Here is a 71,004-nt window from a genome sequence, read left to right as displayed (position 1 = left end):
GACACTGTCCTGGTCCAGCACAGGTTCGCCTGATTGGCCTGGCCCCTGCCAACCTCTCAGGCCACTGAGGTGTGCAGGGTCCTGGAAAGCCCAGCAGCCCTCCTTCCCAACGCAGATGGAAAAGCAAACCGGCCTCAGAGATGGGGAGAGAGCAGAACCTCGCCTGCGTCTAAGCTGGAACCCAATTCCCGACAGAGCTGGCCCAGCAGGAGCAAAACGGGGGGAGCCCGCAGGGCCAGGAGCTGCCAGGCTACAAACAAGTGGCCACCCGGGCCCCCCCTGGAAGAAAAATAACTCAGGAAACACAACGTAAGAACATGAATTCAATCACCATCAAGTTCTGTGGGAAAGCATCTCACACATCCCTTCAGTAACAAACAGAACACAGAGCGAGCAGCTGAAATCAGGAAGAGATACAGAGATTCAGAGCGCAACTAGCAAACCTGGCCTATTGAACGTACATAGAACTTTGCACTCAACTGAAGAGGACAGAAAATTACATACTCTTTTCAAGTTCCATGAATATTTACAAAAATTAACTGCTGACCGGGCCATGAAGCTATAGTCCCAACAAATCATGCAACTGGCAAAAAGCACAACACATGGGGGACTTCCCTGGCGGTCCAGTGGTTAGGACTCCGCGCTGTCAGTGCCGGCGGCCCGGGTTCGATCTCTGGTCGGGCAATTAAGATCCCACAAGCCGCTCAGCACGGCAAAATGAAAAAAAAATACCCCAAAAACCAAACATGCGGTCTAGCCTCAGGGCAGCTAGTCTAGAGATTAACAACAAAGAAAGGTTCAGAAACCCCCATGTTTGGCAATTAAACTTCTAAATTATCCATAGGACAGAGAAGACATAAAAATAGATTGTTGTGTTTTTAGTATGTCATTATAAATTGGTTAAAAGACTGAAATAATAGAATATAAATATGTATATTTAACTCACCAACTTGTAGAAGAATAAATGGAAAAAACCTTGATTAATCAATAGGGGATAGAAACGAGGGGGGAGAAAAGCAAGTAGAAAGTACAAAAAGGTGGCAAATCCAAGTCCCAATATATCCAGTTACATCAGCCGTCAAAGCAGCTGACGGGGTGGCCGCCTGTGTCCCGGGACTCTCTGCTGGTCACTCTGGTCACCTCCTGGCTGCCCGCATCCGCTGCTTCGTCTGACACCTTTTTCCAGACGGCAGCTCTGCCTTTGTGTCCAGCCGCAAGTCCCAGGGAGCTGACACTGTAGCACCGGCGGGGGGGTGGGGGTGGCGGGGGGATGCGGGTGAGCTACCCCAGCTCCTTCCACCTGGAACCAGACAGGGAACATCTCCAAGGCACGTGTCCCCCAAGTCCCAAGCTCCCCCACAGGAGTAACCTTTGGTCACCATGAGGCTGGCTCAGGAAGGGGCCTCTTCTGTGCCAATGTCCTGCAGCCGAAATCCTCCAGCAGTGCCCTGCAGCAGAGCAAGTTAGGGAGAGAACACACACGATGGGCGTCTCGGTGGGAAGGGACCTCTAGGATTTGGGGGACGGTGGGTGATTTGGGTGGAGAGTTTGAGGAAGCGGGCTTCGTCCTGGCTCAGGTGCCGTCAGGAACTGGGGGACTTTCTGTGATGGGGCTTCTCAGCACATCTTATCTGGAGGGGAGAGGGCTAGCGGGTAACACTGTGATCGCTAAACACGGCCAGGGCGGGGATGCTGGGTCACTTCTGTGGTCAGAGTTTACGTTCTGTCTGTGCTCGGATGCAGTTACTACGCGCTCTTGTTTATGTCTGGATCCATCAGGGCGGCTCTGCCTGGTGGTGCGTCGTGCGAAACTGCTTCTGTTCGAAGGGGGACGCCAGCACCTGGTGGGGGGGTGGGGCCGGCTCCCGGGGGGCGGGTGGTGGTGAGGGCTCAGCTCCTGGACGTCAGGGCTGCTTTGCTCTTTCACACTGGCTGCCTTCCATCCCCGAATCTCATCCCTGCTTCTCACGTGGTAATTCTGCACCTCCAGGTGAAGGAGTTGGACACCAGCCTTTGTCTTTGGGGTGAATTCTGGGTGACTGTCCACACCAAAAGTGGACTGAGAAAGCAGGCCCTCAGGATGAGATCGGAGGGGTGGCTTTTGGCCAGTGGGGAGGGTTACACCCAGTGACCTCACCTGTCCCCTGGTGATGTGCCCAGCACCAAGGCCATAACAGCCACGGCAAGGCTGCAAGGCAGCTAGCTGGTCACTGTTGGTGCCACCAGGATCCTAAAGGGCGTCGACACCCTGACTCAAGGGGCCTCGGGCAGCCTATCCAGAGACCCTGTTTGTCCCGCTACAGCTGCCCAGGACAGGGCTGTGACGGCGGCAGGCCACCACGTCTCCTGCGCTGAGCTGGGCCTTGCTGGGGACGAAGCTCACGGGGTGGAAGTGCCCGGAGGGAGCCCGGGGCCATCTTGAACCCCCTTCCCTTGGAGGCCTGAGCGTGAAGGGCGGCCTCCCCGCAAGCTGTCGCCCTCCTCTTGCAGCTGCTGCCCAGAGAGTAGGGTCCTGCCTCAGCCAGACTGGGCTGGGTCGGAGGGGCAGGGCCCCAGGACCCTGAGCTCCGCCATCTGGGTCCGAGGGTGCCGGGCAGTGGGCACAAGGCGGGTGCTCTCCTGCGGCTCCGAGATTTGAGTCCCGGCAAGGACTCTGGAGCTGGTCCTAAAGTGGAGAAAACCAGTGCCCTTCCGTGGACGGGACGGAGATGGAGATGCTGTACCCAGCAAACACCGCGAGGGCCCCTCCCAACCCCAAGCCGCAGGGTGCGGATTCCAGAACAGATTCCAGAATGATGCGGCCGGTGGTCCCCAACGCCCCTTTACTTCACCGGACCCTCACCAAGCCTGTGACCTCACAGGTGCCAGAGGACGCCTCCTCCCCAGGGGTCAGCGAGGCCCCCGCACCTGGTGCGCAGCCGCTGGTCACTGTGTCTCGGGGTGGGCAGCCTGCACTCCCTGCAACAGCCAGCAGTGTGCGCTCAGCGCGGACCTCCTCCTGGTGGCCATGTCGTCTGAAGAGTGCCCAGGTCCCCTGGACACCCTGCAGGACATCCCACTGGCCCGTGGCATCAAGGCGGGCAGAATGGGGCACGGAAGCTTGAGAGGGTGGAGAAAACCCCAGAGATCCAGGGGCCGCCGACACCAAAGTCTCCTTTTGTGTTCTTCCTTTAAATCGTGGAAGAATTTACATACAGAAATGTGCACAGACCTTAAGTGCACAGTTTGATGATTTTTGACAAACTCTAGGTTACCTGTTCCTCTGGTCAAGATGCAGGATCTGCCCGTCACCCCAGAAAGCTCCCCCATGCCCCTTCCCGCGCAGCCGCCATCCTCCCCGACAGAAGCAACTGCTGGGCTTCTTCCCACCTCCAGCTCCTGGTCTGTCTGCTCCTCTCCTGGGCGTGAGCGGGGTCGTGTGGTAGGTTCCCTTTTGTGCCCAGCACTTCCGCGTGTCTTGGAGGTGGCTGTGCCCACCTGGCGGAGCCGGGCGTGCGGAGGCCCCACGCTCGCTGTGTCCCCACAGATGACCATGGGGTCGTGTGCACTTCAGTCGTAAAGAGCTGCAGCAGAGTCCCTTTAAGGACGTCCGCCTCTGCTTCTCTTTGGTAAATTCCCACGAGTGGCAGTGCTGGGCTGTGGGCAGGTCCGGCCCAACTGAGAAGAAACACCAGAGCCGTTCTGGGGGCGTCAGCGGAGCCAGCGATGCCTGGAGAACCAGTCCCACGTCTTCGTCAACTGGCCTGTCAGCCTCTCCATCCGTTTGGGCTGCTTTCAAAGAGCACTGCAGACCGGGAGCTTTGACAGCACAGTTACTTCTCACGGTTCTGGAGGCTGGAACCCCGAGGTCAAGGTGCCAGCAGATTCGGTGTCTGGCGAGGGCAGCTTCTCGCTGTGTCCTCACGTGACAGAGGGGTGGACGGAGCCCTCGGGGGCTCTTCTAAAAGGACACTAATCCGTCCACAATTGAATCGCCTCCGAAAGGCCCCACCTCCTAACATCATCACACCGGTGTTTAGGATTTCAACTCATGAATCGGGGGGGGGGGGGGGGACACACAAACAGTCTGTAACAGTCTAAAGTTTTAGTCGTTTTGGTGGGTTTGTAATGGTGTCTCATCTTGGCTTAACTTGCTTGCCTGAAGCTCACGGTGAACACTTCTTCATGTGCCTGTTGGCCATTGTCTATCTTCCTTTGAGAAGTCTCTGATCAAATCTTTTGTCCATTAAAAAAAATTCGGTCATATGGTAGTTCTATTTTTAGTTTTTTGTAAGGAACCTCCATACTGTTCTCCATAGTGACTGTATCAATTTACATTCCCACCAACAGTGCAAGAGGGTTCCCTTTTCTCCACACCCTCTCCAGCATTTATTTTTTCTAGATTTTTTGACAATAGCCATTCTGACTGGCATGAGGTGATACCTCATTGTAGTTTTGATTTGCGTTTCTCTACTAATTAGTGATGTTGAGCATCTTTTCATGTGCCTCTCTAAAAAGAATGGTACTGATGAACCTAGTTGCAGGGCAGGAATAAAGCAGACATAGAGAATGGACTGGAGGACACAGGGTGGGAGGGGGAAGCTGGGGCAAAGTGAGAGAGTGGCATGGACATATATACACTACCAAACGTAAAATAGCTAGCTAGTGGGAAGCAGCCGCATAGCACAGGGAGATCAGCTCGGTGCTCTGCGACCACCTAGAGGGGTGGGATGGGGAGGGCGGGAGGGAGGCTCAAGAGGGAGCAGATATGGGGACATATGTAGGCACATGGATGAGTCACTTTGGTGTACAACACAAACTAACACTGAAGTTTGTGAAGCAAACTTATAATTGTGAAGCAATTATACTCCAATAAAGATTAAAAAAAATTGGAAAGGTTCATGCACCCTAATGTTCACTGCAGCACTATTTACAATAGCCAAGGCATGGAAGCAACCTAAGTGTCCATCAACAGATGAATGGATAAAGAAGATGTGATACACACACACACACACACACACACACACACACACACTATAATGTACTCAGCCATAAAATAAAATAAAATAATGTCATTTTCAGAAACACGGATAGACCTAGAGATTATCATACTAGATGAGGTAAGTCAGACAGAGAGAGACAAATATCCTATGATATCACTTATACGTGGAATCTAAAAAATTGATACAAATGAACTTATCTACAAAACAGACTCTCAGACATAGAAAACAAACTTATGCTTACCAAAGGGGAAAGGAGGGCAGGGATACATGAGGAGTTTAGGATTAACAGATGCACACACTACGTATAAAATAGACAACCAACAAGGACCTACTGTATAGCACAGGGAACTATATTCAATATCTTGTAATAATCTGTAATGGAAAATAATCTGAAAAAGGATATACCTATATATCTGAATCACTTTGCTATACACTTGAAACTAACACAACATTGTAAATTAACTATATTTCAATAAAAATTCAGTTGCTGTCTATTTAAAAACTTAATAGACTTTATTTTTTGGAGCAGTTTTAGAGTTACAAAAAAATTGAGTGGCAAGTACAGAGAATGTCCATACACCCCCTCCCGTCCCCTCCAGTTTCCCCTGTTACTTTTATCTTGCATTAGTTGGTACATTTGTTCCAACAGTGAACCTATGTGGATACACTGTTATCAACTAAAGTCCATAGTTTACGTTAGGGTCATTCTTTGTGTTGCACGTTCTACAGGTTTTGACAAACGCAGAATGACATACATGCACTATCATCATATAAAATAGTTTCACTGCCCTAAAATTCCTCTGTGCCCCCCCATTCATCCCTCCTTCCAAATCCTTCCAGTCACTGATCTTTTTTACTGCATCCATAGTGTCGCCTTTTCTAGAGTTTCATACAGCTGGAATCACACGGTAGGTAGCATTTTCAGATTGGCTTCTTTCACTCAGTCATATGCATTTAAGGTTCCTCTATGTCTTTTCGTGGGTTGAAAGCCCATTTCTTTATAGCACTGAATAATATCCCACTGTCTGGATGGACCACACTTTATTTATCCATTCACCTTCTGAAGGACACCTTGGTTGTTTCCGTGTTTTGGTACCTATGAATAAAGCTGCTATAAACGTTTGTGAAGAGTTTGTGTGGATGAGTTTTCAGCTCATCTGGGTAAATACCAAGGAGCACGACCGCTGGGTTGTATGGTGAGAGTATGTTTAGTTTTGTGAGAAACCACCAAACTATCTTCCAACGTGGCTGCACCGTTCGGCGTTCCCACCGGCAGTGATGAGACTTCCTGTTGCTCCACAACCTCGCCAGCATTCGGTGTTGTCAGTGTCCTGGATTTGGGACATTCTAATAGGTGTCTCATTATTATTTAATTTGCAATTCTCAAATGACATGATTTTGAGTGTCTATTCATATGCTTATTTGCCATTTGTATATCTTTTTTGTGATGTGTCTGTTAGGACTTTTGCCAATTTTTTGAGTTGTTTTCTTATTGTTGAGTTTTAAGAGTTCCTGGTATATTTTAGATAACAGTCCTTTATCAGATGTGTTGTGTTTTGTGCTTTGCGAAGATTTTCTGCCAGTCTGAGGCTCCTCTTTTTACTCTCTTAACGGTATCTTTCACAGAGCATAAGTTGTTAATTTTAATGAAGACCAACTGACGAGTTTTTTCTCTCATGCTTTTGGTGGTGTGTCTAAGCAGCTGCTGCTAACCCAGGATCATCTAGATCTTCTCCTGTTATTTTTTAGGAATTTTATAGTTTTTAACTTTACATGTAGGGTTATGATGCATTTCAAGTTAATTACTGTGAAGGGCTTAAATTCTGTGTTTAGTTTCTTTTTTCTTTCTCTCGCTTTTTTTTTTTTTTTTTTGGCATATCAGTGTCCAGTTGCTCCAGCACCATTTGTTGGAAAGACTACCTTTCCTCCATTGAATAGCCTTTGCTCCTTTGTCAACAGTTGGCTATATTTGCGTGGGTCTGTTTCTGGTCTCTCTATTCTGTTTCACTGATCTGTTTGTCTCTTTTTTCAGTGATACCACACTGTCTTGGTTATTGTAGCTTTATAGTAAGTCTTGAAGTAGGGTAGTGTGAATCCTCCAACTTTGTTCTTTTCTTTCAATATTGTGTTGACTTTTGTGGGTCTTTGCCTCTCCATATAAACCCCAGAATGAGTCTGTCAATATCAGCAAGATAACCTGCTGGGATTTTAACTGGGACTACATGGAACCTATACATCCATTTGGGAAGAACTGACATTTTGACAGTATTAAGTCTTCCTACCCATGAACATGGACTCTGTCTCCACCTATTTAGATCTTTGATTTCTTACATCAGAACTTTATAGTTCCTCATGCAGATCTTATACATATTTAGTTAGATTTACACCTATGTATTTCTTTTTGGTACTAATGTAAATGGTATTGTGTTTTTAATTTCAAATTCCAATTGTTTACTGACGGTAGTTGCTGTTTTTTAAATTTATTTTTTAAATTATGATACACTAAGACCTTTTTCCTTTAGTGTACAATTCTATGAATTGTGATGTATAGAATTGTGTAATTGTGTAACACTAAACGGTGAAATACTGAATGATTTCCCCTAAGATAAGAAACAAGGTAAAGATGTCCTCTCTCACCACTCCTACTCAGTGTTGGAGGATCCAGCCAGTGCAATAAGGCAAGAAAAGGAAATAAAGGTAATAGAGATTGGAAAAGGAGATACAAAACTTTTCCTATTCACAGACTACATGACTGTCTATGTAGAAAATCCCAGACTAATCTAAAACAATATGGTCACAAAAATCAATCCTACTACTATGTACAAGCAATAAAAAGCAATAAAATATTGAAAATTGCAAATGAAAACAGCAGCAGCCTTGAAAGAAAGAATGCATGTGTGAGGGAGAGAGAGAAAGAGACAGAAAGAGAGAGAGAGAGAGAGAGAGAAAAGCAGACAGAGAGACTTAGGTATAAATCTAACCAAACATGCACAGGATCTGTATGCACAAAATCCTGACTAAAGACACGAAAGAAGACCTACATAAATGAAGAGACATAACATGCTCATAGACTGAAAGACTCAACATGTTATTGAACCAAACTTGGGTCCACTCACCAGCACGCAGTAAAGCCAATCTTCTGACACTGGCTGTGGTGAAGGAAAGGGCAGCATTCATTGCAGGAGCCAAGCAAGGAGTCCAGGCAGCTAGTGCTCAAAAGACCCAAACTCCCCGATGGCTTTCAGGGAAAGGCTTTTAAAGACAGGGTGAGGGAGCGGGGTCGTGGGGTGTGTGATCAGCTTGTGGACGTTCTTCTGATTGGTTGGTGGTGAGGTAATTAGGAGTCAACATCATCAACCTTCTGGTTTCAGCCAGTCTCGAGTCTATGTGTTTGTGGGCAGCATACAGTTAACTTCTTCCACCTGGTGGGGGTTTCAGAATCTGCAAAACAGCTCAAGAATATGGCTCAGAATAGCATCTATAGCCCTCGAGGTCCTTGACTATTTAATGGCTAAACTATTATGATTTTGTCTTGCTTGGCTGTTTTCCTTTGTTTCTGCATTTTCTCACTTCTCTGATTAAATGTATTCTTTGGAACTCAGGGAAGGCCTAGGAGGCTAAAGGTTTTCTATAAACAAGAGGCAGGCAGAGGACATGGTGGGGAATGTTTGTCCCGGGAAGGCTGCCCAGGGTCCTGCTCGGTTACCAACATAGTCGAGATGTCAATCTCCCCCAAAGTGATCTATAGAATTAACACAATTCCAAAACTCCCAGCAGAACATTTTTTAGATATAGATAAGAAGAGTGTAAAATTTATATGGCAGGGTAAATGAGCCAGGGTAGCTAAAATAATTTTTACAAAGAAGAACAAAGTTGGATAAATCACTCTACCCAATTTGAATGCTTTCCATAAAGCAACAGCTATCCAAACAGTATGGTATCAGCAAAGGACAAATACACAGTCAGTGATCAGAAATTAATGATAAGGAGTCCAGAAACAGATCCACATAGATATGGCCATTTGACCTCTGACAACAGTGCAAGTGAATCCAGTGGAGAAAGGACAGCCTTTTCAACAGTGCTGAAAAGTTGATCGGTTGATCGTCCACATGCAAATAATCGAACCTCAACCGAAGCCTCACGTCTCACAATTAATTCAAAATGAATCACACATCAGTGTAAAACACAAAGCTGTGAAATGTTTGGAAGAAAACAGAAAAATACCTTCATGACCTGGCCTTTGTCAAAGAGTTCTTAGACATGATATCAAAAGCGTAATCCATAAACGAATTCATAAACGAAGAAATCAATTGGACTTCATCAAAATTAAAAGCATTTGCTCTGCCAAAGACAGTGTAAAGAAAATGAAAACACAAGATAAATACTGGGAGAAATATTTGCAAATCACATATCAAACTTAGGACCTGTATCCAGAATACATAAAAACTCTCAAAACTCAGTAAGAAAATAACTCAGTTAAAAAGTAGGCAAAAGACATGAATAGACAGTGCACCAAAGATGATGTAATGACAGATAAGCACATGAAAAGAGGATCAACATGAAAGCCATTAGGGAAATGCAAATTCAAACCACAATGACATACCACTACACACCACCAAAAACGTCTAAAATCAAAGAGAACACTGGCACTTTGGGATGTGGGGTGCTGGAATGGCTCAGGCCTTGCAGTTGGAAATGCAAAGTCGGGCAGCCAGTCTGGAAACTGTCGCTCGGAGGTTTCTTTTCTCTTTTTCTGTTTTTTTGGCCACAACACACGGCATGTGGGATCTTAGTTCTCCAATCAGGGATAGAACCCGCGCCCGCTGCATTGGAAGGCGGATTCTAACCACTGGACCACCAGGGAAATCCTGTTCAGCAGTTTCTTAAACATACACTCACCATATGACCCAGAAATCCTACTTTGTAGAGAAACAAAGCTTATGTCCACATGCAAACCTGTACATGAGGTTCACAATCATCAAAAATTGAAAATGCAAAAGTCTTTCATCAGGTGAACCGGCAAACTGTGGTCCATCCACGTCACAGGACATATGAGCCATTTGGCCACTCGGATGGATCTCAAAGGCAGTACGCTGAGTCCAGGAGTCCAGTCTCAAAGGTGACGCGTACAATTCTATTTACACGACATTTTTTTTTGACAGGTCCTGCCTCAGGTTTATTTATACAAATAGCACAGGACACCAGCCCCATGCAGACAGCAGCCCAGGGGTCACACTAGTCCTTCTGTCCTCACATGGGCAGATAAAGGTCTCTACTTGGGAGCCTTTGTGGGGACCTGAGCGGGAGCTGGAGCCGCCTTGGCCTTGGTAAAGGCAAGATTACAATGCCGGAGATCAGTGGCTGCCAGGAATTATGGGGGGTGGGGGTGGCAGAGGAGGACCGGCACTCAGGAGGTCTTTGGGATGATGGAGCTGTTGTGTCCTGACTGTAGTGGTGGTTGCGTGAATCTGTGTATGTGTTAAAAATCCAAAAACAAAACAGAAAGGTTACTTAAAAATTTTTTTTTTACTTAAAATTTGTAATTTAAAAAATGGAAATTACACATTCTAGACTAAAATGTCTAGTGAGCTTTAACAGAAGGAAATTTCTCGACTTAGTCAACAGTATTTATCAAAACTCCACAACTGTGCTTAAATGGAGACGTCAAGAGTCTTCCCACTCAAGTCTGAACGCACAGCAAGCTTCCTTCGCCGCCAACATTCTTCGAGATGCAGCCGTGCACACGCAGCCCGCAGAGGAGCACAGGGGTCCGTGTGTTTGCTGCGACACTGCTGCCTGTGGGCGTCCAGGACACCCACCCCGCCACTCCCGGAACCAGCAGATTGGGTACAAACACCAGTGTCTTCTCCATTCCATATAAGCAGGTGCCCCGCCTCCCTGAGGAAACACAAGAAATAAGCCAAACTAGAAATACGTGAGCCCTGTGGGAGGAAAACCCGGAAGCCCCTCTGCAAGACCCTGAAGGGGGTCTGAGCGCACGAGCGTCATGGGTGAAAAGGCGACACTGACACAGTGCGAGGAAGCGCTTTCCACGCTGGACGACAAACAGAACACACACCCTGCGATTCTGGCAGGCCCCCGGGGGCCCCGCTTCACCCTTGGGAGCGTCACTAAGCAAGCCCTCAAAAGGAACCCTCACAGGGGCCAACCTGGGCGTTGAGGGAGCAGGCGGCCCAGACCAGCCGCAGCTCCATCAGGCAGTATTTCGATCCGTGTTGGCTGCGTTCGCGGGAGATGGGGCTCCGGGCCCCTCCCGCCGCCCTGGGTGTGGGGTCAGAGACAGCCGAGGGGCAGGGGGAGTAACACCTGTAACACCTGCACAGCCAAAGCACCACGCGGGGCCAGGAGGAGAAGTGTGGATCCCGGGGACCCCTGGCTGTCCTGGGACCATTCCCCATATCTCTCCAGAGCCCTGGGGTCGCAGGACCTCCCCGCCCAAGCCCTGGGGTCCTACAGACAACAGCCTGTAAGCAGTAGAATCACCAGAAACACCTCCCAGGACTGAGCTGGGATTAATGCCTGCTTTGTGCTTCCTGAGGTGTTAGTGGAAAAAGCCATTTCCCACCAACAAGAATACGTACTTAGCCGGTGCATTTTCATACTTGGTCTGTTTGTTATAAGGGCCAGATCTGTTTATGCCTCAAAAGGTTTTTGACTAAAAATGTTCCTAAAGAAGCAACTTTGTTATCATAGTACCCAACACACGTTAAAAAAAACAAACAAAAAGCCCCACAGGATTCATTGTCAAATGGTTTATATTTTCACATTCAAATAAAATCCAGAGACAATCAGGCTGCAACAAGAGTCTGACGGATACGTCAGCCTGCTGGTGGTTGAGACTGACAGGCCTCCCACGGCCACCTGCCACGTAAAGGCAAAACACACCAAATGATGGGGTGTTGCCTGCCACCTGGACGGAGGGGCTGCCTGCGCACCCTGCAGGGGCCTGTTACCTTCAGGAGCACGGCTGCACTCCAGCGCAACTGGGAGTGGGCGCCGCGAGGTTACCGACCTAGCAAGAGGGCCCCATGCCCCGGGCCTGGCCACAGCTGCCGCAACGAGGACTGCTGGCCCCACTGGGGGTTTTATCCGTAAGAACCAAAAGTCAAAGGGAGACATTTATCCTCAGCCAGGCAGCAGGTGTGGCTGAGGCCCCTGGCTGTGCGTGCTGCGTGCTCCTCTCCTGCGGCCTCCAAAGCCTCTGTCTCACGGCAGGGGACGCAGGATCACACCTGTAACAGCGCTGCCGGTTCAAGCGGGACTTGCATGTTTCATGCAAATGCAGTCTCGCTGGAGAAGCAAATCTCCTGTGTGAGCTACAGGCGGGCGCAGCCTCCCCTCAGTCCCTCGCAGCCCCTCCTCCCAGGCTCAGGGGCTGGGGGGCAGGGGAGACCTGGGCCTGGCTGATCTCCTTCTCACTCTTTCCTGGAGTCATGGGCCCTGATGAAGCCTGCTTCCTGCCGTCCCTGCAGCCCACCCAGCGCCCCGGTGAACGTGGACATTTACACGTGGCTTCGGCACCTTGACATTCGTTAGGTGGAGTAAACGATTTACCAAAAATAAGTAAAATAGGTAAAATTAGTTTCTTAAGACTAAATTTATCTTTCAAGTTTAATGATCTGAAACCCACGAGAGCATAATTTTGGTCAACATATTCTCCCTTTTTTTCAGTTCTGGTTTCCTCAGATTTTCAAGATTGCTGTAAATTACTTAACCTTTAAAAATTAAAAGTTATGGATATAGTAAATTGTCTGCGATAGCTGATCGCATGTGTCAACCTGACGGGGCCCAGTGCCGAGATTAAAATTATTCTGGTGTGTGTGTGAGGGTGTTCCCGGAAGAGATGAGTCTTAGAACCTCCCGTGTGGGAGGGCATCACTCACCGCCCCCACCAAGGCCTGGACAGAACAAAAGGGAGGCAGAGGGCACCCTCACGAGAAATGTGTATGCACACGTGTCCCAACACGCCAAGAGAGGGTGCAACTCCAACCGGCGGTCCACCGCTCAGGGGAATCAGAGGTTTTCTTTCACACAGGTTCCCTGGCACACACAGCTACCAACCAAAGACAGTTCTCTCTCCATGCACACAGATGCGTGTGGGCTCCCAGGGTTCCCATAGAGCCTCTGGCGCCAACACTGGACCAGCTTCATGAGGTCAGTCACAAACGCCATGTGGGGCAGAGTCGTTAACCTGTGAGGGTCCAGGCTGGGGTGGGAGGGGAGGGCCCAGTGTGGCGTGTGCGCCCTCACCAATACCCACGGCACTCTTCGTCACACCGTATCCCCCTAACAGGGCACCTATCTCACGCTCTTACGAACATCTTAGGTAACAAACGTCCAGCCTCAGAGAACTAGGTAGGTTTTCCTTTTGCTTTTATTACAAGCATATAATATCAATTGGCAAAACACTGAATACAAGCTTCACTATCATAAAATCAAAACAGTTAAGCAATATTCCAAAAAAGATTTTAGATAAAACCTAGCCACCAAGAGTACAAAAAATTACACACCAACACGAAGCATAAAAAATGTAAACTTCCAAACTAAACAGTCAAAAACATGTGTCTGCAGCGTCACCTCCACAATCCCCCAGAGCGCCCGATCTCCACGCGGGATGCCAGGGTCGGCAAGGGCTCTCGCCCCTGAACGCTGCATCATACGGGAAAAATGGTTTTCTTGCACCCAATGAAGCTGTTGAACTAGACATTTACGCTAATGCTACACACGTTCTAGGGGACACGTAAACTTCAGGCCCCCTTCAGATGCACCCACGGACACAGAGACCACGTGAGCTGGTGAGGGGCCCGGCGGTCCCCAGGAAGGGACAGAATCTCAGTGATGATTGTGGTGTCGCTTGAATTGTTTTCTAACCGACTTATCCCAACCTACGTAGTTTGTTCAAATACCAAGGCAGAGAAACACATTGGTTTATCACGCTAAGGTCACATGTGATGTGCTGGAGTGTAAATGATTTCCTGAGGAAACAGAGAAACTGAACTTCTTGTGATCTATCTGCACTAAATGTGTTTTCAATGTTTTGAGAGCACATCAAATATTCACGTACAAGGTAGAAATCAGCTGGCTTGTTCCTATGATATTCAATCCAATGACACACTTCAAAATCACTGTAAAATCCATCCTGTGGGCTTTGAAGAAAAAACAAACGAATTTCTAAAGACCTCAAATGCCACGAGGAGGCATCAAGGCCGCACGCGCCGGCGGGCTCAGGAGCCTGGGAAAGTAGCACCGTCACATCTGTGGTCGACACGGGGGCGCGTCCTGGGCCACCAGCGCGCGGGGTCTGAGGCACGAGGCCAGCCTAGGCCACACGTCAACTTGCGGCCGCTGGCCGGTCACTCACTCTTACCGACGGCCGAGCCCCTTGCACAGGCCCACGCACATTCCCAGCAACAGTGTTTTCATGAGAACGACGACGGAAAAGGAAAACCAAAGGGCTGGACGTACACGTTCTGAGAGTCCGCCTACACTGCCTCCATTCAGTGGAGCAGATGCCACGGACACTCCACGTACGCGTGGCGCCGCCCGCTGGAGCCTATCGCGCAGAAGCACCAAGCGCTTCTCATCCGGGTAACACAAAGCACACGAGTCGGAAGCTACTCAAAGCAAAAGGAAGAAGCTTGCAGAACGCCTCCCAATTTCATCTTATATGCCTGTAAATAAAGCTGGACCACTGAAACCAAACAACTGGATGGGAAAATATGACAGAAGGCTTAAAATAGAATAAATAATTTTATAAAGTTAAGTTTTCTTCTTTTTAACCCCCCAAATCTTAAATTCAATATTATATATTCTATCTGAATCTTCTATTTTCATGACACCTGTACCTAGTGAGACCCTGTGCTGCTGACGAGCCCACGCTGCTGACGAGGGTGCCGTTCGGTAACTGACAGCGTTTGTTTTACCAGCATGAAGAGTGGTGAAAACTACTTCACAGTAACTCCATCTGTTAAAAACAAAAAACAATCTTAATAGGATCCAATCACTAACTGATCCTGGCTTTTATGCTGGAAAAGATAAAATTCTGCCGTTGATGTTAAACGGACACGAGAGAAAAGTGAAAGTTTCCCTCTGACGGCGAGGCCCCCAGCTCCGTCCCCGTAAGGCTGCGGTCAGACCGGAGGTGGCGGGAACAGGGATCTCCTGCAGTGAAGACGGTCTGCACGAGGACATCTTAGAAAAATGGGTACTTCTGCTGCTGAGGTTTCATCAGGGTAACACGGACACAAACGCGGGATCAGCAGGTGGCCAGGGCCCAGTGGGGATGGTGACGCCAGCTCTGACTCATCTCCACCTCTCTGTGTATTAAGTACGTCGACTTAGCACCATAGCAAATTCAAGTGATTGCAAAGATAGCTGCAAAGTTACAAATATATACTATGAGATTATACAGCCAGGTTCATTTTAATCTGACCTGTGAATTAATTTTATTTGAATTTGGACGCTCACACTGTTTAATCTTTCCTTCCTTTCATCACACAGGAAAATACCTAAATTCTAACGGTACACTTCAACTGCATTGAGAACACACGGCTTTACAGAATGCTTCAGCAGAAATGTGTATTTGAGGTAGACAGGAAATACTTAGTCATACACATCTACTCACTGAACCCTTGAATAGTGACCCTAACAAACGATCGGGATGAACAGCAGGCGCAGGGAACTGACTCATTCAAACGGTCCCGGGAGTAACGGGCTTAAAGAGAGAGATGAACTCTGACCAATTCCTAAGAAAAACTTGGTTTTGTGTTTCTGAAAGGCCTTATATTAAAACCACTTGGACTGAGTTAATTTGTTTTTCCCATCACTAAGGGAGCTGCTTCTGACATCTGTAAGTATGAAACAGGAAGCAGAAAACAAACAAACAAACTTGAATGTCGATGAGCCCAACCACCACTTCCAAAGCAAGTTCGAGAAAAACTCTAGTCACCAAGGTGAAGTTCTTAATGGAAAACCCGGCTCTCAAGCCACCGTCAGGACCACCTACCAAGTGAGGCGGCCCAGGACCCCAGCGCCCCGGTGATGCAGGAGGTGACAGAGGGGGAGGAGCCCAAAGGTCAGGCAGAAGCCACCGGACGCGGACAGGGACGGCCACGGAGCGGGGACCAGCTTACCACCCGGAGAAGGCCCGTCTCCTTGTTCCTGTCGTTACACATTCCAAGTTACTATCTTAAAGGAACAAAAATGGATGTGCTGGCAAAGAGTTTATTCTCCAATTCCACAAAAATATTAACATTTGGGAGGAGAAAGGGCTAACAGAGGGTGTGCTGCGTCTGCCCACGCTGTAGGTCATTAAGTCACTGGAAAAGCCGCTTCCGCCGCACAGGGGCCCGCCCGCCCGCCCTCTGTGGCTCTAGCGTGCCCGCCAACAGCGGCCAGAGCGCGCCAGCTGCTCCACGAGAGCACGGGGACGTGCCCACCTCTGAAGGCGGGCGTGGTGGGACCCGGGGTCTGCACACGTGGGGCTTTGGTGGAGACACGCCCCCTGGGCACCAGCCCCGCCGCGGACGGGGGCGCCGTCTCGGGAGAGGCCCCCCGCCACCACCATCAATCTCTTCAGCAAAACAAAAATGGGAAAGAATAAGCGGGAAGTTAAACGACGGCACTGAACAACTTGTGCCCTATTTAAGAGAAACAATTTTTGAGAACAAGAATCGTTCTGCGAACTGTCGTCTTCCGGTCCGCCCTGCTGACCGGGCGGGGCAGCCGCGTCGGGGTCAGGGTGCAGCCCCCCAGCTGGGCTGCGGGCCCCCCGGAGTCAGGGCGGCCCTCGGCTTCACGTTCCCTGACGTGGAAAATGAAATACCATGGTTAACTCACGATACTCATGGAAGCCTCTTTTGGTATGCTTTTAAATTAAATTTTTATATATCTTCTAAGTCTTCAGGAAGCTAAAGGCCACATAAATATCGTCATTCACGTGAAAAGACATTTTGTCAATAACTTAGGAAGGATTCAGTAAACGTACAAGTATTTTGGGGGCTTATCGTGAAACCTAATTCATAAACTGAACGGAAGTGACCGAGATTTTCAAGACCTGGAAAGCAAGCAAAGGTCACGGGTCGGCGAAGGCCGGCGCCACACCCTCCCGCTGGGGCAGAGGCGCCCCGGCCGCGAGGCGAGGCGAGGCGCGTCCGTAACCCTGTGCCGCAGCGCCTCGTGAGTGTGATTCTCATACAAAAGTGATAAATATTCTCTGTTCGGGACCCAGTCCAAACGGTGCCCAGGGCAGCATCCTACGCGGTGGCGGCCCCGCCTGGCTGCGTACTCGCGGGGCGCCCGGCGGCCGAGTCTCTGCTGTGCCGCGGCTCACAGCAGGTCCATCTTGGGTCTGTAGTGCAGCAGGAGCGGTGCTTTCTGCAAGACAAGGGGGCGAGGGAACGGCACCGGTGACCCCAAGGGGACAGGCTGGCGATGGTCCCACACTCGTCAGCTCCGAGGGTGAGTCCCACGCCCGGTCCCCACACCTGCTCCTGCCTTTTCTCTCTGTGCCCCACTCGCCCTCAGACCTCGGCTCCAGCTGGGGGTGTCGGCCAGGCTGTCTCTACCCTGCTCCCAGGCAGCCCCCGAAGATGGGGTCCCACTCATCTGCCTCCTGTTCCAGAGAGAGGCGCTGCGGCTCGAGGGGACGTGTCCTCTGACTGCAGCGGCCACGCCCTCCCAGGACGCCGGTCACCTCGACCAGGAGGGGTGGGGCGAGTCAGGGCCTGGAGACCACGCCTTCCCCGACCACACGACTCTGAGGCCGATGCAGCTTCAGAACGGCCGCATTCCTGACAACCCCGCGCCTGGTCTGCTCGTTACGCCTAAACTCCAGGAAACAGACGTGCCCACAAAGCAGCTGCTGCCCTGAGCAGCCCCTGAAGATCACACACAACGCGTCGCGCCGAAGTCTCACCTTGAATCTCCACCTCGTGACGACGACGAATTTGAGCGTGTGGTCCTTGCCCAGGATCTCCTCGTTGCATAAAATGTCCAGCTGACGGGAGAACAAGACCTCGGTCAGCGGGGCCAAGGGCTCGGCGCTCAGGACACATGGTCTCTGGGGCCGCAGCGGTCACGCCGGTCGCTGAAGGGCCACCTGCCCTCCTTCTGGGGCAGCACAGGTGGGAAGCGGCGCCTGGAAGGCCCAACCCCCCCCAGCGGGCCCAGAGCACCGGGGGGCCTCCGTCCGCACACAACAAGGCAGCGCCCCCGTCACGGGGCTCTGGCGCCCAGACTGCCTTCACTAGAGAGCACGCTGTCCCCCGACATCAGTCCCCTCTTGGCCAGGTTTGTCCCCTTCACCTCAGTGGAAGAAGGTAATGGGCTCCACAGACAGCTTCTCCCTTTTTAGTTTTAAAAGACTTTTTAGAGCGGTTTTAGGTTTGCGCAAAATTTCACAGAAGGTAGAGTTCTCGTGTATCTCCTGCCCCCACCTCACAGCCTCCTCCACCATCAACAGCCCCGATGAAAACGTTCGTTACAACCGATGACCGCCCTCACCACCCGCAGCCTGTGGTTCACATGAGGGTTCACGCTCCGTGTTGTGCCTTCTGGGGGTCTGGACAAACGTATGACGACGTGTGTCCTCCGTGACAGCGTCACACAGAGTCGTTTCCCTGCCTGTTCATCCCTCCCCGTCAGCCCCCAGCAACCAGTGACCTTTTCACTGTCTCCACAGTTTTACCTTTTCCAGAATGTCATAGAACTGGAGCACACAGTGGGCAGCCTTCTAGGCTGGCTTCTTTCTCAGTCGTACGCACTGAAGGCTCCGCCGTGTCTTTTCATGGTTTGATAGCTCCTTTCTTTTTAGTGCTGAGTAATATTTGTCTGGATGGGCCACTGTTTACGTATCCATTCACTTTCTGAAGGACACCTTAGCTGTCTCCAAGTTTTGACAACTACGATTAAAGCTGCTATAAACATCTGCGTGCAGGTTTCTGTGTGGACGTAAGTTTTCAGCTCCTCTGGGTAAGTACCAAGGGGCTTGACGGCTGAATCGTATGGTGAGAGTGGGTTTAGTTTTGTGAGAAACCACGCAGCTGCCTTCGGAGCGGCTGCACCGTCCTGCGTTCCCAGCGGTGGGGATGAGGGTCCCTGCTGCTCAGCACCCAGCGTCGCCAGCGCTCTGGATTCCGGCCGCTCTGACAGGTGTGGAGTGGATCTTGCTGTTGTAATTTGCACTTCCCTGATGACAAATGCTGTTGACCCAGATGGTCTTTTATTTTTATATTTTCTAGTTTTTTTCGGCAGCACCGCATGGCTTGCAGGATCTTAGTTCCCGACCAGGGACTGAACCCGGGCCACCTCAGTGAAACTGCTGAGTCCTAACCACCAGACCGCCAGGGAAGCCCCCAGATGGTCTTCTAAACTTCTCTCTCAGGGCAAGGGAAGAAGGGTCCGGCACCTGTGACTCCTGTGGCTGCCATGGAAACACCATAACTTTGGGACGTGTAACTCCAGAAACGCAGCCTCAGAGTTCAGTCTGGGAGTCCACGGGCTCGCAACCTCTGGAGTCTCCAGGGTTCCCTGACCTGTGGCTGCATCCCTCCAATCTCTGCTTCCATCCTCAGGTGGCCCTTCCACTCTGTGTCTCAAAACTCTCTCTACTCTTTTTTCTGTGGGTATCAATAGTTCATTCCTTTATATTGTTAAAAAAATTGTGGTAAAACACACGTAAAATTTACCATCTTAACCATTTTGAAGTGCACGGCTCAGTGGTATTAAGTACATTCGTAACGTGCACCTGTCACCACATCCATCCACAGACTTTTCATCTTGTAAAACTGTAACTCTGTCCCCATTATAACTTCCCATCCCCCTGTCCCCAGCCCCTGGAAACCCTGATTCTACCTTCTGTCTTTATGATTCTAGGGACCTTGTATAGTGGAATCAGACAGTACTTGCCCCTTTGTGCCCAGCCCATTTCAGTTGGCATCGTGTCCTCAAGGTTCACCCACGTTGTAGCGGGTGTAGAATTTCCCTCCTGTCTGGGGCTGAATATTCATTGTATGGACGGACCACATTTTGTTCATGTATAACCTTTTGCCTACTGCCAATAATGCTGCTACGAACATGGGGGTACAAATATCTCCTTGGGATCCTGTTTTCAATTCTTTTGGGTATCTTTACCCAGAGGTGGAATTGTTGGTGTTCACGGTAGCTCTACGTTTAGTTTTTTGAGAAACGCCCGTACCGTTTTCCAGAGTGGCTGCACCATTTTGCATCCACCCCCAGCAGTGCACAAGGTGACAACGTCTCCATTTCCTCACCGGCACTTGCGACGTATTTTTTACGGTAGCCATCCTACTGGGTATGGGCTGGGTCTCATTACAGTTCTGATTTGCATTTCCCCTATGATTAGTGATGTTGAGCATGTTTTTTTGTTTTTTTTTTTGCGGTATGCGGGCCTCTCACTGTTGTGGCCTCTCCCGTTGCGGAGCACAGGCTCCGGACGCGCAGGCTCAGCGGCCATGGCTCACGGGCCCAGCCACTCCGCGGCATGTGGGATCTTCCCGGACCGGGGCACGAACCCGTGTCCCCTGCATCGGCAGGCGGACTCTCAACCACTGCGCCACCAGGGAAGCCGAGCATGTTTTCATGTGCTTGTCAGCCACTCATGTATCTTCTTTGGAGAAATGTCTACTCAAGTTGTTTGAGTTTGTGTTGAATTTTAGGAACTGTCTATATATTCTGGATAGTAATTCCTTGTCAGAAATATGACTTGCAAATACTTTCTTCCATTGTGTACAATTTTTTTTTTAAATTTCAAGGAAGTCCCAACTGTCTATTTTTCCTTTTGTTGCCTGTGCCCTTGGGTATTCTATCCAACCAATCACTGACAACTCCAACGTCATTAAGCTTTTGTCCTGTGTTTTCTTTTAAGAGTTTTATTGTTTTAGGTTTTACGTTTATATCCCTGATACATTTTTTAAAAAAAATATTTATTTACTTATTTGGCTGCGCTGGGTCTTAGTTGAGGCATGTGGGATCTTCGCTGCGGCACGCAAGGATCTTTAGTTGTGGCATGTGAGATCTAATTCCCTGACGAGGGATTGAACCTGGACCCCCTGCATTGGGAGCACGGAGTCTTAACCACTGGACCACCAGAGAAGTCCCTTGAATTAATTTTTGTATATCGTATTAGGTAAGGGTCAAACTCCATTATTTTGCATGTGGATATCCAGTTTTCTCAGCACCATTTGTTGAAAAGACTATTGAAGGGTCCTGGCACCCTTGTCAAAAGTCAGTTGACCACATATGTGAGGGTTTACTTTTGAGCTCTCTATTCTGCTCCATTAGTCTGTCTGTCTTTAGGCCAACACCACAGTTTTGATTCGTGTTATCTTTAGAGTAAGTTCAAGTCCTCCAGTTTGGCTCTTTTTCAAGACTGTTTTGGCTATTTGGGTCCCTTGAGAGTCCATAAAAAAGTTAGGATGGATTTCTTTTTTTTTTCCCGCAAGAAACATCTTTGGGATTTTGATAGGAATTGCACTGAATCTGTAGATTACTTGGGTAATACTGACATTTTAACAATATTAAGTCTTCCAATCCATGAATGTGGGATGTGTTTCCACGTGCTTGTCTTTCTTTCAGCAATTTTCGTAACTTTCATTGTACAAGTCTTTCACCTCCTTGGTTAATTCCTAAGTATTTTATTCTTTATGATGCTACTATAAATGAAATGAGTTCTGTAATTTCCTTTTCAGATTGTTCATTGCTCATGTACAAAAATGCATCTGATTTTTTTAACATCTTTATTGGAGTACAATTGCTTTACAATGGTGTGTTAGTTGCTGCTTTATAACAAAGTGAATCAGCTATACATATACATATATCCCCATATCTCCTCCCTCTTGTGTCTCCCTCCCACCCTCCCTACCCCACCCCCAGGTGGTCACAGAGCACCGAGCTGATCTCCCTGTGCTATGCGGCTGCTTCCCACTAGCTAGCTATTCTACATTTGGTAGTGTATATACATCCATGCCACTCTCTCACTGTGTGCCAGCTTACCCTTCCCCCTCCCCGTGTCCTCCAGTCCATTCTCTACGTCTGTGTCTTTATTCCTGTCCGGCCCTTAGGTTCATCAGAACCATTTTTTCCCTAAGATTCCATATATATGTGTTAGCATACGGTATTTGTTTTTCTCTTTCTGACTTACTTCACTCTGTATGACAGACTCTAGGTCCATCCACCTCACTGCAAATAACTCAATTTCGTTTCTTTTTATGGCTGAGTAATATTCCATTGTATATATGTGCCAATCATCTTTATCCATTCATCTGTTGATGGACCCTTAGGTTGCTTCCATGTCCTGGCTATCGTAAACAGCGCTGCAATGAACATTGGGGTGCATGTCTCTTTTTGAATTATGGTTTTCTCAGGGTATATGCCCAGTAGGGGGACTGCTGGGTCATATGGTAGTTCTATTTTTAGTTTTATAAGGAACCTCCATACTGTTCTCCGTAGTGGTTGTATCAATTTACATTCCCATCAACAGTGCAGGAGGGTCCCCTTTTCTCCACACCCTCTCCAGCATTTATTGTTTCTAGATTTTTTGATGATGGCCATTCTGACCGGTGAGAGATGATACCTCATTGTAGTTTTGATTTGCATTTCTCTAATGATTAATGATGTTGAGCATTCTTTCATGTGTTTGTTGGCAATCTGTACGTCTTCTCTGGAGAAATATCTATTTAGGTCTTCTGACCATTTCTGGATTGGGTTGTTTGTTTTTTTGATACTGAGCTAATGCATATGATTTTTCTGTTGACTTTCTATTCTGCTACCTTGCTGAATTAATTTATTAGTTCTGACAGGTTCTTTTTTCATGTCTGTGTGCGTGGAATTTTTAGGGTTTTCTACATATAAAATCATGTCATCTGCAAATGAGATAATGTTTTAAATTCTTCTTTTCCAATTTGGATGTGTTTTATTTCTTTTTCTTGTCTAATTTTCCTGGCTAGGATTCCCAGTATTATGTTGACTAGAAAGGGCACAAGTGGGCCTCCCTGGCTTGTCCCTTATCTTAGAGAAGAGGCTTTCGCTTTCTCACACTGAGTGTGATATTCAGAAGGGTTTTCATGGATGGATTTTACTTTACCTTCATATATGGCTGCTCTTTCTAGTTTGTTCAGTGTGTTTATCATGAAAGGGCATTCAATTTTGTCAAATGCTTTTTCTGCATCAACTGAGATGATCGTGTGGTTTTTCCTGCACTCTGTTGATGTGGCATAATTATATTAATCAATTTTCATATGCTGAACCATCCTTGCACTCCAGAAATAAGTCCCGCCTGCGCATGGTGTGTAAAACCTTTTAACATATACTGAATTCTGTTTGTTAGCATTTTGTTGGGATATTTGCATCAATGTGCATATGGGATATTGGTCTGTAGTTTTCTTTTCTTGTAGTGTCTTTATTTGGCTTTGTCATCAGGGTTATGCTGGCCTCATGAAATGAGTTGGGAAGCACTCCCTCCTCTTCGACCTTTTGGAAAAGTTTGAGAAGGACGGGTATTAATTCTTTAAATGTTTGGTAGAATTCAGTGAAGCTGTCAGGTCCAGGGCTTTTCTTTGTTAGGAGATTTTGATTAGTGATTCAATCTCCTTATGAGCTATAGGTCTATTCAGATTTTCCACGTCTTTGTGACTTAGTCTTGATAGCTTTGTGTTTCTAGGAATTTGTCCATTTCGTTTGGTTATCCAATTTGTTGGCATACAATTGTGCATAGTGATCTCTTACAACCTATTTCTGAAGAATCAGTAGTGATGTCCCTACTTCCATTTCAGATTACAGAATTTGAGTCTTCTCTTAGCTCATCCAGCTACAAGTCTGTCAACATTGCTGACCTTTCTGAAGAACCATTGATTTTCTCTATCGTTTTCCTGTTCCCTATTTTGTCTATTTCTGCTCTAATCTTTACTATTCTCTTCCTTCCGCTAGCTTTGGGTTCAGCTTACCCTTCTTTTTCTAGTTCCTTAAGTTGTAAATTTAGGTTGTTGATTTGAGATCTTCCTTGTCTTTAAGGTAAGTGTTTATAGCTATGAATCTCCCCTTAGCACTGCTTTCACTGTATCCCATTAGTTTTGGGACGTGGTGTTTTTGTTCTCATTCTTCTCTAAGTATTTTCTAACCTTTGATCCGCTGGCTGTTTAAAGCTGCGTTGTTTCATTTCCACAATTCTGTGCATTTTCCAGTTTTCCCTTGGTTATTGATTTCTAACTTCATGCCACTGTGGTCTGAGAAGATACTTTGTATAATTAAATCTATTGAGACAATTTGTGTCTGCCTTCTCTCATAAGGACACTTGTTATTGAAGGTAGGGCCCACCTGGATAACACACGATGGTCTCTTCATCCCAAGACTCTTTACATGTCTGCAGAAATCTTTTTTTTCAAATAAAGTCATATTCACGTGTTCTGGGGGTTAGAAGTAGACGTATCTTTTGGCTGTGTCACCACATAACATACTACAGTCTGCCTTCTGACCCAGCAAAATCCACATCCATCCCACGTGCAAAACACACTCACCGAACCCCAACATCTCCAAGGGACCCAATCTACTCCAGCATCAACTCCAAATCCCCAACTCTCATCTACACACCATCAGCTCCAAGTCCCAGATCTTATCTTCTAAATCACAGGAGTCAGGTATAGGTGAGACTCTGGGTACGATGCCTCCTGGGGCAAATGCCTTTCCAGCCGTGGACCTGTGAAGCTAGAAAACACATCATCTGCTTTCCAGATACAAGGCTGGGGCAGGACAGACATTCCTAGTCCAAGAGGGAGACACATTAGAAGGCGTAAGGGATCACTGGTCTCAATAAAGTTTGAGATCCAGCAGGGAAAATTCCATGAGGTTTCAAGACCTGAGAAGAGCTCACTGTGGGTCAAGGTCCTGCTCTCTGGGCCCTGATGGCCTCAGCCTCTGGGCCCCGGGCTCTGCCTTGGAGCCGTTCCTCCTGCTCTCTGGGCCCTGATGGCCTCAGCCTCTGGGCCCCGGGCTCTGCCTTGGAGCCGTTCCTCCTGCTCTCTGGGCCCTGATGGCCTCAGCCTCTGGGCCCCGGGCTCTGCCTTGGAGCCGTTCCTCCTTTTCCTTTAGGGGTGGCTCGCCTTGGCAGCTCCACCAGCCCACTCCCCGCGCGCAGCGTTTTGGAGTCTGATGGCCCCTCGCTTCTTCCTGTCTCTGTCCCTCAGCACGAGTTGGTGGTGTTTCTGCTGACAGCACACTCTTAGCAACCTTGTGCGTCTCCCATGTGTGTCAGAGGTCCAGGCTCTGCAGATCTTTCCTGGATAACTCCTCTCTGTTCCGCCATGAGACGGCTGAGCCGCCGTGAGTCAAACAACTAATCCCTTTAGCAAAAGGCTGAACAGCTACACGCTTGGCCTTCTCTCCAGAGCACGTTTTTCTAACGGTCAAACTCCTAATATTACCGTCTTTTTGCAATCTGGATAGGCTGTGACTTTTCAAAATCATCAAGTGCTGGTTCCTTTTCGTTGCGCAGTTCCTTCCTGAATTCATCTCTGACATTTTATTACAGGCAGCAAGAAGAAACCAGACCACGTCTTCAGCACTTTGCTTGAAAACGTCCTCAGCTAAATATCCGTGTTCACCACTTCCAAGTTCTGTTTTGCACACACCGCAGAACACAACTCAGCCAGTTTTCTGCCACTGTGCAGCTAGAATCACTTTTCTGCCCCATTTCCAATACTATGCTCCTTTTTCCCTTCTGAGCGCTCACCAGTAGCATCTTTAATGCTCCTATTTCCACCAACACTCTGTTTGTGCAACACGCACCTTCAAAGGTGACGGGCGCTTTCTCCACCATGCTCCGTGCTTCCCTCTCGGCCGTCCCCAGAGTCACCTTTAATGGACACGTTCATCTCGACAGTCTCTTCAAGGCGATTCGGGTTTCTAAAAATCGTGTTTCTCAAAATTCTCCCAGCCTGTGCCTCTTGCCCAAATCCGAAGGCGCCGCCACATTTCTAGGTGTTTGTTACAGCAGCACTCCACTTCCTGGTACTGAAATCTGTTTTGGTTTCCCGTGGCAGGGATGACAACGTACCACAAACCTGGTGGCTTAAAACAACAGGTACTCATTTTCTCACAGATGTGGAGGCCAGAAGTTCAAAATCAAGGTGCCGGCCGGGCTGTGCTCAGTCTGGAGGCTCCAGGGGAAGATCCTTCCTGCCTCTTCCAGCTTCTGGGGGCTCCAGGCATCCACTGGCTTGTGGCCGCATCACCCCAGCCTCTCGTCTCTGTCCTCACACCATCTTCTCCTCTGTGCGTGTCTCGAATTTCCCTCTGCCTCACTTTTGTGAGGGCACGTGTCACTGAATTTAGGGGCAGCCCAGATAATCCAGGATTATCTCATCTCAGGATCCTGAACTTCAGTATATCTGAAAACACCCTTTTTCTGGCAAAGACCACGCTTACAGGTTGCGGGGTTGGCTGTGGACACACGTCTTTGCAGGGCCACGTCCTACCCACTGTTCTCTACAGCCCACCTGAGAAGTCGGCCTCAGTTTTCCATCCTTACCGCACTACCCTGGCCTGTCTCTCCTGGGACTTCTGCCACAGACTCCCCTCAACCGGTCGCTCCTGCTTCCGTCTCGGAACCCCAGCAGCCCACCTGCCTCACAGCCTCAGGGCTGTTCTCACCACAAGCCCCCGGCTTAAGGCCCCCCAGTGCCTCCTCTTGACACCTGCTGGTACACAGCCAGCTCCTGCTGACAGTTTATGTCTGAGCAGAAGTGAACGCCCTCGGGAGGGTTCCCCAACGACCCCTAAGCTGATGTGCTCTCACCCCTCTGTGCACCGCCCTGCTCTGCACCACTAGGGGACACGTTTTACTTTATTCTCAGCATTTATCGGAACTGGGAAGTATCTTCTCTATCTACCCACCCGTCCTATCCATCCCCATCCACCCATCCATCCGTTTGCAAAACTGAAGAACAGAACTTCTCTTTGTGGTGAAAATATTTAACATATCCTGGGCTTCCCTAGTGGCGCAGTGGTTAAGAATCCGCCTGCCAATGCAGGAAACACGGGTTTGAGCCCTGGTCCGGGAAGATCCCACATGCCGCAGAGCAACTAAGCCTGTGCGCCACAACTACTGAAGCCCGCGCGCCTAGAGCCCGTGTTCCGCAACAAGAGAAGCCACCGCGGTGAGAAGCCCGCGCGCCGCAACGAAGACCCAACACAGCCAAAAATAAACAAATTAATTAATTAATTTAAAAAAAAAAGAAAATATTTAACATATCTTGTTGCAGCCCCCTCGGCATCTCCTCTTCCCTCAACAGTGGCTTCCCGTGTTTGCGGGCTCTGGGCCTCCACTGTCTTCACCGCTATTTACTATCACACTATCTGGGGGTAGGCAAAACAAATGCAGATGTTTTTTCTGATTGAAAATGTCCGAACAGGACTGTAAAAAGCAAACCAACCCGAAGAACTTCAGAAGCATCACTTTTACAAACAAGAAGTGACTCGCTATAGCTTCTATTTACCTCGTTGAAAGACGAGAGGTTGAGTTTTTTGGCAATGAACTTCTTTAGGTGCAGGACTGTGGCCTGGGCTGAGCAGCGGATCCACTTCCGTTTCAGGCCCCGCAGTTTGCTGCTGTTGCATTCCAGACAGATGCTCACCTGCAAGAGAAAGGACACAGCTGGGCAGGCTCATCAAGGGGGCCCTACCGGGCTACTCACTGGAGGCTTTCTTAGATATCTACGGATTCCATTAAATCGAAGAACGCTGACTTTTTTGAAATCATAAATCTGTTTTGACCTAGCACCGTAGAAAAAGAATTTCCCTTTAATCTTTTTACACTGTCTTAAAAATCTGTTCACTATTTGCCATTTTGGGAAATAAAAATCTAACACTATTTATTCTGTCTTATTAGCACAGCACTTTAAAGTAAACCCGAGAATTATTTATTTATTGCGGCAGTATGTGCTGGCCTCAGAGTTAAACCGACAAAGACTGGAGTCCTGTTCTAAAAGCTTCTGGCCGGTGGGACACACACGCATCTCCCCAGAGGCTGTGCCGAGCGCTCAGGAAAGACACGCCACACACACGGCGGGCACCACGGACCCTTCATCGAGGAAGGCCTCCAAAGGAGGTTGAAGGAGACAGCAAACTCACTAGAGAACAGCGCACTCTGAGCAAAGGCGCAAAGTCTGAAGCTCACAGCTCTATCCTGCAAGATCGCGTTCTGTGGGATTAGAGTACTCGGTGTGTGGCACGAACTTCAAGACGACAAACTAAGGAAAAGTGACTCTAGGATCAGGTGGTGCCTGGCAGACGCAGAAGGGAATGTGCTGAGGAGGGACAGCCCCGGCCACAGTTGAGAAAGTCCCACCTTAGATACCTCACCTCACCTCACTCACAGGCAAGTAATTCTCTCGCAACAGCCACAAAAAATGGCACAAGCAGACCCCCAAAGTTCAGGCAAAAGAATTAACAAAGGAATTAACTGAAATATGTATGTCTAAAACTACTAGAGGCATGAAAGTAGGAATTAAAAACGTAACACACTAAGAATAAAGAACAGGCAGGTACAAAAGATAACCAAATGTAACTTCTAAAAATAAAAAACCTATTCACGTAAATTAAAAATTCAATGGATGGTCAAATCGCAGATTAGTCTCAGCTGAAGGCAGATCAATTTTCTGAAAGATCCATTTGAGCAAAGATATCAATTAAAATAAGAAAACAAAAGAAAGGTAAGAGACGTGCAGACAGATCAAAGAGTCTAACAAACACATCACAAGAGTTCCAGAGGAAAGAAGAGAAAATAAGGGAAAGGCAAAATTTGAGAAATAATGACTAAGGATCCCCCCAAACGATCAAAGACATAAGGCCTCAAATTCAGGAAGCAAAAGAACCCAAAACAAAGGAAGTAAGAGGAAACCTGCACCCAGACAGACATGGCGACCCCTCAACACAGGGGGCCAAGGCCCAGGGCAGCCACAGAGGTGGGCCCACAGGCAGGGCTGGCGCTCAGGCCACTGAGCCCAGACCCTCAGCCGACAAGAAGGAAGAGCGAAATTATCATTCAGGGTGGAAATGAATAAAGTCATCTGCAAACGAAAACAGAACGTAAGTAGGAGAAGATGTAGCTCAGGAAGAAAAAGCCTGAAGTGGATGGACTGGCCGGGGTTTAGGAGGCGCCCAGGCAGCAGGCAAGCTCTGGTGTTGTTTAGGAGGGACAGAAAGAGACTCATGTTAATTCTGGACTTTTAAAAAATGCATTCATTTTAGAATTTCATTAGCACTAAAATAATAAAAATAGGACATATAGCCTGCCAATCAGAGGCAAAAAAGAGATTAAATAAAATTTATTAATTCTACAGAAGGGACTCAAGGGAGGCGGCATAAAAAGTACAAATGGAAAGCACAAACTAAAGCAGAAACAAACCCAACTTTACTAGCAATCGTGGTAAATGTAAAATAACTTGCCAGTTAAATAAATTTTGATTCAATTTTTAAAAAAACCCCAGCTCTCTGCTGTAGAAAGTGTCACATTTAAGAAAGATGTTAAAAAAACTGAAATACCAAATACCAGGCGAAAATAAAAGCAGGCAGAGCTGTGTTATTACATAAAACAGATTTCTTAATAAGAAGAAACTCCCTAAGGGTGGGGAGCATTTCTGAAGCCGAATGCACCTAGCAGCAAACTTAAGTTGACAGAACGATGAGAAGCAGAAGTCGCCGGCGCAGCGGGGCTTCAGAGTCTCTGTCAGCCGGCCTCAGGCACACGGGCCAGACGGGCGTCTGTGTCCAGGGCCAAAGCAACAGGCCCAAGACCCCGGCAGGAACCAGCCGCACACGGAACCCTCAACCCAGCACCGGTAGCCGCGTGGGCACGGGCAGGGCCGCCGGCTGCACTCCTGTACCCCAGCCGGAGAGGCCTCGTGCCCGTCAGAGGTGCTGACCAGGTAGAGAGGGCACAGGCTCCCCAACTACGGGCGTGTCACCCGACGAGGAGGCTCAGTTTGTGTGAACGCAGGGGTGACCACGGAGTATGACCTACGTGGAGGAACTCAGGACGGTAACACGTTTAAACCTTTCACACAATGTTAACCTCTGGACTGTATGAATGTATTACCTATTTAAACGCACCAAGATAAAGCGTGTTTGTAACTTTTTAACCGCTTCATTGTGGTATAATGCACATGTATCTGTTTTAAGTATACCACTCAGGAAGTTTTAGTACATTTAAAGAGGTGGGCGGCCATCACCACCATCCAGTCTGAGGTCGGTCCCGTCAGCCCATAAAGACTCTCGGAGCCTCGGTGGCCAACCCCGCCCCACCCCAGGCGGCCACCCCTCGGCCTGTGTCTGTGGACCGGCCTCTCCTGGACAGGCTATAGATGGGATCATACAAGACGCAGTCTTCCCATCGGACTCCTGTCGCACCGTAAAGCGGTGTGAGACTCAGGTGCACGGCAGCACCTTGCACCGCTGACCAGTTCCCATTTGTCAACATCCCCGTCAACGCCTGTCAGCGGCTGTCTTTTGGATTGTAGCCATCCTGGTGAGTGTAAAATGCTACTTCATTATGGTTTTAATCGGCATTTCCCTAATGACTAAAGTTGTTGAACATCATTTCACGTGACTATTAACCATTTGTAATTCTTTGGTGAAACGTCTACTGAAACCTTTTGCCAATTTCTTAACTGGACTGTTTATCTTCTTATTGAGTTTAAGAGTTACATATTATAGATACAAGTCCTTTCCAGAAATGTGATTTGCCAGTATTTTCTCCCAGTCTGTGGCCTTTTAAAATTTTCTTAATAGAGTCCTTTGAAGAGCAGCAATTTTTTTTTTTTTTTTTTTTTGGCTGCACTGTCGTTAGGCCCCTGACCAGGGACTGAACATGGGCCCTCGGCAGTGAGAGAGCAGAGTCCGATCCGTCGGACCAGCAGAGAGGTCCCAAAGAGCAGCAGTTCTTTCATTTCTTTTCTCAAAGTGCTGCTTGCTTTATGTTTAATTTGTCTTAGTTTCTGGCCCCACCATGCGGCACGCAGGATGTTAGCTCCCCGATCAGGGATCAAACCCACACCCCCTGCAGTGGAAGTGTGGAGTCCTAACCACTGGACCGCCAGGCAAGTCCCACGAGCAGCAGTTCTTAATTTCATGAAGTCAGTTTATCAATTTTATTTCCTGAGTTGTGTTCTTGGTTTTGGATCTGAGAACTACAGGCCTAACCCAAGGCCCTAAACAGTTTCTCTCATGTTTTCCTATAAAGGTTTTCAACTTTTAGCTCTTATATATATATTTTAATCAATTTATTTATTTTACTTATTTCATCTTTGGCTGCATTGGGTCCTTGCTGCAGTGCACGGGCTTCTCATTGCGGCGGCTTCCCCTGTTGCAGAGCATGGGCTCCAGGCGCGCGGGCTTCAGCAGCCATGGCACGGGGCCTCAGCAGCTGTGGCTCGCAGGCTCTAGAGCGCAAGCTCAGTAGTCGTGGCGCACGGGCCCAGCTGCTCTGTGGCATCCGGGATTCTCCCGGACTAGGGCTCGAACCTGTGTGTCCTGCATTGGCAGGCAGATTTCTAACCACTGTGCCACCAGGGAAGCCCTAGCTCTTATATTTTGAGCTAACTTTCGTATGTGGTGTGAGGCAAGGCACAAATGAACCTTTCTGCACGTGGATGTCCGTCCAACTGTCCCAGCACCACTCGAAGAAGACACTATCCTTCCCCCAGTGAAGGGCCGTGGCACCCGTGCTGAAGACCAAATGACCCTAAATCTAAGGGCTTATTTCTAGACTCCAGAATTGGTTCCATTGACTTGAAAGTCTACCTTAACACCTAAAACAAACGTCTTGATTACTGTAGCTTTTTAGTAAGATTTGATGTTCAAAATTTTCAATGCATACTTTAAAAAATAAGTAGTGGGTCAAAAAGAAATCACAATGAACATTTCAAAATATTTAGAACCAAACAGTATAATGGCAGCTATATGAAAATTCAACTCAAGAAATTAAGAGAAAAGTACAAGAGGGAATGTAGGAAGAGCAGAAGGAAGGAGAGACTGGCAGAAAAGAAAGTGGTTCAGCCTCTGGCAACAACAACCAAGAAAGCGGGAGGCATGCTGTGACGCCAGGAAGAGAGACGGAGAAATAGGTGCACAGGTGGCAAGGCCCGAAGACAAGCAAAGAATTCTAGGGACCGTTTCATGCCCCAAGCGTTGAAAACCTAAGTCCAAACAGAAAGTTTCCTAGAAAAAATATAACTGATGAAATGAACTAAAAAAGAAACAGAAGATCTGAGTAGGACTGAAATCATTAAGGAAATTTAATTTGTATTGATGGTTAAAAATCTTCCTACCCCTCTCCAAAAGAATTAACCAACATCTGATGGCTTTATACAGGAAGTTTAACCAAAACAGTCAACAAAACTGATGCTCTTAATCTCACACAAACTGTCCTAGAAAATAAAAATGGGAAAAGAGAGCCTATCCCCAGCTCTGAGACTTACTACCTTGATACCAAAACTAAACAAATGCCTATGAAAAAGGTGTAGGCCAACTCCTGCAGAATGACTGAGAAAACGCCAAAAGACCCAACACACAGGCCCACGAACACAGAACGCGATCTGCATGTAAAGAAACCGAGAGAGCCACACCCCCCTCCCCGGGAGCTGGAGATGGAAAGGAAACGACCCGCGGAACCCAGGGAGTCTGGGACGGGCAGCGCGTGGAGGACGTGCCCGGGGAGGCTGGGGCCAGCACCCAGGAGTCCGTGAGGGCTGGAATAATCAGAGCATCAGACAGAAAACAGTGAAATCCTCACCCCGCGGCGTGTGCTATGCACGCGACACGGGACACACTGCCGGTCCTACAGCTGTTCCGTGTCACACGGCACCTACAGGAAGCGGCTACGTGACGCACCTCAAAAAAACTCAAAAGTATAATTTTACCTGAGAAAAGGGAGCTGCACAAAGACACCTGTTCCCTGGGCTCTGTGGTTTGTGGCTACATCATTCCACCCAGCTGGGATACCCGCTCAGTAAACAGTCTCTGGAGAGCCCAGCAAGTCCCGCGGCTGCTTTCTAACCCTTCCCGGGCTGAGCGCTTGACGCCCTGTGCCGCGCGCTGCCCACGCTCCCGGCCCTTCCCCGCCTGGCAGGCCCTGCTCCGGGCCGGGCCCACCCTCTCCCCTTCTCCCACGCCCCACGCCTGGAGCCCCTGGTGCGTCCCCACCCCGTGGCTCCGAGCGCCCCGACCCCAGGGCGCCTCAGCCCCACAGGGCGGGGGTCCTCGCGGGCAGCGCGTGGCACGTCCTGGGGAAGGGCAGGCCAGGTGCCGACCAACCGGGCGCCCCGCTCCCGGCGGCAGGACACCTGATTCCCAAGGGAGCCACGGTGTGGGCGGCAGGGACACTGCCAAACAGGCGGCTGAACAGACTCCCAAGCACAGACCCTTTGAGCCCCACCGTGGACGAAGCCACCGGAAGGACAGAGTGTCCTGCAAGGAACAGGCCCGGGACAGCCAGGAGCAGATAGGCCGCCAGGGTCCCGGTGCCGGAGAGGAGGCGGGGGGACGGCAGCAGGTGGGGGGGTCAACCCCACGCTCGAAACCGCCTGTGTAATCAACAGCAGCCCACCCCCGGCACAGGCTGAGGAGGAAGGAGCTGGCCCTGCCCGGTGGGCCTGCAGCTGCCCTGGAGGATGGAGGGGGCAGGCTCTCGGGAGGAGTGGCCTAGAACTAAAGTAACAACAGAACAACTTATTTGAAAAAGGGAAGAACAGCTGTGAAGGGGTCCGAAGTTGAAGCCCAGGGGCTCAGGGTCCCAGGAGGCAGCGTGGAGAGCAGGGTCCCCGAGTGGGAGGAGAAGGTGGGACACCAGACACAGGATGGTAGCAGAGACGGGCTCCCAAAGCCCTGACCTCCCCAGGACAGGGATCCTGCCAAGTTCCGAACGGGGGAAACAGCGCGCTCCTGAGGAAGGGGAACGTCTGAGGAAACGAACGTCCTGGTTACTGGAAGCCATCTGGTGAGAGCACGCGGCTCAGAGCAGTGACAGACCAGGTGCGCGGCGCTCAGCCTGGCACTGACTCTCGCCCCACAGGGATGCAGCGGGGCCCACCCCCCGGGCAGGCTGCTGGCTCTTGAAAGCAACCGCTCAAATAGACAAATCTTCGGCACGTTTGGGGTAAAAAAGAAAAGGGAAATACTAGTAACGATAAACACGAACACTGGAGATTGAACACTGACGGAGCAGGGGTTAAGCGAGAGGGCCCACCCTGTGCCTGGAAGGGCCGGGCCGGCAGCTCCCACCCCAGATCCCGCGGGGCCTCCAAGTCCAACAAGAGGTAACTCATCAGAGCCCAGGAGAGGGGACACGCGGGCCCCAGAGGGGCGTCCTTCACCCCAATGTTTATTCTTCTCTCCATTCACGTGAAGCGCACCTGAGCACACCCAGCATTCCACACAGACGTGCTTCTACTCCTGTGATGCTTGTGGAAATGTTTTAGCAACACAAGCATATAAACTGGAAAATTAAGGTTCCGTTATTCCGTTCTTATACCTAAACCACACTACTTAATTACGTCTTTGATAAATATAAGTGTACACATCCTCATGTTTTACTTACTAAATATATATGCACTGATTAGAATACGTATGTATATATAGAAAGGTGGATATAAGCAGACCTTGCTTTATTGTGCTTTGCAGATACTGTGTTTTTTATGAACTGAAGATTTGTGGCAGCCCTGTGTTGCCAGATGATGACCAAGTTTTAGCAATAAAATATCTTTTAATTAAGCAATGTACGTTGTTCTTTAGACATGACGAAACTACACACTAAACATACTACTGCACGGTGGAAACATAACTTTTATACGCACTGGGAAACCCCCAAAATTCACAACTTGTGTTATATAGCGGTCTGGCACCGAACCGCAGTGTCTCCCGAGGTGTCCGTCTGCGTAAATGTGTGTGTGGGTAGCTATGCTACACGTATACCCTGACACAGCCAATGGCCCTAAGTTTTCGTGGCTATTCCCGAGCTTTTCCTCTCCCAGATGAGGCGCAGAAGCTACTGGTTAAATTCCTATTCATAATAAACGGTTAAAGTCACAACCACGGAGATTAATTTGGGGAGAACTCGACACCAACTTTCCATCCAGAAACATCCAACCATTCGGTTTTCTCTTACGTTCTCCCATAAGAAGAGCGTGTCTTTGTTTCAGCCTCACACATTTCTCGTTAGGCGGCCTCAGCGTTTTTATTAGTTATGTGAACAAGGCCGCCCACAGCGTCTGACTATGACACACTGGTCCCATCACCCGAACGAACAGTTTCCCTGCGCTGTCCGAGGTGCCACGTCACAAGACGTGTAATCTGAGAGCCACGGCGCGCCTGGCTCACGTTCTCCCGTCTCCTAACTATTTGGGCTGGATCCCCCAACTCATGCTGAGTGACAGCTGAGAAGGGACATTTTCTTGCTCTGACACTCACGAGACACCTCTGTTCCATCATGAAGTGTGACGACTGCCGTAGCTGTTGAGTCAAGGTACCCTAATAAAAAGACCCACAGACGTGGATACGGGATCTTATCAAACTCTTCTGTAGCATCACTGTGATGACTTAGTTTTCCTTTTTTCATCTGATAATGTAGTAAGTGACATATGAATAGCACCCTCGAGGTTACATTCTCACCTTACTTTGCATGGAAGATGCCTGCCCACATTCTCCACAGGACAACCCGGGGTTGGGGTCGGGGGGAGCTGAAGATACCCACGGGGGGCGGAGGCTGAACTTTAAACTTTTTACACCTAAAATGTTCCACAGTGAGTATGCATTACTTTGGCAATTAAAAAAAGAAGGGAATGGGAACTCCCTGGTAGTCCAGTGGTTAGGATTTGGTGCTCTCCCTGCCAAAGGCCCCGGTTCGATCCCTGGCCTGGTCGGGGAACTAAGATCCCACAAGCCACGCGGCACGGCCAAAAAAAGGGAAAGAAAGGTAAGTAAAGGAAGGAATTGGAAGGAAAAACTAAGAAAGTTGCTGACGTTTTAACGTCTGTACTGCCTGTCGCCCTCGGCCTCCTTCTTTGTTAAACGAGAAGCGGCCCTGGGAAGGCGGGGGCCGAGGCAGCGCCCACCTGCTCGTCGCTCCTGTGGTAGTCGCCGTCCTCCTCCTGCTTCTCTTCTGCCGCTTCTTTGTTCGAACTGTCATCCGCTTTGGTTTCTCCTTTTAGCAAAAACAGAAAATACTGGGTCTTGAATCCAAAGTGTTAAACCGTTGTTTTTTAACTCTACCGCACACTTGAACGCTACAAAACCCACTGTATTAAGAGTTTGCACACGTGAGAGCTGGGGGAGCGCTGCTCTCCACAGTGCTTTACGTGCTGCGCCCTCGGGGCCAGTGGCACGTGTCCGGGCAGAGGCGCCCCACCAGCCCAGCACCACCGACGCCTCGCGCCTCAACTATGCCAGGCAGCGAGCCATCCCCGAACTCTCACTGTTCCGGCACGGCTTTAAATGTTAAGACCCCACCTAGGGAAAGGCGGGATTCCTGGCTCCCTAGCTGCCTCTTGGCCTCGCCTCCCGGGGGGCCCCGAGCTCGCACAGTCTGCAGCCCCCGCTTCCCAGGCCGACAGCCAAGCCTCTCCCTGCTGCTCACACTGTTAGAAAAGCACACGGCGGACTAAAGGGGTTTCGGAATCTGTGTGGTCCACGGCGTCAAAGATTCAGATAAGTTGTTATGATACGTACAGATTCTAAAGCACCATTAATTTTACGTCATAGCCAAAGTGGAGTTTGGCCATTCTGTGAGAAAACAGACAAAGACGGGAGAAGAGCCCTGGGAGGCCCGCCGTCTGCATGCCCGTGCTCCCTCCACACCCCACCTCCAGGCACCTTCGGGTACCCCCTCAGGCTTCCTCTCACTGGCCCACCACGTAACCCCTCGGTCGGAGACGCCATTTCTCAGCACCACCTAAGTGACACTGACGCCTGCCCACACCTCTGTCAAGGACTTGTGTGGGGAGTGGAGGGACACAAGGGGCTCTTAGCAAAAGGTCTAGCAAATAAAACCCAGCTCACTCACCATTTCGATGGGAATCTAGGTGCTGTTTCGCAGAACAGGTCTCCCCCTTGATGTCTCCAGGCACTTCCAGGCCTAATTTGTGGTAGAATTCCCTCTGTTTTCTCATTTCCGCTATTAAAAATTAATATATAATCCTTAATCTTAAGTAGGCAATGGATCACATTAAAATTCTGCTCACAAATATCACATGAAGAAAACTGAAGGCTTGGATTAAAAGTCTGAAGGCTTCTACTCGTGAGAAGATAACAGCTTTGGACCGTGCCCCCTCAAATTCTGGAGCAGCTACCAGCTGTGGGCCGTGGGGCGCGTGCCGGGTCGGGGCCTGAGCCCCCCAAGTGGGGCGCTGCCGGTTCTCCGGATGCGCGTTCACAGCCCCGCGGGCCCCTCCCAGGCAGGGCTGCCGTCCCCACCGCTGCTGTGGCCGCCCCTAGGTGTGCCCGACGGGGGGAACCAGTACTCCCTGGCGTCTGTGGCTGGCGGTCACAGCTCGCTGAGTCCTGGAGGCACGGAGCCGCCCACCACAGGGGAAGGGTCCCTACTGAACGGGGACGACGGGCACCACGCGGCCTCCTGCCCTGGCCGTCGGCCTCCAACCACTGAGTGGGGACTGGGCCGGGCGGCGAGAGGACAGCTGGTCCAGGCTGGACCCTCGCACATTCCTGGGAAGGGCCGACTCCGTGACACAAGGTGGCTACTGAGGTACAGTTCACATGCACGTAACGAAGCAACGGTCACCGCCCAGGGCCACACGGGAGGTAGCAAAGGAAATTTAAACCCAAGCTGCTCAAACCAATAATGTGTAAGTCACGCTGTGAAAAAGATTTATGTGCAGGTGACCAAGGAAAGCTCGGTGGTACCTCCCCCCTGCACGTCTGTCTCGCCTAAACACCACGAGCTCCGCAAGGGCCAGGAACATGCCTTGGTCGCTTCCTGGACCCACACAGACACTCCAAAATATCTGATTGTGCAGGAAAAACTAAAAGTGTGAGGCAGCGGACTCGGACGGAAAGAGGGAGGCCTCTCAGAACTGAACTGATGAGCGCAGGCCAGCCCAGAGCCGGGGGCGTTGGAACCAAAGACGGCGAAACCACGAGTCTGTAAATCTGGGATCAGCTTGAAAGGAAACATTTCCCTTAAACAGTCACAGAAATGCCGGCAGAGGAACGAAGCCCTGAAACGCACTGCTGGTGGTGGGAGCCCGTTCCTGTCTGTCCTTCAGGGAGGGCGGGGTCTGCAGGTAACAGCCCCCCTGATGAACGCGAAGAGGGACTCCTCACCTGACAGGTGGACAGGATGCCGCTTCACACACGGGCAGACACTGCACTCGGGACGCAGTGAGGGTCTGTGGCCGCCCCGCGTCAAGCGAGTCTGTCGGCACCTTTTTCCAACAGCATCTGCTCACTTTGGGTCCCGTTTTGGTAATTCTCGAAGTACGTCAAACTTTTCCATTATTGTTCTATTTGTTATGGTCTCTGTGATCAGTGATCTTTGATGTTACTATTTTAATTGTTTTTTTTGTTTTGTATTTTTAATTAAAAGATGTATATTGCTCTTTAGGCATAATGCTATTGCACATTTAATAGACCACAGTATAGTGTAAACATAACTTTTTTACATGCACTTGTGTATGATCTGTGTGATTCACTTTATTGCGACATTCGCTTTACTGCGACGGTCTGAAACCGAACCTGTGGTATTTCCGAGGTCTGCCTGTACCTGGTTTTAATTTCCATTTCTTTAATTTTCACCTACAAGAATGAAAAAGGATTGAAAAATAACAATACTCAATGTCAGATATACACAGGTGTAGAAATGTCAACTGGGATAACTTTTCAGGAAAGTACCTCAGCATATACATAAAAAATATTTTAAAACTTAACTGCTGACCCAAAAGTCCCTACTGCTAGTGATGTATCCCAAGGAAATAACCCGGTAAGGGCATAAGAAGATAAAACCTTATTTGCAACAGTGAAGTATCAGAAACAACCTAAATGCTAAGTGTCTGACAACGTGGACTGGGCCAATCAGAAGAGCTGACTCCCGGGGCTTCACTGGTGGCGCGGTGGTTAAGAATCCGCCTGCTAATGCAGTGGACGTGGGTTCGAGCCCTGGTCCAGGAGGATCCCACATGCCGCGGAGCAACTAAGCCCGTGTGCCACAACTACTGAGCCTGCACTCTAGAGCTCGCAAGCCACAACTACGGAGCCCGAGTGCCACAACTACTGAAGCCCGCACGCCTAGAGCCCGTGCTCCACAACAAGAGAAGCCACTGCAATGAGAAGCCCGCGCACTGCAACGAAGAGTAGCCCCCGCTCACCACAACTAGAGAAAGCCCGCACGCAGCAGCGAAGACCCAATGCAGCCAAAAATTAAATAAATAAAATGAAATTTATTAAAAAAAAAGAAGAGTTGACTCCCCGCCAGACTCATTCTGTCCCAGAAGACATTTCCAGACAGGGCCACAGAGCCTCAGAACCCTTCTCAACACCACACTGGAGACACCACTATCATCCACTACTGACAGCTGCCACGCAAGATAAGTCTAACTTACCTGCTACGCTGGGGTAGGAGAGTGGGCCATTTATTCAGTGGATACTTTGCAGCCAACAGAAAAGATGACACAGATCATATTTACGGATGCGGGGCAGCTCTACAACAAACTGTTATGAGAACATTATAGACAGAACATGACCTCATCTTGGGGTGAAAGGTATGATAGTGGTAAGACTAGGATGTGTGAGTTCAGGGGACGGAGGAAAGGCTTATAAAAAGTAACACCGCCCTGGGCACATGTACTCCACTGCACCACAAACCTCGGGATCATCACAACAGGTGCAGAAGCAGCATCTGATGGAATCCAACATCCACCCCTGACAAAGAGCAGCCGCGCCTGATGAAGGGCACGCGGGAGCCTGCAGCCGACCTCAGGCTTGCGGGCCAGAGACTGAGCACCTCCCCCGGGCTCAGGAACAGGACGGGTCCCACATCACAGAGTTCTAGCCCGGGGCTGGCAGACGCTGCTGTGAAGCACAGACAGCGAATATCTGGGGCTCTGTAAGCTGAACATCAAAACTGAGACATTTCATCAGTACTTACGTAACAGAAGAGAGAACAGAATTTTTATAGAGGAAACTGAAATAGATACATGTTCAATACAATATGTACACAGGCATACATATCGGTGCATTGCTGCCATTATTATCTTGAACAAACTGTTATCTGTTAGATAAATGAGGAATAAGAAAGTTAAGCGTCTTTATTTTACCTTCACTTATTTCTTCTTTGATGCTCTTCCTTTCCTTAGTAGATCTGAGTTTCCGATCTTTATCATTTTCCTTCTTTCTAAAGAACTTCTTCTAACAACATCTCTAGAAGGCAAGTTTACTGGCAACAAATTCCCCCAATTTCTCTTTGTCTGAGAAAGTATTTCTCCTCACTTCTGGAGGATAATTTCTCAGGGTACAGAATCCTGGGCTGCTGGTTTTTCTCTCAACACTGTAAATATCTCACTTCACTCTTTGCTTGCAAGGTTTCTAAGGAGAGGTCAGATGTAATTCTTATCTCAGTTGCCCTGTAGGTAAAGTGTACCCCTCCCCTCCAGCTCCTTTCGGGACTTTTTTCTTTATCTTTGACTTTCTGTACGTTGAAACCGACATGCCCAGGTGTAATTACTCTGGCATTTGTCCTGCTGGGTGTTCTCTGGGCTTCCTGGATCTGTGGTTTGGTGTCTGACATTGATTTGCGGAAATTCTCAGTTAAAATGTTTCAGTATTTCTTCTGTTCTTCTCTCTCTTCTCCTTCTGGATTTCCCATTATGTCACACCTTCACCCCACAGTCCTTAGATGTTCTGTTCTTTCAGCCTTTTCCCTTTGCTTTTGGGTTTTCAGGGACTCTGTCGAGATGTCCTTTCGCTCAGAGGTTCCTTCCTCAGCCGTGTCCACTCTAATCAGCCCGTCAAAGGCAACCTTCATTTCTGCTGCAGGGCTCTGATCTCTGGCGTTTCTTTTCGGTTCTTCCTTAGGATTTCCACCTCTCTGCTCACATTCCCCTTATGTCCTGCATGCTGTCTACTTTATCCATCAGAGCCCTCAGCACGTTGACCACAGTTGTCTTAAGTCCCGGTCTGATAATTCCAACATCCCTGCCATGTCTGGTTCTGATGTGTGTTCCATCTCTTCAGATTCTGTTTTTTGCCTTTTAGCATGACTCGTCGTTTTTTTCTTGTTAGCTGGACATGACACTGGGTAAAAGGCACTGCTGTGAACAGGCCTCAGTGCTGTCGTGGTGAGGTGGCGGGGACGGGACACCCCACAGCCTTGACCACGGTTGTCCTCGGCGAGCCTGAGCCTCTGGACTGTGAACCTCGCTCGTGCTTCTCAGGTGTTCCTCCCCACTCGGGCGGGACAAGGTGGCTGATGTTGGGTCTTTCCTGCCCCCAGGCCAGTTTTGCTCTGATAATAGCCCAGCAGGCACGGTTGTGGTTAACTGGGTCCCCAGAGGTCAGGTCTTCTTCAGATGTGCCCAGGGCTTGAGGCATTTCTTTCCCCTCCCCTGCTGGGGGAACCTGGTCGAGTTCCCGGAGACGAACCTCACAGTATCGCGAGGCCCGCTGTGACAGCCCCCGGGCAGGTCTCAACTCTTGGACTTGTCCACCAGGAGCCTCAGTGACCCCTGAGTCACAGACCAGTCTCTCCTGCCCAGGCTCTGGTTCCTGGGCGTTTCCAGTCCTGAGTCTGTGGCAGGCAGCCGTGTGCCCCCGCGTCTGTGGTCAGTCCCCCATCTCGGGGGCAGCGGCTGGCCCTGCACCCTCCTCTCTTACAATCTAAGAACGGCTGATTGTTCAGTGCGTTCTGCCTTTTACTTGTCGTTGGGACGAGTGGAGACTCCTAAGCTCCTTAGGTGAGGCACCAGAAACCTGAAGTCACGAAGTTAAAGACACAGTAGTAATACCCGGGCACGAACTTTACAGTGCGGCCACTAACGAGAAGAATGGACGCCTGTCGGGCGGCGGATGACGTTTGTTTAGTGGGGTAAAAAGTGCGCGCTGCTTAGCGCCAAAACTGAGCGCTCGTGTTCATCTGTAAGGAGATCTTACATACTTCACCTTGAAAATGTCTTTGCACACAGAAATACTGACTTCAGTCCAGAGCAGTCATCACTCAGAAGGCGCTGAGGGAATTCTATTAGATTCTTCTCTTGGGATTTGCCTTTGTTCCACAGACTGATCACTTCCCAGTGGAGGTCAGGCGGATGCCCCTCGACTGCACAGCTATATGGATTCTGAAACACGGAAGCTGCTTCACCTGCACCAGGCCCCGGACTCCACCAGAGCTGTTTGCTGGGGCTCTGCAAACAGGTCTGCTGTGAGTCTAGGGGGTGGTCTCCGCTCCCCTTGAGCTGCCGACAGCCCGGGGCGTCTGCACGGCAGCTGGATGGGGCTTGCGATTCAAGAGACGTTAGTTGTTGAAAACTTCCCACATTGCAGGTTTTGCATTTCAGTATTGCTCTCCTTATGACATTAGGCTGGATTCATCAAGGAACATTATCAGGTCTTTAACAAAAGCAAATTTCCAAAGGCATTCGGTGTGACGTTGTTAAAGGTGTTTCTTTTCATTCAGAAAAACTTCAATCTGCCCTTAGCTCAAAAAAACCTCAAAAAACAAAAAAACACACACACAACAAAAAACTTACCACCACCAAGGCATCAAAATATTGTGCGGCTGTGATAAGGGAAGTCGGGGTACTCAGCTTTTAACTCTGACAAAAATTCACACAAATGATTACGTCCCAAAGCGTGAATGGATTCCACCGTGGACACCACTGGTTCAGGACATACGAAAGATCCAAGTATCTTCTGCAAGGTACCTGCTGGTTGATGAGTATCGTGATGAGCTTTCACTGAAAACCTAACGTTTTCACAGTTTAGTTAATTTGTTCAACCAAGTATTTCCCTGACCCCACACACGTTCACCAACACGGCTGTGACACGTCTCAACAGAGCCCACTTCAGGTTGTACTGAATTAGCATCTTCTCAACTTCCCGGAAAACCCTCTCTCCTGCGGTTGTGCCCCGTGGACTCTGCGCAGAGGCTCATTCGCCCGTCACGTCAAACGCACCCAATAAACACTGCGCAGATCGGAGACTCCGGAGCCGAGGAAAACCACTCAAACTGCCCGCCTCGCTTCCCAGGGCTGGCGTTGCCCCTAACTGTCAGCTCCCTGAGCGACGGTTCCCGCCACGGCTCCTGTTCTCAAACAGGCTCACTTTCTCTGGACAGACTTCCTCAGCCGCTGCAATCAAACAACATTTAACCAACTTATCACTAGTAAGTGATTTTCCTTCCGTGACCAACAAATGAGCCAACCAGAAACCTACTCTGATTGCAGCCTTATAGGTTATTCTTATTTTTGTGAAGAAATCCTGCTGTGATGAGACATTCCATTGTAAATTTTCAATTCTTTCTAAAAGTTGCTTTCCTCTGAGTGTTTAGTCTGATGCCAACACATCTTATAACTTTCTATTTTAACACAGATGTAGTGTCACCGCAAGATAAACAGGACGCTTCCCCGGCTGACAATGACAATCCAAGGACAAATCCACCCACCCGTCACCGTGGCTGAAACGCTGGACGCTTCTCCCCTTGTCTCGATGCGGTGGGTGCTGGTAGTACAGCCCCCACAGCGTTTGTGCCGACGGGGCTGGTCCTCCTGCTGCAGATGCTCCCGCCGCCGTCGAGTGTGAGACCAACGTGCGTCCCTGAATGAGCGGGGCTGTGTTCCAGCAAACCATCCGTGGACGGAGACATCTCAACGCAAAACTCTCATGTCACAAAATATTCTCTTTCTTTTGATTTTTTCCAACTATTTAAAAACGTGGGGACTTCCCTGGTGGTCCGGTAGTTAAGAATCCACCTTCCAATGCAGGGGACACGGGTTCGATCCCTGATCCAGGAACTAAGCTCCCACGTGCCGCAGGGAAACTAAGAGCCCGTGCACGGCCAAACACAGCGAGGACCCAGCGCAGTGAAAAAAAAAGAAAAAAGTGAAACACACCCTTGGCTCAGGGGCTGCACGCAACAGGCAGGGCCGGGTCTGGTCGGCAAGGGGTTTGCCGGCTCCTGCCTCAGCCAGCGCGAAGAGGCAAGAGAAAGAGATGCAGATGCAGAGCAGCCCTGCTCCAGAATAAAGCCCACAGACGCACTCACCCACGTCCACAAAGTTCGTAACAGAACATTCACCGCGCCCCTCCCCCAGGTGAAAGCAGAAGACGACACACGTGAAGTGTCGGTCAGGAGAGGAGCCTGGATGAACGGGAGGGGCCCCAGCAGACCCCGGAGAGGAGCAGCTGCAGCTGCGCGAGGGCATGTCACACAAAATAGGTCACGATAAAGTGTACAGGTACAGATGCTGCCTCGGGGAAAACGGGCTTTTCTAAATTATAAAAACAAAAAGAAACAAGAGACAACTAAAAAACTCATCTTCCACCTAAAAGGCTTCGGCCACAGGCTGGATCCAGAAAGCCAAGCCACTTTTTATTTCCCAAAATTCGCGAGAGGACGCATGCGGGAAGTGAAGCCCCTGCCGCGGGGTGGGCAGCTCGAAGGGGCTGCAGAGCAGGAGGGCCTCCTCCAGACACCCCGGGCCCCCAGGGTCACTGCTCGGTCTCGGGTGAAACGTGCTCCGGACTCTCTGGAGGACCCGGGAGAGGGCCCAGCTCAGAAACCAGCTTTGCAAGCTGGCCCCAAACCAGAGAAACTGCAGACAGCCCACGTTCAGAAAACAGCCCGCTGCTACGGACCTGGACACTACAGCGATCTTTTAAAGAGCGACAAAGGACCGAAAGTTTGAGAAAACAGAGGAGTGGATTATTTGCCTACCCAGAAAGCACCCTGGACTGGGGGCAGAGCTCAGGCTGCCTTGGGCATTAGTGTGAACTTGGGGAATTCTGGAATCCCTCCGGTTCTTCCACGTCAGGGTGGCGATCACGGCTACAGGCTGCCTGTGGAGAGGACGAGGGGACGCGTGCACAGGACAGGCTCGGCAGAAGTCGGCAGAGTCTTACACCCGCCCTCTTCCCTCACAAGCCAAAGCTCCACTGAGAACGCGTCACTGTGCTCCCCACGCGCCGACTGCTGGCCTGAGACACCACCGCCCGCAGGGGTGAGCCCAGACCCTGCAGACCGGCTCCAGGGAGCCAAGCGGGCAGAGCCCGCCAGCCACAGATCGAGGAGGCTTTGAACTTCAAAAAGGACAGTAACTGCAATAACCTGAGAACAGTAAATGCTCAAAGCCATCTGATCGGGGCTGGAGCGGCTGGGAAACCAGCTCATTTTCTGTAAACAAATAAAGGAAAACTTCACACATTTGTTCTGCTGTTCTGTACAGAGTGGATCTTGGGAAACCAAGCCGGGGAGCGTCTTTATGGAGGCCTCCCTGCCATCAGTGGAGGCGGGTGACGGAACAGGGGGCGCGGCCTGGCTGCCTCCAGGCCTCACGGGCTCTGCGGGACCTGGCTGCCAGGACCACATCTGCGAGGGCCCCGTCTGGGCGGAGTGACACTGGAAGGCGCCAGAGTCCAACAGGGCCTCTTGATCCCACACACACACAGGAACGTGGAGACAGGAGGGGCCAAGGGGGGGACCCGCGTTGACCTTGACTGAGACCAACTAAACCCCGAGAGACGGGAACACCTCACCCACTAGGACCTGATGCAACAAGGAATCAGTACTATCATCTCGGTTTACAAAGGTGCTGTAGCTCCGAGTTTGAAGAAAAATCCTTCTCTTTGGGGAACGAATGGCAACGTTTCCAGATGAAACAACAGGAAGGGCGGGGGAAGGAGGTGAACAGGTTTCACCACAAGCTGACAACTCCTGACCCTGGATCATAAATACATCGAGTTCTTTACGGGATCTTGCCTGTTGCACGCTGCAAATATCCTGCAACGATTTTGAACGGTGTCAGCACTTTATTTTCCTGCAGTCTTTGCCTTTCCCCAGTACTAGAAAACCCTTCAAATGTCCGAATATGATTGTTTTTATCTACATTTACTCAAGAAATTTAAACTCTTCTTTTATGAATGAATTCTACGAACAATCAAAGAAGACTTTAACGATATCACTCCCTAGGTTGTGTCTTAAAGATCAGATGTGACATCCACTGACCTAACTGAATAAGCCTGTACTTGAAATTATAACCCTCTTCTGAAACACGGCAGTGAGAAAACACTGCCCAAATGAATTGCTAACGTATCTTATCTTTGAAAGAAAGTTGTGCCTAGCTTTTATCAGCTGGCAGTGCTTCACCAGCCACTGCTCACACTGAACAGATTTCTGAGGCCTGTGTCCCCGCCCGCCTCCCCCGTCACTGCCCCTCAACAAGGGCAGGACAGTCTCAGTGTTCAGAATCGCAGAAAAGTTTTAAAAAGAACAGCCGTTTCCACTTTCAGGATATTTGTACCACAGAGTGTTTCTTCTCAACTCTCATAGATTTGACTTTAACTACAGTTAAACTTTACTGACACAGGGTTCCCGGCCTCACCTCCAGGCGGCACAAGTGAGAGGCTACCCTGCGCCTCCTGAGCGAAGTGGCAGGTATGAGTGATGATGGATGAAACCGGCCAGCACACGGCCCCCATCTGCCCCGGGCCCCAGGCCAGCGGCTCGGCGGAAACTGCACCGACTGGCCGGCCGGCTGAGCGAGACGTCCAAAGCCAGGACCCCGGAGAGAAAAGCCCCTCAAAGGCCGTGCTGCGGACGCAGAAGTCCAGGTGGATGCTCTGACACTTACCTTCTTGGAGGCCTGGGACCAATTTGTAAACAATATCTTGCATGGTTCTGTCATGACTGGCAAAAAGAACAGAACAGGTGGGTTAGCCAGAAGCGTCAATTGTCTAATTCTCGAACGTTTTCCATTTAACAATAATAAACTCCACAATCACAAATTTGGAGTTCTGGTTGAATTTTGCTTCTAGTTTGCACTTCAGAACAAGCCTGTGCTATAGCAAAAGCGACACGTGGCCGGAAGGAACCCGTTGCTCAGTTTGGGCTCTATATGCTTGAGAACATTTCAAATGAGGAGGAGGACACAGGCAAGATCCTTCGGTGACCAGCTCCCTCTGCCCGCTGGGCTTCTCAAGTCCTACCAGGTATCAGGCAGCCTGGGCTGTGCCAGGCCAAAGGGAGTTTCTCACACTTTCCTGACCAGGGTCCGCGCCAAGAAATACCTTTCACACTCCCGTGTACCTGAACGCGTGGCGCGTGCGCACACACAGAAGCATAAAACACAGCTGGCCTCCAGCAGACACGACACCCTCCGAATTTGCTACTAAAGCCACCAGCTTCTCAGAAAGCTCGTCCGACCCACAAGAACAGGACGCTGGGCAGAACCGCTGCCACACGGCTTGACATCGGGCTGGCTGGTTCCTAGGTCTTGACCTGGGAGCGGCCTCTCCCTCCCACGACACACCTCAACTCGGGGGTCAAAGTGCAGCCGGCCCCCTCCTTCAGCCCCGCCCCTCCTGGCAGGGCGGCCCCCATCTGCCCCGGGCCTCAGGCCAGCGCCTCGGCGGAAACTGCACCGACTGGGCGGCCGGCCGAGCAGGGCGGCGCGAGGCTCGGGGTGAGGCCCGGGCCGCTTACCCGATGTACTGCAGGGGGTGGCTCTGGTGGATGACGATCCTGCACGTGGGGCACGTGTTGTTCTCCTCCAGGTACTTCACCAGGCAGCTCCGGCAGACTGCAGGGAGCGCGCACGTCAGGGCGATGCGTGCGCACGCCAGAGGGGCGGGGCGCGCATCAGAGGGAACGGGAGCGCGCACGTCAGGGAGCGCGTCGGCGGGGTCTCCGCTCCTCCCGGCAGGGCTCCCCGAGGCCACAACGGGACACTGGTGACAGGCCCGCCGCCCGGGTCCACCACCACGGAGGAGCATCAGCTGCCCCTGGACAGAGCTGAGGCCCAGAAACAGGAGGGGAAACTGGAGGAGCAGCTGAGGGGGCCGCAGATGCGCCTTCACGTCCTGTCACAGGGGCTCCGCCACAGGGGCTCCGCCACAGGGGCGAATAGTTACATTCTAGAAGTTAGCCTGAAAGATCACCGGATTTCTTTGTAGGACAAAATGAGATAAAATTTGCTGAATATAACATAAAATACTGCCAGCCAATATCTTAAAATACAATTAACTTTAAAATAAAAATTCTGTCAAAACTGGCAAATATTTTATTTTCTAAACTGAAAAATACAGGATCAAAACTCATCAGTGTTAGAGGATTCGTTTTACTTTAGGAAGTGCCTGCCCCTCGGCCTCCTGGGCCGGCCGCACAAGAGGACCCAGCCTCCAGGTGAAGGCTGCTGCCTGCTCGGCAGGGGCAGGGGCGGCGGGGCTTAAAGGAAGGCGCGCCCAAGGTCAGCGCCAGCTCGAAGTCCAGACCTCCAAACACCCACTGGCCTGAGCGGCAGACGAGCAGACTCCTCTGTCTACGGAGTTTAAGGAAGTCATTTGCAAACGGCAAAAATAAGCATTTCTGCCCACTAGAAACGAATATTCTGTCGTACCACACGTAACGGTTTAGTTGTTATATCGAAATACCTAATTTTTCCTTTTTATTCAGCTTTCTTAAGTGACATGTCTACTGAAATTACCCACAGTGTTTTAACTTCAGACAATTTTTCTCATTTATCTTCAAGATCTCCTGTACCCCTGCTGCTGTGTCCTGCTGTGTACTTGAGCTAAAAGCTTTCGGTAAAAAAAGCCGAAGTATCAAGAGCACACAGAACATTCCGCACATACATGTGTGCACTCAGTCACTGCTCCCCCCCCACGGCTGTCTAAGGCCACGTTCTAGAACATTCCGCACATACATGTGTGCAGTCACCGTGCCCCCCACCCCCAGCTAAGGCCACATTCTAGAATTTTCCGCACATACACGTGTGCAGACACTCGGTCACCGTGGTCGCGTCGATGAGATACCCGCTGCACAGGCGGCAGGTGATGTGGGCGTTTATGTCCCAGAGTTTAATCTTTCTGGTCAACATCTTTGGCTTCTGCAAGAAAAAAACACGTATTAACCAATACATGAAACGGTGTGATGTTTCATCAAAGGTTTGGGTTCAGCGGAAATCGAGCTACAGTCTGTGTGTCCAGGAGGAGCTCAGAGTGAGCAGGGCTGAGGCCAGGTCCCCGCCCTGCGGCCCTGCTTCCACCATGAGACAGGCAACCACCCAGCCGCCCCTGGAGGACTGGGTCATCCTGGCCCCAGGGCAGCGCTGGGCCGCGGACACGCTGCCGCTTCTCACTTCTCCCCCTTCCGGGCCCCCGGGCCCTCTCTTCCTGCTCAGAACCCCGGAGGCCAGCTGGTGAGGTGACGCGAAGCAGGGGAGGTTTGTGGAGCAGTGGGCGGAGAGGCCAGGGAGCAGGTGGGCCGAGCTGAGGCTGGGTCTAGGCAGAAGGAAACGTGGTCTCTCTGGAGCTCTGGTTCCTCCGTAAAGCCGACCACATGGGAGCAGCTAAGGCCCCCCCACCCTGGGAAGCACAGCCCACAACACGGCATCGTAAAAGTCCAAACGTCTGTGCACTGAAGTGTGGACGCGTCGTCTCTGCGCCGGTGGGCGGGTGCCCTCCAGAGCTGGGGTGGCTGTGACTGGCTCTCCTGCCAGACCACAGGCTCACGAGGGCAGGGTCTTGTCATCTGACCCAATACAATGCTGTGCAGCAGGGGAAACAGTCCCAAAGACACCACATCCTACCCCAAACCTGTGTGTCACCTCACATGGCAAAAGGCCCCTGAGGCGGGAGACGGCCCTGGAAGCCCCAGCGGGACCTCGTGTCACCACAGGGCCCGTACGAGGGCACGAGGCTCGGAGGAGACAGGAGAAGCTGCCTGTGGGCTGTGAACAGGGAGGGGGCTTCTAGGAGCTGGAAGGAGCCTCTCTGGGAGGAGCAGCCCTGCCCACACCTGGATTTTAGCCCCGTGAGACCCGTTCTGGACTCTGGCCTGCAGCGCTGGCAGGTCAGACACCCATGTGGCCGCAGCCACTAGATTCCTGGGGGTTCCCTGCAGTACAAGTAGGAGACTCGCCGGATGCTGACGCCGTGCAGGATGCAGGGAATTTTCAAGACAAGCATCACCAAGAGAACTCCGCAGAGAGAGACAGGACCACGCTCCAGGAGACGGAGGGCCTCCGCATCCGCGTGGGCGGCAGGCTGGACAGTGCCGCCTCGCCCAGCAGCCACAGCGCACATGGCGCACGGGCTCCCGCGGCTCAACGCTGTTGCCCGAAGGCAGAGGGAAGGAAACGGCTGGGCGGGCGGGGCCCCCTGGAGACTAAATCGTCACCTGCACTGAAACCCAGCGGAAAAGACTGTCAGCGCAGACTGACGCAACCAGCAAGGCTGCCAGGCTCAGTTCACCCATAAAGCGAGAGAGCCTGTAAACCAGCAAGAACGCCCTACGACTTTATTCACGGAGAGTAAGACGTGCGGCAACACTCGCGGTTCTCACCCGAGTCTCTCCTCTCCCCTCGATCACAGGCGCGAGCCGACGCGTGTCCCCACTAGAGACACCTCTCCCTCGGCCCCTGCAGTGGGCTCTGAGCTGTCAGGAGAGACTAAAAGGGGTGCTTCTCACAGGCGCCCCACGGGCCGACCCACGGGAAACGAGCCCACGTCTGCGAGGCCCACTCGCTCTGGTGTCATGGTCACCACGTGCTGTGCCAGGCCCGGCCTGACCACTCGCACCCACTAGGACCGGCTCCGTGGAGAAGGGCCCACACGCCTCGTGGAGCAGGAAGTAATGGGAAATAATCTAAAAGAGAGAAACCCTAGTCACTCCCAAGGGAAGCAAAGCAGAGACGGGAGAGCACTGACTGGGCAACGTCCCCGCTGGACGCCGAGGCCCAGGGTGCGCCGTCCACCACCGGCACGACCGAGCCCGGCGCTGTGCCCTCGGCTCGCTGGGCGCTGTTCACACACGTCACCAACCCACAGCCAGATCACAACCAAAACCAGCTCCAAAGTCACACAGACGGGGGTTGGGGTCAGTGCGAACTCGTGTTTAGTGGCAACCAGGCAGACAGGTACACATGTGTATGCACACGAGTGTGGACTCACCCACTCACTCCCAGCTCTGTCTGCTGGGAGGGCCCGGGAGTGACCACTCCTGGGCAGCCCTAGGACCTGGCGTGTCCACACCACGTCTGCCGCAAGGGGCCAGCGCTGCCTGGACACGCAACCAACTCCGGGCTGGGCAAGGAGCATAGCAGGACCTGGGGCCCCACTGTGCTCAGATAGGGAACAACTACTATCACTGCTTACCACGGCAGGATAACACAGAGGCCCATGAGGCTACACAGACAGACAGACAGACAAGGGACACCCTTCCTCGCAGAATGGGAGCTGATAAGTGGAAGGAGGGCTGCAAGGTCACCACCCCAGGACAACTGCAGTGACCACTCGCTTAGGAATCCTCGGGGGGTGGTCAGCAGCAGCGAGACTTCGCCAAGGAAGTGAAGGTTCCTAAAGGCTCCAAGCGTCTCCCCACCAAACACTCATCAGCCCCAAGGGAGGGCGGGACCCTCAGAGGAGAAACCCCTAGAGGTCCCCGACTGGGTGACCAGGTGACACCCAGGTGAGGACCGGCCAACCATCACACGGAGAAGGACACAGCACCCCTGGCAGGACTCCTGCCAGAGGGTCCCCCACCCCGAGTCCCCAGGGGAGAGGTCACTCTGCAATGCCATCAGGGTCGTAAAAGCTAAGGCCAGACAGGGAGCCAGGCTGTCCAGGCGCAGCGCCTGCCAAGGGGCCTGGGCAGCCAGCTCTGCCCACACGGGGCCTCCATGCCGGCCCCAGGCACACAAGTAGCTGCCGTCGTGAGGGGCCAACGCTCACGGTCACCACCGCCGCGGTACGGTCCCCAGGCCGCCCTGCACAGCATCTGACAGCCAACACCAGACACCAGGTGGGCGCCCATCCAGACAGAGAAGGATGGCGGCTCGAGGCTCTGGGTCCCGTGCTCCCCTGCCAACTGCGGGGCCCAGGCAGTAGCTCGGACACTTCCTGGGACAGCAGGCCCGCCCGGAGAAGGCCGCATCTCCCACCTCCTTGCGAGGCCGTCTGTCCCCTCCTGCTGCCTCTGCATCGGACGCTTCCGGCTACGGGTGCAACGCGGTCACTCCTCGTCCGCCGTGCCCTCCGCGCTCTGGCTCGTCACGTCTGTGCCTGCCTTGTGTCTCTCGCTGTCTTTCCATTTTCTAGCACAGAAACGGGACCTGCTATTCAATTTCGTGTCATTTATGTGACGCACACAGCCCTGTACTTACAGTCTTGCTAGAAGTTTTAGATGAGTCCCACGTAGCAAACAGTGGGACAGAGTCGATCAGAAACGTTAATCGAGAGGAAACTTGAATATGTGTCAATAACTGTGCCCTGATCTGCTCTGGAGCTGCCCCACGTTGAATTTTAAAGGTGTTACAAGGCACTGACCTTTTCTGTGGCTACAACAGACTCGTAAGGTGTAATTCAAGGTAAATGTAATCAATTCACATGCACCGAGAGAGGAGGAAGATCGACGTTTACGCCGCATTTACCTGTGCACACAGCCGGATCCTCCGCTACATTCTGAAGCCTGTGGAGACACACGGGACGAGGCGTCACCCACACGTGCCGTCCACACGGAGCCTGGCTCCCCGGACCCGCAGCTTCGGCGGCTCAGGTAAACAGGTCTCTTCCTTTACCTGCTTAAAACAACCAAAAGAAAAACAAGCCTGGCTGACAGTAAAGGCACGGGCCACGGAGACAGGGGCAGGTCTGGGTGGCAGCCTGGTGGCACCGAGGCCCAGGGCTGCTGGGAGCTGGGGGCATGCAGGGGCTGCACCACGTGCTCTGGGGACCAAGACAGCAGGACAAGGGCCCTGGAAAGCTCCTGGGGAGGCGGTGGGCTTCAGGGTGACCTAGTGGGAGGCTGGGCCTCAGGGACGCCGGCGAGAGCGAACCGTGTTATTTAATTCCTGTGATGCTGTTCGCATCTCACGCCCTGTGAAGGAGTCCCCCGGGCCGCTCACTCAGTGACCCGGAACGAGGACGCCCACAGGCTCGAGCCGGGCTCTGGGCCAGCACGGACAACAGACAAACCAGCGCGTGGGGATGGAGCGGGCCTGTGCAGGCTCGCGTGGGGCCTTGGGGCCTCAGCCAGGTGAGCACAGGCAAGCACAGGTGAGGGGCTAGGACGAGTGGCAGGCCAACCAAGGGGCAGCGGAAGGGCGGCACTGAATCGGTAGCACAAGGCCCCTGGAAGGACCTGGCCTCAACTCGGGGCAACGGGAGCTGCGGGACCAGAGAGCCTCCAGTTGCTCTCGGGGGTCTGAGGGGTGGGGTGGCTGGGCGTCCAGAACCTCGGTGGACCCCCCCTCGTCTGCCCATGCCCCCCCTCCTCATGGAAGCCCGAGGTCTCCCCACCCATCGGGGGGAAGGGGGCAGGGCCCGGGGGCTGCTCCCTTCTGAAAAGCAGGGGTGGAAAGCACCAGGGCCCCGAAACCACGAGAGACACCTGGGACAAGAGGCCTGATACTCAAGTGATTCGTATCACACCCAACTTATAGCACTTTTACTCTCCAAGTTTTCCCATAACTGCATGCTTTAGTAACTAGTCTTTAAAGCTCAATTAACTTTTATAAGAAAAAGGAAGAAAGGGAGGAAGTGGGTCAGTTACTCAGGGAGATTAAAAGGCACTTACAAGAGAACACAGAGGAGACCCGAACGTGGGTGCAGAGCAGAGCCCCTGTGGGGTGAGACCAGAGCCCCTGTGGGGTGAGACCAGAGCCCCTGTGGGGTGCAGACCAGGACCCCTGTGGGGTGAGACCAGGACCCCTGTGGGGTGAGACCAGAGCCCCTGTGGGGTGAGACCAGGACCCCTGTGGGGTGAGACCAGAGCCCCTGTGGGGTGAGACCAGAGCCCCTGTGGGGTGAGAGCAGAGCCCCTGTGGGGTGCAGACCAGGACCCCTGTAAGGTGCAGAGCAGAGCCCCTGTGGGGTGAGACCAGAGCCCCTGTGGGGTGAGACCAGAGCCCCTGTGGGGTGCAGACCAGGACCCCTGTGGGGTGAGACCAGAGCCCCTGTGGGGTGAGACCAGAGCCCGTGAGGCTGGAAACTGCTCCACCTGCCATCCACACGGCGGCCACCGAGCCCTTGAACTCTGGCCAAGTGTGAGCGCAGCACCTCAGTGTACTCAGTTTGATTTAATCTCGGTGTGGCCAGCTACACAGTTATAGACGCTTGACATGAGTTCTTAGACAGCAGCGAACAAAAAAGACACAAATCCCTAGAGCCCACATTCTCATGGAGGAAGACAGACAATAAATAATGAATGCCACGAGCGGGTCCATTATTTAGATGTCAAAGGTGACAAACACGACCAACCAGAGCGGGGAAAGGGGGTCGGGAGAACAGGGTGGCTGGGAATATTTCACTGAGAAGGTGACATCTGAGTAATAATATAACATCATGAACAACTTCATGACAATCGAGTTGAAAGTTCATAAGAAATGGATAAATTCCTAGAAAAATAACTCAGCAGAATTGAGGCAAGCAGAAACAGAACCTGCAGAGTTAGTTCTAAGGAAGCTGGCCCAGGCCGGTTTTACCAAACCTGTGGGAGCCCCCCTCCCACGCAGACCCGCCCAGACAATCCTTGAGACAGATTCCCGACTCTTGCGTGAGGCCTGCACAACACACACCCGAGTGGAACGGGGGACAGACCAAGTGACAATCGTGCCACGTCCTCCGAGGTGTGCAGGAGGGCCACCCCAGAATACGAGGGACTCGTGTAAGAAGCCGATGGAATTCATGACAAAAGCTAAAAGGAGGGAAGCGATAAGATCCTCCCATAGACGCACAGAAATCACTTGATGAAACTCATTATCCATTCATGATTTTCAAACAACTCTCAGCAACTAAGAATAGAGGTAACTGTCCACACCTGGTAAAAGCTCTCCATTTAAGAGCCACTAACACACACACCCACTAGATGTGCCTGACGTTCACAGCTCTTCCCAGCAGCCGCCCGTGGGGAGCAGCGCGGCTGAGCGTCCCGAGTCCTCTGGACGCGGCCTACGGCAGAAAGTCAGCACCCCTGGGGGCTCGTGACTGGCCAGACGCTCCAGGACACCAACGCTCCAGGAGGCCTGGCCTCCCCCGAGGGGCCCCAACACTGCCAGGTGGCCTCTTCCCACCTCCCCACCCCCCCTGCACCCCCGCAGCACCCGCTTTCCAAGGGGACCCTTCTCCCTCCTACCTGGGGATAGAATATCAGCTTCCACACCCCGTTCTCTGGTCTCCAGGCTGATCCAGTCCCCACTCTGCTTCTCGAGGGCTCTGACGGTCCCAGCAAGCCCTTCTCATTCCAGAAACTTCCACACCTCCCTCCCGACAGGACCCCCTCGACAGGACCCACCCACCTGCTCAGACCTCTCCCTCCCGTCTTCCGTCCCCTACCCCACAGATGTGCTCTCGACAAGTTTCCGGTGACGAGGACAGCGCCAACGCCCCCAATCTCCAAGGCCACTGCCCACCCTGCAGCCCAGCTGACCCCTCTCATGTGGCCCCTGACACGGGGGAAGCAGCAGGTCATGGAGACCAACCCCAGCCCGACACTGCAGAAGGGCCAGGCCGCGCTCCCCACACCCTCAGGCTCACCCCGGGTGCCGGGGGCATTTGCGCCTGCGAGAAGAGGCCCTGCCTTCCTGTCCACTCACCTCGGATCACTGCCCACCCCGTCTGCCCTGCTCCCGCCCCCGCCCCTGACTCCACAGCATGTTTGAGGGGTCTTCCCTGCACCGCTGCCCTTGTATTACACCTACGTTATCCCTTTCGTCCTCTAGGGAAATGCACTGGGTTTGTTTTGCAGCATAAACGCATTTACTAATCACAATCTGGAGTTCTTTACTGAATGTAATTAAGGAAGCCCTACAACCCTAACCACCCAACACTTACTGCTGTTCCTAGTGTAACAGTGCACTTCCCTCCAATACTTCTAACACACACACACCCTCATTCTCACTCAAATGCATCCTCAGACCCTCGTGACGCACGAATAAAATGCGAGCATGCACTGGCACTCAGCACGGGGCACAGTCCGGGGTCTCCGACTGCGGCCATGCCACATGTGGCCGGGGGGCCCCTCGGCCCCTCCCAGAGGCGCTGGCCTCAGCCAGTCCCATCCCCTTCCCCTCAGGACCCCCGGAGAAAGAACTGCCTCCCCACACAAGCCCACCCCGGTCATGCTTCCCGCCATTCACATATCTTATGAGAACCTTAACATTTTCTATTTATTTGGGGGTTAGTGTTGCTAAGTTATACTTTCCTAGGAAACGGGTCATCAAATTTATTGGCAAAGAATTGCTCACAGTAGCCCGTAAACTCATTAAACAGCTGCACTGCGGAACGTCTGACAAATAACAACAGCACGTACTTTAAAGGACCGCCTGGGCCCTGACTCTGGAAGCTGTGTGAACGGGGCAGGCCGCCGTCCTGAGACTCGCCGAGCGGCCGCATGGACGGCACATGGACGGTGGCTCACTCCTTCTGTCTGAGCGGCGCCCGCCCTGACGCCCGGCCCCTCGCCCACAGCGGCAACCTGCCTGCATCCCTCGGGGCTGTGGGGACGAGGCTGCCGCGAGCGCTGTGGCCGCGGCTCTGTGCAGGCGGCCGTTCCGGGGACACGCCCACTGTGGAGGCCACCTGTGCCCGGAGGGCCGTTCTCCCCGCCTCGCCCCAACACCACAGCCTCCGCGGCCTTCTGCGCCCGTGGCCCCGCCCTGGATGATGCCGCGGCTCCTGGCCGGACGGCCCCCTCAACCACGGCGCCGCCGATCCCTTCTCCACAGAGAAGCCTGAGCAGCCTTAGAAACACAAACCAGACACACACCCCTGAATAAACCAACCGAAGGAACCCGACTGCTGACAAGGGGTGCCCTCCCTCCACGTTCCGCCCTGACCACGTCGGTGTCCGCGACGGCGCCTGTCCAAGTCGGCTCCATTCCCCTTGGCCTTGCCCACCCCTCAGCTGTGTACGTGCTGCTCCCTGGTAGCCTGACACTGCATCCTCAGGGCGGCCACCAGAGACCCCAAGACTCCAGGAGAGGCCACCCAAGTCCCAGTCCTAACCCGCTCGCTGTCCTGTCCCCACGCTGTCACCACCCTCGGTGTCTGTGCCGGCGCCCCCGGCAGGGCCGAGGCCGTGTCCTCAGCACGGGGCACCACGTCCAGCAGGGCGCCCGCCCCAGAGCCGGTGCCCAGGAAGTAAGACCTGTCCAGTCAGCCGGCACCCAAGCACTCTGGGAAACCTTCTCCTCCTCCTTTCACCAAACTGCCGGCCTCTGCTCCCCGCCGACACCCTCTTCTCAAGACCAGCCGCTCCGCGCGGATGCTGTGCTCAGCTCTGCCCCCGACTGCACCCAGGCGAGCTGGACAGGCCACCCCGGTGCCCCGGGCGGGTGCACGAGAGGAGCCCCGCTCTGTCGGGCCCCCCGAGGCCCTTTGCCTGGCCGACCCGGCCCCACGGCCTCACTGCTCCCTGCGGCCCCGGCGGCCTCGCTCACCAGGCGAGCCCACAACCATGACGGTGCCTGGCACACAGTGGGTTGCGGGACTCATACACTGGTAGCAGCGCTGGGTCTGAGCAAGGCCTGAAAGGTGGACGGCCCCGCAGGGCTCTGTGCTCACACCTGCCCCGCTCCCGTGCCGTCCATGCCGGGCCACACTGACCCCAACACGGCTCGAGGGGTCCCCGGTGAGAAATCCTGCAAAGGCTCGGGGAAAGCTTCAGCCTCCGGTGGCCCACGAGGCCCCAAGGCCACCTTCCTCCACGACGGCCATGGTGGACCCCCTTGGGGGTCTAGAACATTCTAAGTGCAGTCCCTCCTCGGGGTCCTCGCATTACTGTACTCTCTGCTGGGACGTTCTCTCTCCGACGGTCACCCCCAACAAGCCTCTGCTCCAGTGCCACCTCCCTAGCGAGCTTTCTGAGGCCACCCTGTTTAAGGTCCATGCCCACCGGCACAGGACTCTGAGCTACCACCCGCCACACCTGTAACTTACTGATTCTGTATCACCCACCTCCCTAGACTACAGAGTCAGCCATGTGACCAGCAACACTGAAAATTCAACAGGACTGTATGATAACGTTGAGAAAATCCTGGGACCTCCCTGGTGGTCCAGCGGGTACGACTCCGCACTCCCAATGCAGGGGGCCCGGGTTCGATTCCTGGTCAGGGAACTAGATCCCGCGTGCCACAACTACGAGTTCGCGTGCTGCAACGAAAGATCCCACGTGCTGCAACAAAGACCTGGCGCAGCCAAATAAATAAATAAATATATTTTTTTAAGTTGAGAAAATCTTTCCAAAGGGTAGAAAAGACAGGCAAGAGAAGGGATGCAACATCCAACTAACAGGTGTTTCAGAAAAAGAAAACAGAAGGGCCTTGACGTCCAGTCTCACGCTTTACTCCTCAGGCTGGGTGATGAGTACCCGTGTATTCCTGTGTCATCCACCATGCTCGTTTACAGGCAGTATTTCATGACTTGGAAAAAGTGATTCGAGTATTTCCCCAGCTGGAAGAATCAGACGGCAAGGGACCAAGTGCCGACCCATATCCAAACAGGTCCCCGCGTCTGAAGCCGTCAAGGGCGCCAGGAAGGATCCTAAAGGTTCCGGGGAAAGGAGGTGCCCCACGCAGGGCAGGAGTCAGCCAGCACCAGACTCTTCACCTGCAACACCGAACTCTACGGGGCAAAGCGGTGACTCTTTCCAAGGTCCAAAGACAGACGACTTTAAGGTAGATTCTACATCCAGCCGAACTACCGACCAGGTGCGAACTTTCAGAGGTCTCAGGAAACGCGCTCGAACACTGCTTCAAAACACGCCCTTGAGCACGTGTTACGTGCCAACAGGCGCTCGCATGTCAGCACAGGTGCAGTAATGAGCAGGCTGGGCCGCTCTGACTGGGACCGAGTGCAACCACGTGGACGGACGTCCCAACTTTGACCCCGGGGGGCAGGGCACCGTGCAGACAGAGCGAGGGACCCCGCACGCCCAGCACCAGCCCTCTAGACAGGACGGGGGTGAAGACAGGGGGCCAAGGAGGGTGCGGGGATCAGGCCCAGCCCTCGAGAACCTGGGCCAGGACAGTAACGTCAGACAAAGTGAGGCCAAAGGGAAGGTGCAGTTAGAACGTAGCCTGAAACAGACTGTATTTGCATAATCACATCGATTTCCCACTCAGATCCAAGCTTTGGAGAACCACGAAAAATGCCACGAAAGGACTGGGGGACCCCAAGTTTCCACTGGCAGGCAGCTGGCTGCAGACGCTACTCCACAGCAGACACGGGGCCCCTTCATGAAAAAACCACGGGCGGAACCACAGACCTGGGCCGGGATCCCCACAGGGTCTCAGAACTGCGCGGCAACTCGACTCCTTGTCACCCCCCCACTTCCCGCGTCTGAACTAGGACAGTTGCACCTGCTGGCATGTCTGCCCTGTGGTGCTATGGGGCGGGCACAGCGCCCACCTCGCTGGTTCACAGCTGTACCAGACAGGTGGTCCAGGGGATGAGAGTCTGCGGAACCTTGGAAGGGAGGGGCAAGTGTGGTTTGCACTTGGGGGATATGAAATTTAGGGGGGCCAGAGGGGAGACTATGGTAGGCAGAATTCTGAGAGGCCCCAGGATTCTGGGCCCCGGTGTACACACACCTCTGGCCTTACTATCCCACATACTGCTGTAAGGGGTTTTTGAAGATGTAATCGAGGTCTCAAATCAGCTGACCTTAACACAGGGCGGGTATCCAGTGGCCTGACCAAATTGCATGGTCTTTCAAAGCAGAGTTTTCTCCAGCTGGTGGCAGAAGAGAAGGTCAGAGGGATGAGCCCTGCTGACCTGGCAGAAAGCAACATGGTCTGTCAACTGCCCATGGCCCCCTGGGCAAAAAACGGGGGTGCCTTAGGAGCTGAGGGCAGTCCCCAGCGGTGAGTCCCAGACAAGAGCTGCAGCTTGGCCCACACTGACTTCAGCCTCTGAGGCCCTGAGCAGAAGAGTCAGCCACACCCGGCTGCACTTCTGACCGTGGAACTGTGACTAATAACTGGGTGTCCTCTTAAGCCACTAAGTTTGTGGCAACTTGCTTTCCAGCAATAGAAAACGAAGACAATAGCATTTAGAGAAATGGACGATGCTGGCAGAAGTCCCAAGCATGTAAAATACAGAGTCACCACCAACTCTGGAAATATTCTCACTAGGCAAGTGTTCTCCCAATTCTAGAGACCAGAATCAGGTTAACAAACACATGGAAGCAGCGGGAGTCCCCTGGTATGGACTGAATTGTGCCCCCAAAATTCATGTGTTGAAGCCCTAACCCCCATCTCCAAACATGGGGCCTTTGGGAGGTTGAGATTCAGGACAGTGGGGCCAGGATGGGATTGGTGCCCTGAGAGGAAGGGCTCAGCAGGCTCCCTGTGTGCCTGTGAGGACACAGCAAGAAGGTGCGTCTGCAGGCCAGGATGCGGGTCCTCACCAGGAACCAAACCCACTTGGTAGTACCCTGAGCTTGGACCCCAGCCTCCAGGACTGTGAGAAATAAATGCCTGCTGTTTAAACCACCCTGTGAAGGACTTCCCTGGTGGCCCAGTGGTTAAGAATCCGTCTGCCAATGCAGGGGACATGGGTTTGAGCCCTGGTCTGAGAAGATCCCACATTCCGCGGAGCAACTAAGCCCGTGCGCCGCCAACTACTGAGCCTGCGCTCTAGAGCCCACAAGCCATGACTACGGAGCCTGCACTCTAGAGCCCACGTGCCACAACTACTGAGCCCGTGTGCCGCAACTACTGAGCCCTGCGCCACAACTACTGAGCCCACGAGCCACAACTACTGAGCCCACGAGCCACAACTACTGAGCCCGTGCACCACAACTACTGAGCCTGCACTCTAGAGCCCGTGAGCCACAACTACTGAGCCCATGCACCACAACTACTGAAGCCCGCGCATAGCAACGAAGAGCCAACGCAGCCAAAAATAAATAAATAAATTAATTAAAACAACAGAAACCAGCCCGCGACGCTCTGTCCCGCAGCCACGCTGAGGCACGCTCTCCGGGCCCCTTCAGTGAAACGCCAGGGAAACCCGTCTGCCTCCAGCAGCTCCCAGCTCCAGCGTGCAGAAGGCAGTTTCTCTGCGATAGCAGAAGCCCTATTTCCTGTAACAAGTTCAAAAAATTTCTACCCACTAAACCTTTTACATATATATATATATTTTTAAATAAATTTATTTATTTATGTTTGGCTGTGCTGGGTCTTCATTGCTGTGCGCCGGCTTTCTCTAGTTGTGGTGAGTGGGGGCTACTCTTTGTTGTGGTGCGCAGGCTTCTCATTGCAGTGGCTTCTCTTGTTGCGGAACATGGGCTCTAGGCACGCGGGCTTCAGTAGTTGTGGCACGCGGGCTCTTGAGCACAGGCTCAGTAGTTGTGGTGCACAGTCTCAGAAGATGTGGTGCACAGGCTCAGTAGTTGTGGCTCGCGGGCTCTAGAGCGCAGGCTCTGTAGTTGTGGCACATGGGCTTAGTTGCTCCGTGGCATGTGGGACTTTCCCGAACCAGCGCTCGAACGCGTGTCCCCTGCATTGGCAGGCAGATTCTTAACCACTGAGCCACCAGGGAAGCCCTAAACCTTTTATAAAGTCTGCTAAGAGCAACAAAGCGGACTGGAGTGGGACTCACCACCATGTGCCCGCAAGAAGTGATGCAGCGGCTCCAGGACGCCTCCCCGTCAGACACACATGGAGGCGGCTGATGGATTCACCCTCTTGCAAGAGCGAGGGCAGCTCTCCAGCACGAAGGCACGACTCCCCTGGGCTCCCCAACAGTCTCTGCTCCCTGGGGACTCAGCCCAGCCCACAGGGCCCTGGGAACCGAGGCAGCGCTGGCCGAGCGGTGCCACAACCTGGCGGCACGGCACGAAGCACAACAGTGCCTGAGAAGCCAGCTCAACCCAGAGCCTGGCCCAGCCTCCGGCTTACCCCCTGTAGTCCACGGAGTCAACAGGACAACAGACGAAGGTGGACGACACCGTAAGTGAAGAATCAGAAAAACTCAGATGTGACAGATGGCCTGGGAAAGTCGATGCTGTATGGGGAAAGTGGGGAGCCTGAAATGAAAGACACTACAGGGGGCGTGACCCCCAGTGCCCCACGGGGAACTGCGGCTGGTTCAGGGAAAACGCCCTGGAAGACACTGTTGAGACAACCGGGAGGGTTGAAAGTAGACAGGAAATTAGCCAGTATGTGGATAAGTGTCTACTTCTCAGGTGTGGTCGTGACCTTACAGCCGTGTGCAGACCATCCTCTTACTAGGACCTCCGTGCTCTGAATTACCTACGGAACGTGGCAGCTGGTTTGCAGCTCCTTTCAGATGATTCAACGATAAATATGTATTTAAAAAAAGAGATAAGCAAAACATAAGTAACTGCTGGATCTAGGGGAAGGCAGAAGAGTGCTCATTGGCTAATTCTTCTGGTTTTTCTCCACTGTGTTTTTTTTCTCAAACACTTCAGTAAAAAAGAGGAAATTACTTGAGAAGAAAAGAGGCTAACCCTCCTCTGCTCCTCACTACCTGTGACCGTGCCCTGTGCCTGCATGTCCTCGCCAGGCACGTGCGGGTGAGCAGAGAGCAGCCTGGGGTGACTTTAAGGTCGAAGGTGTTGGGATTTCCCTGATGGCCCAGTGGGTAAGACCCCGCGCTCCCAATGCAGAGGTCCCAGGTTCAACCCCTGGTCAGGAAACTAGATCCCACATGCCACAACTAGAAGATCCCACATGCCGCAATTAAGACTCGGCACAGCCAAATAAATATTAAAAAAAAAAAAGACTGAAGGTGTTAATACACAGAACACCTTCAGAACAGGGCCACAAAAGGGAACAACAAGGTCAGCTTTTAGTCATTCTTCATTGAGCACCTATTACAGGCCAGGCCCTGCTAAGAATCAGCAAATATAGCAGCTGACACGACCCACACAGGTCAAGAGGTCTGTGGACAGCTTTCCACTGTTCGCTTATTTTGTGTTAAACAACTGGAATTTGCTGTTAGTGTTGCAAAGTCCAGCAAATATTGATGCATTTGCCCCCCCAAAAAAATTCCAGTTAACCTCAACTCTCTAAATTCACCTAAGCATTATAAGTTCTCTTCAAAAAAAAACCCAGTGAACCTAACAATTGGTTTTTAAGGACAATATTTTCTAGTGAGTTTTAGTTCTTCTCAATGGAGGGTTTTGCTTAACTTAATGGACAATTCTGAAGCAATGCTCCCGCCTTAACCCTCTCATCACATGTTAAGTGTTTCATTATTGTCGTCTGGGCCTTCATATAATTCAGTGCTGTAGGGAGAAACATGCAGATTAGAAAAGACAGTCTATGTTTATTTTTTAAATAAATAAATAAATTTATTTATTTATTTATTTTTGGCTGTGTTGGGTTTCTGTTGCTGCACGCAGGCTTTCTCTAGTTGCGGCGAGCAGGGGTTACTCTTCATTGATGTGCGCGGGCTTCTCGTTGCGGTGGCTTCTCTTGTTGCAGAGCACGGGCTCTAGGCATGCAGGCTTCAGTAGTTGTGGCCTGCGGGCTCCGTAGTTGTGGCTCGTGGGCTCTAGAGCACAGCCTCAGTAGTTGTGGCGCACGGGCTTAGCTGCTCCACAGCATGTGGGATCTTTCCGGACCAGGGCTCGAACCCGTATCCCCTGCATTGGCAGGCAGATTCTTAACCACTGTGCCACCAGGGAAGTCCCTCTAGTTATTTTTAAAAAGTCACTTTTTAAAATTCAATGAAAAACTATCAACTTGTAGAGCTGAAGAACAGTTCCATTTTTTGACACACAATGAATTGTGCAGCATTTTTGCAATAGTGATGGCAAATATCAGAAAGGTAGTAAGAAACCGTCCCCAAACCTCAACATATTTCAATAGAGAAGAAAATTACATTTTCAAATTCGATTCTGACCATTAACCAAATAAAGCTCCAATGAAGTAACAAATCCTGCCACTTAGTAGATTAAAGAGTAACAGTACAGACCAAAACAAACCTCGCTTTATAATCCAAAGCAAACAACCCAAATAAATAATTCCAATCACTGGCAAAGGGCCCTGCCTCACCCCAGCAGGGTGGAAACCTGGCAGGTCCACAGAGCAGGGTGGCAGGGGGGGGACAGCTCCCTCCATGTGGTGACAAGTTCTCGAGGGAGCCTCCCATGCGGGCCCTGCACGGGTGCCCTTCACAGCCCTGTGCTGCAGCGCCACCCCAAGCGCCACAAAGTCCAAGCACCGGGGAGGAGAAGCCACAGGGCTGAGCACAAGAGGCCCTTGCACACAGGTTCCTGGAGCATCCTTCCCTACAAAGGTCAAATAAAAACATTTTGGGATCTCACATCTTAAAAACGTCTTACAAATGTCAGTTGATCATTTCTGGAGGAAAATAATTAGCAGGAATAAAATGAAGCTCTAGAAACAACTAAAATCGCTGTACTTGAAGCTTCCAAGAACTCTATATCACCGACACATACACACCTACAATTTAATTGTATGCGGGAAGCGGGGGAGCTTATGGCTTGCTACAGCTGTTCTAAGTTAATTCCTAAAAAGCTTTCTTATTTGTAATTTCTCTCCTGTCATGCGTAAGCTCCGGCGTCATCCCATCATCACAATGGTGACATCAGAGCAACCTGTGTAACTAAAGAGACAGCTGAGCTGCTGCAACCTTGGGCTGAGCACACAGCTCTACACAATTCTGTTCATTCACCTGCAGGGCACTTCTCAGGCACAGGCCCTTCAGGAGCTAACACCACCTGATCAATGCCAGGCATTAGGATGGCCCAGACCCACCCCGCCCAGGAAGCACACCCTGGTGGAGTTCCTCCTCCTTAAGCGTGGGCTGGGCCTGATGACTAGGTTCTAACAAAGGATATGGCAAAAGGCATGGGATATCACTGCCAAGATTAGGTCATGAAGACTGTGGCCTCCTGCTTGCTCCCTTGTCCTGTCGCTGGCCCTTGAGCTGCCCCACAGATGTCTCCAGCCAGCAGCCTGGAAGCAAATCCTCCCCAGATGAACCTCCAGACAAGACCACAGCGCCGGTGGGCACCCTGACGGCAGCCTTGTGAGACCCTGGGCCCAAGGAGCCTTGTGAGACCCTGGGCCCAGCTAAGCTGTGCCTGGACTCCTGACCCACAGACACTGTGACATAATAACTGGTACTGTTTTAAGGCACTACACTTTGGGGTAATTTGCGGGACAGTAATATATAAATAATACAACCACCCAGCACTATCACACCTTCAGAAATCCAAAAATGGGAAAATAAAGAGCCTAACCAAACCTGAACGCCCAGTTTTACAAGTCTTTCCCAAAGCTTCACAAAGCAAATTAAGTTTTTTAAAAAGCAAAGTACATGTTAAAAAAAAAAAAAAAACCCCACAGGGACTTCCCTGGTGGTCCAGTAGTTAAGAATCCGCCTTCCAATGCAGGGGACGCTGGTTCGATCCCTGTTGGGGAACTAAGATCCCACATGCTGCGGGGCAACTAAGCCCACACGAGCCCAAGAGCCCGTGGGCCACAACTAGGCAGAAGCCCGTGCACCGCAACGAAAGATCCCGCGTGCCGCAACTAAGACATGCCGCGACTAAGACATGCCGCAACTAAGACCCGAGGCAGCCAAATAAATTAAAAAAACAAACAAACAAAAAAACACACACACACAGAAAAAGCAAGCACTGAGTAACAAGGTCGCAAGTGTGGTTACATTTGACAAATCAAAATAGGCTGGACTATTCAGGGGCTCCATGCGCTTAAGCTTAGGTACAGTGAAATGTTACACTGAAAATGCAAAGGGGTTTCTCCTAAGTAATCAACAAGTGAAGTTATGGCACAAAATGAAATACTGAACTGACCACTTCAAGCATCTCCCTTGGGAAGTTTAGAGTCGTGCCTCACCCTAACACAGGTCGACCTTTCTGAAAGCACTCCCGCCTTTCGTCCACGCAATGAATGTGCTGCACGCCCACCCCATGCCAGGGAACCAGTGCCTGCCTGGGCTTTCCATCCTCTCAAACTCCTCCAACATTATCCTACTGGACACACTCTGGAGCCCTTCCCCAGCCAAAGGGCAGCACTTCTCCATCCCCACTTCCAAATTAAAGGACAACACAGGCAAGATCTAAATGAAGTCTGCTTCGAAGGTTTCAGAGAAGCAAAGCTCCCATCCCAAGGTCCTTTCCTGGAGTGCAGGAGGTGCCTGATGGCTCACCTGACACGCACTGGGCCGTCTGGCTCCAAACCCTTCCCGCAGCCCACACTCCCAGCTTGGACCCCACCCCTCCTGGAAATTCCTGGACACAGAAAACACCTCCAGACCTTGAGAATGGGACTCTTTTGGTAACACCACTGGAGGGAGGGGAGGACAGGAGTGGTTGAAGGTGCCTGACACTGACCACAGGGCCCAGGTAAGGAAAGGATGGAAGCCCTGGAGCAGGGACTGGGAGAACAGGGTAGGGGACAGCTTTCTGGGTCTGGGGAGGGGCAAAGCACTGGCCTGGGGCACGGAGCCAGTGGGGACTATGAGCCCCCACCCCCACCCCCACTTGAGTCCCCAGAGCTGGGAGGATGGGCCTCAACCCTGCCTACCCCCAGGGCCCAGCCCAGGCAGCATCTGCTGAAGGTCAGAAGGTTTGTGAGGCCCAGGTGCTCAGGGGCCTCACGGAGAGGGCTGGTTTGTACCTGTGGGGCTCAGGTGACCAGGATCCCTGATGCTCCAGAGCCTTTATAGAAGCCAGGTCCAGCTGAGTGGGCTGGGTAGATTCTGGGCACCTCTGGAACCTGCCCCAGGGCCCAATCCCCTGGGGGTCCAGCCTGAGGTCCCGGCGCCCCTTACATACCACCCTGGGGGTCTGAGTGCTTCTCAGGGACTCATTCAAGAGCCTTGGCCTCCCTGGGGACCTGACTCCAAGTTCCAGCTCTTATCACGGCTGTGGCCCTCTCTGAGCGCCAGTCTTCTTCACGGCTGCCCCAACATCCGACTCTCCTACGTGACCTACCTGGGTCATCCCTGGAGCCTGTCACAAGGCAAGAGCCCTTCACATGGCACAGTCCCAGGGTCATGGCCTCCTGGGAAAGAGGGGCTGTCCCAGGGTCCCAGAGGTGCTCACAGGATGCTTCCAGAATTCTGGTCCTACTGGGGGCCAGTCCAGGGGTCCAGACCTCCCCAGGTGACCCATCCTAACGTCCAGGCCTCCTCAGTGACTTGTCCCAGTGTCCCAGCTGTTCCTGGGTCCTGGCCCTGCTCGGTGACCTGTCTCGGGTCCAGCTCTCTCTGATTCCTGCTGAGTCTTAAGGTTCCAGCCCTCCTCCGTGACCCATAGTGAGGCTGGACCCTCCTCCATGACCCATATCAGGGTTGGGCTCTCCTAGGTGATCTGTCTCAGGGTACAGTGAGTGCTTCCTAGTCCTTTTCTTGTTGGGTCCCGGGGTCCAGCCCTCCCCGGTGACCCGTCCTGGGGTCTGGTCCTCCATGGTCCCTCCGCGGTGGCCATTCCTGGGGTCCGGTCCTCCCTGGTCACTCCGCGGTGGCCCGTCCTGGGGTCCGGTCCTCCCTGGTCACTCCGCGGTGACCCGTCCTGAGGTCCGGTCCTCCCTGGTCCCTCCCCGTCCTGGGGTCCGGTCCTCTCTGGTCCCTCCCCGGTGACCCGTCCTGGGGTCCAGTCCTCCCTGGTCCCTCCCCGAAGACCGGTCCCGAGGTCGGGCCCTGCCCGGGGTCCCGGCCCCGCCGGACGGAGTCGGGGACCCGCAGGCCGGGCCGACGAGGGCGCAGGGGCGCGGGCCGGGGTTCGGAGCCTTCCGGGCCCGGACACGGACCGAGGCCGCGGCCTGTGTAGCGAGCGCCGCGGGCCAGGCCGGGCGGGGCGCGGACTCACTGACCTGCCGTCTCAGCTGCGGGCGAGCGGGGCGCACGCGGGGGCCGCGCCGGGAGAGGGAGGGGGCGCCGCTCCCTCCGGGTCCCCCCCAAGAGCAGGAGAAAAAAATCCGTCCGGAGTTTAAAACAAAGAGGCGGAAATGCCCGAGCAGAGCCGAGCGCAGAGTCGGGGGCGCCGCTCTTGGAGCATGCGCGTTGCGCGGACCGGCTCCCACCCGGCAGCCGGGGCAGGGGCGGGGCCTGGAGTCGGTGGGTCCCGGGGCGGGGGCCAGGGCGTGGTCAGAGGGCGCAGGCGCGTCCGGGCTGGGCTGGGCCCTGGGACCTGGAGAGGCGAGGGGGCCAGCGGCGGGACCTAGGAGGGGGCGTGGTCAGAAGGTGTGGGTGGGGACAGGGGGCGGGGTGAGAGGGAGAGGGACCTAGAGAGCCCCGGGGCCGGGCTCTGCGCGGAGGCCCGTGAGGGGTCGGGGAGGCGGGGCCAGAGGTGGGGCGGGGCCTTGAGGAGGCGTAGGCCGATCCCTGGCCTGGGGGCGGGGCCGAGGCGGGGACGGGGCGTGGTCGGCTGGCGCTGCGCCAGGAGGGGGAGCGGCTTGCGGAACCCTGGAACCTGCAGGCAGCTGGCGCTCCGGGACCAGGGGTTTCCTCCGAGGGAGGCGGTCTTGCTCTTGCATTCCTGTTCTTCCTGGGAGCTAGCACCAGGCAAGAGCGGGGGCGCCTCAGACAGGGAACCTGCCTCCCGGGCTCCCGGACAGTAGACAACAAGGCTGACCCCACAACTCGTCCCTGTTTCCGGCTTTCCGCAGGCCCCGCCCTGGAGCTGTAAGCAGTGACCGTGACGTCCACGCCCTCGTGGGGTCCGCACTGCGAGGGGGGGCGGGAATAACAGAGGAGAACGTAAATGCGGTGTCCTGTGGGAAACAAGCCGGGTGGGGGAGGCAGTGGGTGTCCGGAGTTGGTTACATAGAGTGAATGGGCACGGAAGGGACGCAGGGAGCGAGCCCTGCAAGTGTCTGGGGATGGGGCCGGTTCACAGGCAGTAAGTCCAGCCAGCCTCAGGCCCCGAAGTAGGAGGGGGTTGTGGAGGATGCTTTCCAGAGACCAGCCCCAAAGCTAGAGGGCACAGAGAGGCTGGAGATGAGGTCAGATGCGAGGTGCCTGGGCTGTCTGAGCAGAGGACTGTGGGCACGGGACTGGCGTCCCGCTGCCTTGTGTCTGCGGGGGCGAGGCTGGAGCAGGAGGCAGCGCAGGGGTGCCAGGGCGCTACACCTGGTGGTGCCCTGGAGGGCGGGAAGGGTGGGACTGCTGAGAGGAGGCAGGGGTGGGCAGCTGCTGACCACCTGGGGAGGTGATGTCGCTAGACCCCCAACTGGGACTGCTGTGAGGCTGAGGGCTGCAGGAGTGCAGTGTGAGCTTGCAGTGTCTGGAGATGATGAGATGGTCAAGGGAGCGAGTGAGGGATGGGGGACCAAGCCCCCTGCTGCCCTCCCGGTGGAGAAACCCGGGAGTCCCGGAGGAGCCAGTGAGAAAGACCCAGATGGAGCAGACTGGGGAAGAGGACCCCAGGGGTGAGTGATGTACATTTGGCTGCTGGAGGGATGAGGGTAGTGAGGCCCCTCCGGGGCCATGGCCAGTGCAGTGTGGAGGCATTGTTGGGGTGAAAACAGATTGCTCAAAGGAGGAGGGCAAATATAAGACAACTTTTCAAGGTTGTAGATGGAAGCCACAAATGGGGCTCGGAGGCCAGGAGGAGAAGACAGTTTGCTATTTGGGCTGGAGCCCTGGTGACCTCAGTGGTGCTGACTGGGTACAGGGGGAGAATGACCACGCTGCATGAGCCGAGGTTCCCACCTAGGACTGGGGACTGGATGCAGGGGGCAGTTGGTAGCCCTTCACGTTGGGGGGGAGGGGAAGACCCTGATGCATGGTCTCTTCTAGCTGCTTCTGTTTTCCAGTACAATGGGAGCTCAGGTGACCCAGGTCGGAAGTGGAGGCCCAGGGGGCAGCAGAGTGGGAGCAGCCCTAGGCTGAGGGCAAAGTGGCCCCAGGAAGTCACCTGACAACCCTGTGACACCGTGGCCACCGGTCTGCAAATGGGGCAGAGCCAGGAGCAGGCGTGTGAGGCGTGGCAACGGTTCCAGATTCGTTCCAGGCCTAGGGCCTCTTGCTGGGGATGCACACCAGACATCTGTGCTGCCCGCCTGTTTCCCTAGGTGACCTCATCGGTGACAACACCCCAGACCTTGACCCTGAACTCTGGGCTCCGGTGTCCAGCTGCCTGGCCACATCTCTGCTGGGATATCTCTAGGGAACTCAGGCTCTGATGTCAGAAGGTCAACCCCTGGCCTTCCCACAGCCCCATGGCAGGGCTCCTTCCTGCCTGCTGAGCCGAGGCACCGGGGTCCTTGCCTCCAAGCTCTACTGACGTGGGCTGTCAGTAGACCCCTCAGAATCTGCCACGGCACCCCCACCCCCACCCCCCCGGCCCAAGGCCAAGCACCTCCCCCAGCTGGAGAATCAGCTCAGCACTGGCCTTCTGCTTCTGTCCTTGGGCCCCAAATCTATTCTTAACGTGAAAGAGTAACTCTCATAACACATTAGCCAAGGAATGTCCCTCCTCTGCCCGAAACCGTCCAGGGGCCTCGCTCAGAGCAAAAGCGTAAGAGTGGAGGTGACGGGGGCCCAAGGACACCTGGGATGATGGAAATGTGTGTCGTGTTGGTGGTGGTGACAAGCTCCTGACTGTGTACATGCGTCAGAACTCACTGAAGTCTACAGGTGACCTTGTGTGGATATACCCCATAGGGCGGAACGAAAAGAAGGAGCCAGAAACCAGGACAGAAGCAGTGAGAGGTGACCCCACCCCACCACGCCCACGCCTCCCCTTTCCCCAGAGGGCGAGCGGTCCTCGCTCCTCTGCCTCCTAGCCACCCCCGGGGGCCTCCTCCCTGCC

General features: G+C 52.4%; 1 protein-coding gene across 3 annotated transcripts; it reads right to left on the bottom strand.

Moving 5' to 3' along the window:
- Positions 1 to 12,775: 12,775 nt before the first annotated feature.
- PCGF3 (polycomb group ring finger 3) lies at positions 12,776 to 68,403 on the bottom strand. 3 transcript variants are annotated; one of them, XM_079919343.1, is made up of 11 exons: positions 68,063 to 68,403; positions 52,655 to 52,804; positions 52,166 to 52,318; positions 48,994 to 49,111; positions 47,710 to 47,806; positions 46,859 to 46,914; positions 37,069 to 37,179; positions 36,122 to 36,210; positions 27,512 to 27,649; positions 17,920 to 18,000; positions 12,776 to 17,378 (listed from the first exon to the last, which is right to left on the bottom strand). In XM_079919343.1, the coding sequence occupies exons 4-11, from the start codon at positions 49,100 to 49,102 to the stop codon at positions 17,331 to 17,333; spliced, it is 729 nt and encodes a 242-aa protein (XP_079775469.1). In that variant the 5' UTR covers positions 49,103 to 49,111; positions 52,166 to 52,318; positions 52,655 to 52,804; positions 68,063 to 68,403; the 3' UTR covers positions 12,776 to 17,330. The 3 variants fall into 3 exon arrangements, with proteins under 3 accessions (XP_079775469.1, XP_079775468.1, XP_079775470.1); XM_079919342.1 differs by having other exon boundaries at positions 52,655 to 52,801; XM_079919344.1 differs by having other exon boundaries at positions 52,655 to 52,692.
- Positions 68,404 to 71,004: the final 2,601 nt, after the last annotated feature.

This window comes from Stenella coeruleoalba (assembly GCF_951394435.1).
Source record: "Stenella coeruleoalba genome assembly, chromosome: 4".
In the NCBI taxonomy this organism is placed as follows: domain Eukaryota; kingdom Metazoa; phylum Chordata; class Mammalia; order Artiodactyla; family Delphinidae; genus Stenella; species Stenella coeruleoalba.
The sequence above is the reverse complement of the archived record's forward strand: the minus strand, read 5'-3'. Positions and strand labels throughout refer to the sequence as shown.

Coding starts and splice junctions, on each gene's coding strand:
- PCGF3 (XM_079919343.1), bottom strand. CDS start 49,102: ATGTTGACCAGAAAGATTAAACTCTGGGACATAAACGCCCACATCACC. Junction 36,211..37,068: donor CCTAGATTCCCATCGAAATG/GTGAGTGAGCTG, acceptor TTTTGCTAAAAG/GAGAAACCAAAGCGGATGAC. Junction 27,650..36,121: donor ACCACAGGAGCGACGAGCAG/GTGGGCGCTGCC, acceptor TTTCTCTTGCAG/GTGAGCATCTGTCTGGAATG.